The sequence below is a fragment of the Esox lucius genome, chromosome 10, assembly GCF_011004845.1.
Source record: "Esox lucius isolate fEsoLuc1 chromosome 10, fEsoLuc1.pri, whole genome shotgun sequence".
Taxonomy (NCBI): Eukaryota; Metazoa; Chordata; class Actinopteri; order Esociformes; family Esocidae; genus Esox; species Esox lucius.
Genome location: NC_047578.1, coordinates 9,925,006 through 9,996,637, shown reverse-complemented (window position 1 = coordinate 9,996,637; position 71,632 = coordinate 9,925,006). Strand labels below are relative to the sequence as shown.

The following is a 71,632-nucleotide window of genomic DNA, read 5'->3' as shown; positions in this document are numbered from 1 at the left end:
ATCACGACCAGTGTTTGTGCTCCTAATTGCTACATTTTGTAAGATTTATTGGGAAAGACGTCGGGTTTTGTATTCACCGCCATCCAAATTAAATGGGCTGTTTTCCCCTAAAAAGGGGCAGGAGCATGACGCAAAAGCAAAGTACCCGGATGGGTTGGTCTCATCTATAATTTGCACAGCTGGAAGTATTGTCATTATTTTGTCTCAGTCAAAGATGCAAAGAACGTTGTCATCCGTTGTAAACTTTGTGCGAATGACAAAACGTTTTCAACCGCGAAAAAAAAAATCTAGGCTAATTTATTGAACCAGCTGATACGGCAGCACAGCAATGTGAAACTTGTCGCAAAAAACACTGGCACCCCCAGTGATGCATGCACTCCAGCTAAACAACAGAAACTAGATTTCAGAGCAGGGCAAGGTGGTGGACAGACGCTAAGTGGACAAGATGTCGGTGGATATATTGTGGAGGAGATGTTTCCACAGTTGATTCACCCACTTTTCGATGCATTACAGAGAAAATACCCACAAAGAGCAACGCCAAGCTGCCACAGAGAGACGTTTGCAGGCTATATCGAGAGAGAATATGCGGTGATGGAATCTAATTTGAAGGCCAGACTCGGAAAGCTAGACTTTGTTTCCACCACAGCTGAACACGTCTGGACAGCTAACAACAAAATATTTCTGGGTGTAACAGTTCACTGGCATAGGTACAGGTTGTATGTCACTTTTTCATAAGGGGTGGTGTAGCTAAAGTAATATTGTCATGTAACGAGTAATGTAACTACTTACTTTTGATACCAAGTACGTCAAGTAATTGTATTATTTTTTAAAGGAGTAATAAGTAAAAAGGAACTTATTACATTTCCTGAGTTACTTACCCAACACTGTTTATGGCTGTGTGTTGTGTTATTCTGAAGGGGACAGCAAATTTACCCTGTTATACAAGCTGTACACTCACTACTTTACATTGTAGCAAAGTATCATTTCTTCAGTGTTGTCACATGAAAAGATATTATAAAATATTTACAAAAATATGTGGGGTGTATTCACTTCTATGAGATACTGTCTATACAGCTCTGGAAAAAATTAGGAGACCACGGCAACTTTTACTTTCCTTTCAAAAAAAAAATTGAGAAGGAAGGTTTTAAGTGAGGAACAGAAGAGTTAAAATTAGGAGACCGCTGCAAATTGAATTCTTCTGTTCCTCACTCAAAACGTTCCTTTTCAACTTTTTTGGAAAGGAAAGAAAAAGATGCTGTGGTCTCTTAATTAAATAGCTTTACAATCATATATAATTAAATAGTCTATAGTCATTTAAAAGTCTACTTCGTCACTTAATAATAAATGGAACAGGGAACACTGATATTATTCACACAAGTCACTTAATAATAAATGGAACAGGGAACACTGATATTATTCACACAAGTATGGGGAAATATTTGACCACTCTTATTGCAAAAAAAACAACAGATCATCAAAAAAGTAATTTTTTCAATATTCTGAGCTCTTTTGACATTGACTGAGTGTGAAAAGTTTAAACATCAGTGCGTCATCTAGAAAGACATGTTACACATATTACATCTTCTGTAAATAATTCCAAAGGAATGTTCAGCAGAGACATGGCCATATTCAGATGGTGGTGAGAACTGGGCACTGTGAATATTTCTTTTTTCATTTTTCAAATATTTATTTAAAAACCTGTAAATGCCCTAATTGAAATCATAGACGAAAAGGAGTTTTGTGCGTCCTTTTATTTTATTGATTTAGCTAAAGCCGTTCACTCCAACAACTATAACATCCTGTTCAATAGATTTAGCATTTAGAACCTCTAGGCTGGTTTAAAAAGGATTTCTTTATCCATATACAATGCGTCGGAGAAATTCATCTGAAGGCCTGCTATTTGCCACTCAAATGGGTGTTCCTCAAGGTTTAATTATTGGGCCAAACCTATTCACTTTTCCACATGATACTGAATTCGGCACAAGGTCAGCACTGAAAATATTAATTGGTTATCAACTGACATACCTGGTTTAGGGATGTTACTTCGGTACTAAGTCAATGCCAACATTTTGGAACGGTAACCGTTTTTGTACAGTACCATAGACGAGGATCCAAAACATGACTGATGGCAGCATGTGTATCTGCAGCTCCGCCTCGACTCGTCGAAAAGAAAGAAACAGTAAGATTTGCAAACTTTGCGTTCGAGGCAGATGATCAGGAAGTAATTAATTCATAAAAACAACAATGTAAATGGTGCCTTCAAACTCTCAAGACTACAGGAAATACCTGGCAAAGCACCTTAAAGACAGACATGCAGATTTATTTAAAGAATTCAAGGTGAGTTTCAATTCACGTTACAGAGTATTATGCTTATTATATCCTTATCCTGAAATTCACATGACCAATATTTTTGTTTGAGACAGCTGGCATTGCTGTGTAGCCTAGCCAACTATGTTCAATACGACATTTGCAATGGCTAAACGCTAAAGGCTACGTGTCAGTAAATTTAAACTACTGCTTGCAATCCGAGTAGAGGTGTGTGTGTCTTAGGTCTAACTATACAAATGGGCACCAAATGTCCCAATGAGTATAGTGAAACCAGAAAATATTGTCCGGTCCCCATGAGGCAAAAGTCAATTTCCAGCTCCGGGTTTAGGTTTAGGTTCCAACTTACAGTTCATTTTAGAGTTAAAATTGTGGTTTCTTTAAGGTCCAGGGGTTGTTGGTTAAGTTTAGGGTTACGATTAGGCATTACATCTAGGTAAAGTTTAGGCATAAATATTATTTTATTGAGGTTAGGGTTAGGATAAGGTTAGGGTTAAGTTTAGGGCAAGGGAGCATGCAATTTCTATTTTCTGGTCCCCATGAGGATAGCCATACAAACTTGTGTGTGTGTGTGGCCTCTGCTGTTTTCTTGACTACATGGGATTTATTGTTTTGTTTTAGTTTTTCACCATGGTATCCAATTGGGTATCGACAATTGTGGAATTTCGCTGGTATTGGTATCGACTAACTTTCTGATATTGTGACATCCCTAACCTGGTTAAATAAATAAAATGAAATAATCACGTTCAGTGACTATCATTAGAACCACAGCACTTTTGGCATGAATTGATGTGTTCACTGCTTGAACTCCACAACTTATATCCTGTAGAGAATATTCCATTCACTCTCATGTTCATAATGTTTGCACGTGAAAGAACTACTTCTTGTCAAAGCCAAATTACTCTACTACTGTAATGTGAAGTTTGTTGATAATGTAATTTTGTATCACAGCCTCGCTTTCTCCCAGAGACTTGAGGACATTGGGCCAAATTAAGGAGTGTAGTAGTGAAAGCAGAAGGACTAAATATTACAAATGACAAGAACTAAGAAAGACTAAATTAAACATTTCTCAGAAACTACCGATAATGCAGAGACTTTCCTATCTTAAACTAAGGGAAACCCTAAAGTCTTATCAGAGGTTCTGTATCATAGCTTTACAGACATCCTTTCCAAAAAAAATGGGAACACTAAAGTGCCAAAACGTGTGTAATAGAATTATATATAATACTAACAAAAAGGTAACTAACAGCGGATAAGGGCTTATGAAATCATATTTGTGATTGTTAACCCAAGTCCAAGACTGAAACTCTAAGCCAATCCAAATGTGTTTTAGATACGATACAAATTATGTTGAAACCATGCTGATTCACGCAGCTTGTGCTTTCCCGTACACTCACACAGAAACCCTTCTATGTGTTTGTGTAATGGCAAGGATATAAGTCATCACATACGTCTATTGCCCTTTCCTTATCAACACCCTTTCCTGTCCTTTTGCTCCCTTAGTTACAGTTTTTCTCCTATTTGTGGCTTTCTTTACTGGTTCTAAGAAAGATCTGACATTCTGTCAGGGCTTCTGATAACACTGAAAGCTAAACTTAGAATAGAATGCAGCGGTAGGGTCCAGCACAAAATAAAATACTCTCTGACTGTTTTGTATTATACAATTTATACATCTCAACATATTATCATAACATTTCTATCCCCCACTACACCTCTCTGAAATGCCTTCTTAAAATTCATGACTAGCAGAACTCACAGCTGCTCTTTTGTGCGCAACATTTACAGCCTATCTGTGTCTGCAGAGATCAGAAAGAAGATGCAGGCCCCATTTTGAAAAAAATCATGCAATAAAAGCCTCCGTTACACAAGCTCTACTCAAAAGGCACACTGCACTTTTGTTCAAAGTTGCAACTTGGTAGTACATGTGCAGGATTCCTTTTGTTAGGTCATTTATTGACAGGTTCTTAAAGAGCTATGTATAACAGAAATGTCAATTTGTTCAACTAGCCAATGTTAGCTACGGTCGGTAGGTTAGTTTGGCTAACCAGCTATTTAAACCTTGTATTTATAATGGCCAGATGATGTAATTCTCCCTGATTTCATTTTCTCACACATGCATCACATTACAGTTTTATTCCTCGTCCGACTTAGGACCAAATCGACTTCCAACCGGTAAGTCGGAACGTATCCCGTTGGTAAGTTGACGACTACCTGTACATGCTTTTTTCACACATGCATCACATTACATGTCGCTTTGATACAATTCACACATGGTAATAATTCACCACTCTTAGTGCAACAAACTGCAGTTCAAAAAAGCCTTTTTCAATATACTGAATTATCTTTTGACATTGACATTGACTGACAGGGTTGGGTAGGTGACTTTTTAAATGTAATCCGTTACAGTTACAAGTTACCTGTTCACATTTGTAATCAGTAACGTTACTTTTTGACTCAAACTCAGTAACCAGTAACCGTTTACTGAGTAATCTGATTACTTTGAATTACTTGTAGATTACTTTCATATTTAGAGGCATTGGAAAACAAATAGGAATAGCCTATAACTCCAAGATTTAACACCAAGTAGGCCTATTGCCTATCATTGTTCTGAGAATTAGGCATTGAGTAAATAACTAAATCTACTCGGCTAATATTATCGAAGATATAATCTGTTTTTACCAGCCAACAAAAAGAATGGCAAACAGCAGCTGGGGTGAAGTGCACGGGGAGGACGGTTCGAAACAGGTTCCTAGGGGCAGGGCTGAAGTCGTGCAAAGCTAGAAAAAAGCCCTTCATCAATGAGAAGCAAAGAAGAACCAGGCTGAAGTTTGCAAAAGACCACAAGGATTGGATCGTGGAGGAATCGAATAAGGTAATCTTCTCTGATGAGTCAAACTTTCAGCTTTGCCCAACACCTGGTCATCTAATGGTTAGACAGAGACCTGGAGAGGTCTACAAGCCACAGTGTCTCACACCCACTGTGAAATTTGGTGGAGAATCTGTGATGATCTGGGGATGCTTCAGCAAGGCTGGAATTGGGCAGATCTGTCTTTGTGAAGGACGCATGAATCAAGCCAACTACAAGGTTATCCTGGAAGAACACCTTCTTTCTGCTCTAACAATGTTCTCCAACTCTGAGAATTGATTTTTCCAGCCGGACAATGCTCCATGCCACACAGCCAGGTCAATCAAGGTGTGGATGGAGGACAACCAGATCAAGACCCTGTCATGGCCAGCCCAATCTCCAGACCTGAACCCCATTGAAAACCTCTGGAATTTGATCAAGAGGAAGATGGATGGTCACAAGCCATCAAACAAAGCCAAACTACTTGTCACCCAAAGTCACCCAACAGCAATGTGACTGACTGATGGAGAGCATGCCAAGACGCATGAAAGCTGTGATTAAACATCAGGGTTATTCCACCAAATTTTGATTTCTGAACTGTTCCTAAGTTAAAACATTAGTATTTTGTTGTTGAAAAATTACTATTAATTTGTTTTCTTTGCATTATTTGAGGTCTGAAAACAATGCCTCTTTTTTTGGTTATTTTGACCATTTATTATTTTCTACAAATAAATTCTCTAAATGACAATATATTTATTTGGAATTTGGGAGTAATGTTGTCAGTAGTTTATAGAATAAAACAAAACTGTTTATTTTACTCAAACACATAAACCTGAGAAACTAATCATTTTGCAGTGGTCTCTTCATTTTTTTCATAGCTGTTTTTTCTAGAAACAATAACATCTTGTCTTTGTACTACTTTCTATTGAATATAGGGTTTAAATGATTTGCATGGATGTTGTGCTAATTGGGTTTAGAGGTTTGAAAATGTGACTAAAGATTGGAAAAAATTATGTTAGCGATTGTAAAGAATACTGTAAATTGTTTTGCTTAGTATGTGCTGCTTGAAAAGTACAGAATCAACACCCTAAAGCCATAGATTTGTGTGTGATCTCAGTGGGATTCAAACCCACAACCTTGGTTTTGGTAGTGTGAGCCACAAGACCACTGCATTGCCTATGTGCAATACAACTGTGTCAAATACAGGACATGATTGCCATCTGTAGAAGTAACCACAACTGGTAACTTTATAAACCACCTGAACCCTGGCAATATCTTTCATCATGGAGCAGGATAGACATCAAAGCAGAGGAGTAAATCAGATCAGCCCCTGGTCACGGGCAAATCTACAAACTGAGCAGCTGTGAACCAAGTAAATCTCTGTTTTTAAAGCACAATTCTACCTGGCCAGAATTTGACACAGTGTAATATCATTGACCAATGAGCAACTGCCCATTTGCCTGGACAATGTGGGGGAAACATATCCTTGAGTGCAGACATGTAGGAAAATGAGTGCAGGAGAATCTATGACCTACGTGATAATTGAATATCTAATAATACGTCTCCATATTGTTTGTAAACATACACAGTCATAAATTACCATAATATGCTGGAGGTTCTTAGAAAAGATACAGTTGTGCTCAAAGGTTTGCATACCCTTGGAGAATTGGTAATATATGTACCAGTTGTAAGGAAAACAGGAGTGAGCAGGCAAGACATGTCTTTTATTTCTTATGGGATTCACATTCAACGGTAGGTCATAACAGAATGGCATAATCATAAAACAAAACATGGCAAAAAAGAAAAAATGAAATGACCCCTATTCAAAAGTCTGCATACCCCTTAGTTCTTCATACTGTGTATTGCCCCTTTTAGCATCAATGACAGCGTGCAGTCTTTTATAATAGTTGTCTACGAGGCCCAGAATTCTTGCAGGCAGTATGGCTGCCCATTCGTCTTGGCAAAATGCCTCCAGGTCATGCAAAGTCTTTGATATTAAGGTCAGGAGACTGTGATGGCCAGTCCAGAACCTTCACCTTTTTCTGCTGTAACCACTGGAGGGTCAACTTGGCCTTGTGCTTAGGGTCATTGTCGTGCTGGAAAGCCCAAGAGCGTCCCATGTGCAGCTTTCGTGCAGAACAATGCCAATTGTCTGCCAGTATTTTCTGATAACATGCTGCATTCATCTTGCCATCAATTTTCACAAGATTCCCTGTGCCTTTAGAGCTCACACACCCCCATAACATCAGTGAGCCACCACCATGCTTCACAGTGGGGATGGTATTCTGTTCTATATAGGCCTTGCTGACCCCTCTCCAAACACGGCACTTATGGTTGTGACCATAAAGTTCTATTTTGGTCTCGTCACTCCAAGTTACAGTGTGCCAGAAACTGTGAGGCATGTCAAGGTGTTGTTGGGCATATTGTACCCAGGCTTTTTTGTGCAGTAAAGGCTTCTTTCTGGCAACTCGACCATGCAGCAAATTTTTTGTTCAAGTGTCATCGTATTGTACTCCTTGAAACAACCACGCCAGAGCAGCCTGTATTTCTCCTGAGGTTACCAGTGGGTTTTTCTTTGTATCCCAAACAATTCTTCTGGCTGTTTTGGTGGAAATCTTTACTGGTCTACCTGACCTTGGCTTGGTATCAAGAGATCCCCGAATTTTACATTTCTTAATAAGTGATTGAATAGTACTGATTGGCATTTACAAGGCTTTGGATGTCTTTCTATATCCTTTTCCATCTTTATAAAGTTCCATTACCTTGTTACGCAGGTTAAGTTATTTTCTGCTCCCCATGGCTCAGTATCTAGTCTGCTCAGTGCAGCCACACGTGAGCTAACAAACTCATCGATATGATCTGTAGCTAAAGCCAAACACACAAGCCAAACATTTAATAGGTTGTGTGTTTCACGTTCCTACATGAATCCTCAATGCTCCTCGTCAGTCAAGTATATAAGACTGGATTGTATAACAACACAGAACTCAGGGATGACTGGTCTGGTCACTACCATTTACGTATGTGTGTGCTTATATCAGTCATCATAAGCGTCCATAAGGTGTAGGTCGTTTAACACAAACCGTACAGTAAAATGGTATGTTCCTGGAGCTACACAGAATTTACGAAACCCATGACTCTGGGATGACAAGTCAATGTCATGTGTTACTGGGAGTGACCAGATTGCTTCGAAATCCATGACTCAGGGATGCCAAGTTTGGTCGCTTAGACTTACTTATGTGTGTGTAAAGATCTATAGCCCTACGAAGTCGAGTATGAAGATGAACAAGGAATGCCGTAATGATCTATTTTCTAAAGTAATACAATTTATTCCAATCAACTAATAAAGTTACAATACAAAACATAGTTGCATCCCAACACAATTCAACGTCCTCTCAACTAGCCTAAAAGTCTACTAAGTATACCATAAGTACCATAAGTAAGACACACTATAGCACAAAGATGTGCTAAGACCTTCCGTTAACAATAGACTCCTAGAAAAACGTCAAGCTTCCCTATTTATCCCACCCAGACAGACCCATTCCAAACTCCCCCATTGCATCTACAAGAGGATCACCTTACCTTGGCTAAAACAATGAAAACGGCCTTTGTACATTTACATATATTCAATTAGCACCATCCAAAGCTAGATACTTGGTCTTGCAGGATTCTTCATCCAGTAAACATCTACCTGTAACAAGCGATACATAACATTTACAGCATTGAAACCTATTGGAGAGTTCATCCCTTTATGGGACGCACATTAAAAGACCAAAAATCTGTGCAGTTAATCCAACAAGTCATATTTCTACTTTTTTGATTTGTCCATCCTCACATCTGGTTAGTCTGATCGAATGGGGCAACCTTGGCCCCCTCGCAAGATCTTGTTGGCCAAGATCTCGCGATACATGGCCCCATCCATCCTCCCCTCAATACGGTGCAGTTGTCCTGACCCCTTTGCAGAAAATAATCCCCAAAGAATTATGTTTCCACCTCCATGCTTCATGGTTGGGATGGTGTTCTTGGGGTTCTACTCATCCTTCTTCTTCCTCCAAACACGGCAAGTGGAGTTTAGACCAAAAAGCTCTATTTTTGTCTCATCACACCACATGACCTTCTCCCATTCCTCCTCTGGATCATCCAGATGGTCATTGGCAAAATTCAGATGGGCCTGGACATGTGCTGGAGGATTTTAATCCATGATGGCGTAGTGTGTTACTAATAGTTTTCTTTGAGACTGTGGTCCCAGCTCTCTTCAGGTCATTGACCAGTTCCTGCTGTGTAGTTCTGGGCTGATCCCTCACCTTCCTCATGATCATTGATGCCCCACGAGGTGAGATCTTGCATGGAGCCTCAGACTGAGTTTGACCGTCATCTTGAACTTCTTCCATGTTCTAATAATTGCACCAACAGTTTTTGCCTTCTCACCAAGCTGCTTGCATATTGTCCTGTAGCCCATCCCAGCCTTGTGCAGGTCTACAATTTTATCCCTGATGTCCTTACACAGCTCTCTGGTCTTGGCCATTGTGGAGAGGTTGGAGTCTGTTTGATTGAGTGTGTGGACAGGTGTCTTTTATACAGGTAATGAGTTCAAACAGGTGCAGTTAATACAGGTAATGAGTGGAGAACAGGAGGGCTCCACTCAAAAACAGGTCTGTGAGAGCCAGAATTCTTACTGGTTGGTAGGTGATCAAATACTTATGTCATGCAATAACATGCAAATTAACTATTAAAAAATCATACAATGTGATTTTCTGGATTTTTTTAGATTCCGTCTCTCACAGTTGAAGTGTAGCTATGATAAAAATTACAGACTTCTACATGCTTTGTAAGTGGGAAAACCAGCAAAATCGCCAGTGTATCAAATACTTGTTCTCCCCACTGTATTTGATCATTGCAACTGCTGCATCTTTTAAAGCTGTTTGTGTGTCGCACTTTATTCTGTGTAATTTCATTGTATATTATTTATTCCCTTGAATGTGGCATGTAATTTTTTGCCGGATCGTGTTTGCTGGACCACGTAAGCGGAGCCGGCTAAGAAGAGTGAATGTCTCTTACTGACTGACTGCCCCTTGTTAAATAACATAGTGGTTAGAGAAGCAGACTAGTGAACTATAGGTCCCCGAGTTCGTATCTCCTAGCCAGTGAATCGGAGTATGCATTATGAATTATTTCATATAGACAAAAACTTTGCTGGCTAAAAGTGTTAATATCTACATTACAGAAAGCCTGAAATAAAACAGTTTATGGTTATATTCTAACTGTTTCTGGTGGATTTTCGAAATATGCATCTTGCATGCGTTTTGGGTCAGGATAGACAAACACATTTGCTGGCTTAATAACGTAGTTACATTATAGTAAGCCTTAACTGAAACTGTATACGGTTATATTGCGACTGTTTATGGCATGGAATAGTTCATCTTCAGTCTCGCCAGAAATTGTAAGGGTAAGGGTTAGTAGATACAGGAAAAGCTTATTACTGGCTAATACGCTGTTAAAACGGCCAGTGGTAAACACAATACATAGCCGCTATTTGTGGTGGAGGTGAACTTAGCAAAAAACGTCAGTTTAACTGTATCAATGTCATTCACGAATGGCCATTTAACTATTAAAACGGCCAGTGGCAAAAGAGGATTTGTTCAGGGTAGAGACAATAGGCTACACTGACACATGTTAAATGTACAGCTCCATGGAGTTGTGGTTAATGACACAGCCTTTTGCGTGGGAGACCTGGATTTGAATCTCAAGTTAGCAGCACTTTCTATTTTCGGGCCGGCTGAACTAGGCTTGCCTGGTTTCTTGTTTATTTATATTTAGGTATGTTTGGTATAATTTGATGGTTACTGTATAATCTTGTTTATATAGTCTTTATTTGTTTATTTATATTATTATATTATTGATAATGACAATCGATTCTGAACTGACTTACCTGTCAGTAAAGTAACTGTTAAATAACTAAATGTTAATTAGTTTTTTTTTTAAACACTAGTAGTACATTAGTAGTTAGTGCAAAGTAAGGAGATTGTGACTGAGTAAGAAAACCATTAATCAGCAGATAATGATTAATACAGCTCCCTTTCAGTCACTAGGAAACAAATATGATTGACACATTGATTCAGAGAAAACGTCAATAACAAACATTAAAAATGAGACACTTGCTTACCAAACGATACAACACCTTCTTAACACTAGCTGGAAACATGCAAGGCACCAGGACAGCACCTACAGACATGGATGTAGCACAAAATTCTGGGCCCTGTACATAGGCGGTCGCTGAGGGCCCTATATACTTAGTACCCCTTTTCCCCCCAGTCCAACGCCCCTGCCCACAGATGATCAGCACACATGCCAGTCACTGATTGTTCCATTACCACTTTCGAGGGTAGTCTCAAAATGTTGAATAACCCAAATATACTCCAAAATTTGGGGCAAGATATGAACAGCAAGGAGATTACAACTGATTTCCATTAATTAAATCACCTAATATTCTCTACTTTTGCCTCTCATGGAATGCACTATAATTCCTGCAATATACCACGTTTCTAAGCGCTTTTGTGCCTCACAGGTGGTGCCAAGGTCTAAGGCGCTCTTTCGTCATGTTTAGGAAGACCCCTGTGTGATGCTACGCGGCGAGTATTGCACAGAGACCCAGCAACCATTGTCAGCTGGGATTACCTGATGTTATCGCACTCAGGCGACTGTCAAATTGCTTGGGTGTCCGCAAAGCTAACTTAAGTCTAAAAGTGAGTGACAGTGCCCTCATAGGCATTAACCCAGCTGACTACTTGGTTGGAAAAAAGCTGCATGGCTTGGTCCAAATGGGATGTACGGGTGCCACAGTCACTGAGCTACCTGTTACCAGCACCTCTCTTTTGAATGTTGTCTCGTAGATTAGAATTGTCAGAATTGCATGGCCAGGATGGACCTGATCCTAGATTTGAACTTATACTCTATGCTGTCTGACTACAGATCCAGGTCTGTCTGCGAATTCACACTATTGCTTCATTAGTTGGTGAGAGATGCCTTCCCATAGCGATCGTTAGAGAATTTGACATAACTTCACCCATGCAGTCGAACAGAGACATCTACTGGTCAAAGCAACAAACTGCAGGTCTGTACCAACCGAAACTTATTCCAAAACCAGAAAGGAAAGTGTGTGTGCGGGTGTGCGTGTGTGTGTGTGATTTTTGTGTGTGTGTGTGTGTTACAGCAAGTAAAATATTAATATTAAAGGTAATGGTTCCTACTTTTAGCTCTAAAGGCTCTATCTCTAAACGACTCCTACTGTGTGGAAATTCTTTTGCACCTTTCCTCTCTCCCCCTCTCCATTTCTCTCCACACCTCTTCTCTGACCTCCTCGTTTTTTCTCCTCTCTTCTCCTTCCATCTCCCCGCCACTCGTTTTTCTCCCGTGTTCTGTTGGAAGTGAGTTTGCATCTGCTCCCCAGTAGCCGCAGGCGTTCTGAATATTTAATCGAGTTTGTTTGAAGAGCTCTGTGAATATGGAAAATGGGTTTACTTTTGTTCTCTCTCTTCCTCTCTCGGTCTGTCTCTTATCCTCTTTCGGCCTCTCTTCACCTCACTCACCCACCAGCCTTCCATACCCTGCCACCAGCCTCCCACCCCCTACCCAGTGTACAGTTGTCAACTTTTAGAGACACAGCTTGGAGAATTAAACACTCAAATACACTTACATAAACAATAAATGTTATTCGGGTACATTAGTGTCCAGTTTGCAGAAAGGGGCCAATTAGGAGATATTAGTATCAGAATAAAACGGACGACATTTCAGTTATTCAGCAACAGTCACTGTAATGTCTTGTTCAGTTAACTTCAGTCCATCCACTCAGATTACAGTTTACAGTCTATGTTAACACATTTGCTTGGGTGGGGAAATGTCTGCTACATTTACTGGTTCTGATGACTACTATTACAGTCCCCATGCTGTCTTATCAATAACAAAATGTATATCTAGAGCCCCCCCAACCCAAGATTAACAATATTTGGGCTAAAATAATCAGATCAGCAATGTAACATAATGCACTTGTTCCGTCCCACCCAAACAAGCTGAAATGATGTGAGTTTGGTTAAAGCTCTTCTTATGGTTTAGCGGTGTTATCACAGGATTTCACCCTGGGGGGACTCTTGGGTGGTTTGTATCATGTCTGAGAGATTTCTAGGTCATTGAGATTTGTCTCACACATAACTGGCCAGAAGGAGCGTGGGAAGGGGATTTGTGTGCTAAATATTATATTGAAGCATTGAAGGACGAACTAGGTCTGAGAAATGGATGTAGTCACTTTTCTCTCATTTTGCAAAGCCTCCTTGTCATACTGACCGCGCTACAAGTCAATTTGTGTATAGTCGTGGTTGTTCTTAATTGATAGAGCCATTGGACGTCTTTCAGCTATGTTCCCATCAGCAGATATCCTGATAGATGTACTGTAATCGGTGACATCGTGTTCTTTCTAAAATCTTTCTAAAAGACTACAACTCTGGAAAGACAGTACTTCCTGCTTTGTCCGAGTCCCTCCCACTCCCTTTGGCATGTTTTACTAAACATCATTGAAACATCAGGTACTGTAGACTGACTGGGTACTGCCAGCGAGCAAGCTAACTAACTTTCCATTGTAAAAGGACTTTTCGCCCTGATTTGATGGACATATTTTTGGAAATGATTGTCCACGGTGATATTAAACCACAGGCCAACATGGCTGCACTGGAGAATAAGCCTGACTATATGCTGATGATAGGAAATGGGCATGAGAAACTTAACACAACACAGATCTCAAACATGGATTAAAGAATGTGTATATTAATCGCATTTGGCCCCCAACAGATTTTTACCAGGACCAAGAGGCAAACAAGGAAGTAAATTTTATTGATTTGTGCCTACACAAACAGTGACTGTAAGAATTAACTGCTTATTTGGGGTAGGCTACTGTAGGTTAGAAGACTCAGACTTCTGTTGAAATCTGTGGCTAGCAATCAGTATGTTAAACACGCTACTCTTTTTTTCGGTTCGGCAATTGCTAAAACTACTGGTTTACTACAACATTGGAGCCTAACCGTGCTTGACCGGGATCTGTCTACCTGGATACAATCTTTGACTGGTTTGTGGTGTCGTTCATAGGACTAACTACTAGATTTAGTAGAAGGTTAAGAATTTGCTTGAAATTATCATTGGAAAAAGTAATTTCTCTGGATAAACATGTGTTAATGTTTTTTTTATTTGCAACTGTAGTGTGACAACTGCAAATGTATAGGCTACCCTACTCAGAATGTACAAAACATAATTATATTACAGTACATTTGCCTTTACGTAATATGCTAGACAAACGGTGAAAGAGCATGATTTTGCTTGTCAAAAGGATATTGCTGGCACCCGGGCAAACAAATCTGTATCTATATTCGCTATGAATGCTGGAACTTGTTGTATTTTATGAACAGATTAATCCAGAAATCTAAATTCACTTGTTCCAGATTGTGCTGACATGTTATATTTACATCACACAAATGTACTTTTGGTGACATTATTAATTAGTACGTAAAGTAGCTATGGTGAAATTACCATGTAAAACAAATTGAAAAATCAAGCTTTTGACTGCACTGGGTCTTAAAGTTAGATTGAAGATGCTGAAACTGACTCCAACGGTTGTGAGTTGAAATTCATTGAAATACACCAATTATTTGCTTCCCACCCAAACCTGATCCCTTGACCATTTGCATTGATATTCAAATGGTTTTACACACCTGGAGAAAAGGAAGAGATGTTTGAGAATGTTACGAAGACCCCTAGAATGTGATGAAGACGGTCCAGTGCATCACTAGGTCCGTGTTTCCCTACATCCGGGGCATCTTTTGGAAACAGTGCTTGACATTATCCCGGAGCGTTATCAAGGACCCTTCAGATGAGGACTGTGGGGAAGCATAGGGAAGCATACATAGTGAAGCATACTATGAGGCTCGGAAATGTTATGTATCAACCCCCAGACTGCTGAACACTTGACCTGGTCTGACTACTCACTCACATACAGAACACGCCTATACACACACACACACTGTGCAAATACTGTTTGTGTAAATACTCTTTGTTATTTGTATGGGGCATAATTTCTGGGATAATTTTCATCATTAGCTATACATTTTTATAATTTTCTACAATGTTTATTTCTCTACCATTGTTGAGAAGCAACCTGCAGGTATGAATTTTGTCTTTGACAAATAACTTGAACTAATCCTAACAGTAATACCTAAATATATTTAGCTTGAAGAGATTTTCTCTAACCGTATAGTTGTGTGTGTGTGTGTGTGTGTGTGTGTGTGTGTTTTGAGTCATCTCTGTGGCATTTTCCCACTGTCAGATGACTTCAGTCTAAAAACATGGAAATACACACTCAGATGGTTTAGCCTAATGCCATTTGTTTACCTATGGAAATTGGAGCCACACACAGGTGAGGTGGTGACAAAGCCACCAGTCTGTCCAGTCCACCATTTCGTTTTTGAATGCCACCGAAAATACAACAGTCATACAGTAGGCTCATAATCTGTGTGTGTAATTATCCAGACGTATCTGAATTTGAATGCTCAGTGAGGTGTTATAACTATCACCGACTGCTTAAGGAAGGACAGGTGGAAATGATGCAATGATGTTCGTTTGCACCTGCGAGTCCCCCTCCCCCTCATACACACACCCACTCTCTCTCTCCCGCTCAGTGTCTCTGATAATACCAGGGAGGGGGAGGAAGACATTGGGTGGAGCGGCGTCGTGTGCTGCGGAGGATCCTCGGAAGGTTGTTAACGCGCGCTGTTTGTTCCGAACTGATGCAGGTCGGAGTGTGAATGAGAGAAATAGAGAAAGAGAGCCCTAGGCGAATACCGAGAGGAGACGATGAGCCTTAGCTGGTGTGTCCGTGTGTGAGGGGAAGTGTAGGAGAGAGACAGATATGGAGGATTCGGAGCCTGGTGGAGAAGACGGTATGGTCGGCGGTTGGAGGTGGAGTAATCGGAACACCGGAGCAAGAGATCAGGCTCAGCTCAGGCAGAAGATCCGGGATTTACCGGGACTATTGAAACATGGACTGCACCTACGGAAAAAAAGCGTGAGTATCGCTATTCGTTACATTCAGGTACATTTCCTTTCGGTGTAGTGTATGTGTTTTGGTTTATCGTTACCATCGAGTTACTTCCCAGACCCACCCCCACTCTGTTACCTCGTTGTCACGATTCACCTGGTTGTGCTGTTGTTTCAGACGACCTCACTGTAGGAAAGGCAGTAGGTGTGTGTGCGTGCATATGTGTGAATGTGTGTTCAAGCACCAGCCTTTCACTGGTCGTTGTACTGTAACCTACATCTAATATGTGCCAAACTGCAAACAGTACCTACGGTCGTCATTAGGTTATCTCACTAACTGATCAAGCCCCCTACAATTTGGCTTATTCGAATTGATTTTCAAATGTAATCACATTAACATAATGCCAAAAAACAAACTTTAAATTCTGCCTTGGAACCTGACGTGGGTTTATAATATCAGTTTGTGGCTATATAAGCTTGTGACGACCAATACCTACGCACAGTGACTGTAACCAAGGCAACACGCACACACACACACACACACACACGCACACACACACACACACGCACACACACACGCACACACACACACAGCTGTGTCAGTCTCAATGTAGTTAATTTGAATTATTATATTTTCAGTTAATCAGGACTTTTTTTCAGGTAATGTCCTGAAATCCTGAAATATTTTTTGTGGGGGAGACATTTTTATTTTATTTATTTGTATATAAACCATCAATATCTTATCCATGTTGGCATATCCATAACATTTTGGCCTCAACCAGGCATCCTTTAAGACAGTTTTGCAACTTTTATGTTACAGTTTTTACAGAGAAATAATAGGTGAATGCTACCATTATTACCAGACTATCAGAATTTTTTTATATATGTTCTCATTCACTCTTGGGAATTTTTTAAATCAAAATTCTACTTGGTTCAGAGCCAGCAGTCAAACTTCATGTTAACTTTGATTGCTTTGTAGCCTTACATATTCATCATTATAAGGCCAAAAGCCATAAAAACTCTAAACTTCATTATCAATCCTGTTTTTAAATTTAAGTATCAAATATTAGTAATTGGCACAAAACTGAAAGAATTCAGAATTGCCATTCTTCTGCGAAAGTTGAACACTGAGATTAGGATTTCTACCTAACTATTTCATTATTATTACTGTGGTATTGATCATGTATTAAACAGTTTTCTCACCCACCGACTCTCATTATCAAAACAGTTTTCAGAGTGAGAGAGTTATGAAGATACAAAAGAAAATCAAAGGTAAATAATTGAAAGGTATAAGTTATCCAATTTAAAACCTGGTCATAATCACTTGGCATTATAGTAATGAGAATGACATAGGATTGCCTAGTATCAAAACTGTTTTGTATTCCAAAAACCCATCGAAATGTGGCCATTATGTTTATTGCATAATTCTACAATACCAGTCTCATTGTAATCTGATGATATTTGGCAAGTAGGGAGGCTTGGCTAGAAATCAAGGCAAGAGAGGAATGGCTTTATTTGCTTCCATATGCAAAAAGTCATAAACCTGCCTTCAAGAAAATGTGATTTTAAACATAATCCTAACCTGAACCTTACTTTTAACCTTAATATTAACTATATGGCCAATTTTGACTGTGGACTTTGACTCTGTGCCTTTGGATTCTAGTGGAATCTGAAATGGAAAAAATCTGAAATCAAACTATATTTTCTAATGTATTTGCAATATTGTTGTAGAGAAGTCGTGTTGATGCTGCGTTTAGGCGTATAACATTAATATTCTAGAGGAAAACTATTTCTGAGATACATACTGTAAGTATCTTCTCACTCCTTTGCTGCTTGCACTGTGAAGACCATACAATGTATGGGTCTGGTTCCGGTCCTGTGCGCTGGGCTACAAGGCGAAGGTAACCCAATTGAAAGTGGTTTGTGATTTGGCCATTATTTATCTCCATTCAAGTTCTATTCTGAGGCTCTGTGAAATCAGGCAGTTTGGCAGCCGTTTGTTGATGAGATTACCTGTATATCTGAATATGTAAGACTTGGGATATCAAGACATCACTATTGGTAAGGGTGAAAACAGGTACACCAGTCAAAGTGGGTGGTTTCCTGGTGCGAAGCTCCAGATGGGAACATCCTAAGAGTTAGAAGTGAGTCTGTATACCCTGTTTAAAAAAGGTTAACACCCCCTCTTCAAATTGTGTGGCTTAATCTTTGCTGAAACCCAAACTCCAGGTTGTGGCTGGCTTGAAGTTAGTCAAATAAGGATTGTAAAACTATTGTAAAAAAGTGGGACGTTAATGAGATATCCATGGCCACGGTTTTTATGTCATCAGAATTTTAGTTTAATGTAAACTTTAACCAGCCAAACACAGTTATGTTTTATGGACATGCATCAGATTCATACCGAATGTTGTTTTAAATCGAATAACTTTCCTAAAGTGCATTTTTGTGGTGTAATGTGATCAGGCTGTTCCGGAAATATAAGTAATATGAATATTGGTTTGTTATCTGATCATTCTACTTGCTAGTGATTATCCCTGCATGCATAATGGTAAAGAATCGACCAGACAATGACAGAAAAACAACGCACAAGACTGTTTCGGCTTAATGATGTGTGTGTTAGTGTGCTGAGGCGTGAAGGTATGGCAGCTTTGCTAAGACTCATCCAGGGGTAGGGAAGGACACGGATACACACACATCCCACTGTAATGAAGAGCTGTGTCTCCTTCCACGCTGTGAATGCATGGAAAGACAAGAGATTGGGTCTGTCCTGACACGCTCAGGGATGTAATGAATACTTTGGTTCTGTAACGCAGATGAAAGCAGTGACGGTGTTGTCACGCATGTGTTATCATGGAGGTCTGGTCAGACAGCTGCTGAAGGAGGGATGTTTCTGTGCTGTGTCCTGTGCGCTGAAGGGACAATTTAATGCAGGGTGTGTTTATGATTTACACACATTCATGCCCACACTGCTGGGTGGGGGGGGGCCGCTTGACCTCTATGATGAATATTTTTTTTGTGTGTTTTTATTTCCTGTGTTTCTATGTGGTTATCACAGTAAGACGTCAACTGTGAGGCTAATCTACGGCAGGATCGGCGCCCGGCGTCGCCACGCCACACTGCGCCAGTGGCAGCCTGGTTTAATGTGGCAGCCCGGTTTAATGTTGACAGAAATTAGATTTTTTGGGGGGGGATGCTAAATAAACCAGACATTGTTGCGGGAGAAATGGGCTTGACTGGGCTGTCCATCCGACTTACATGAAGCTGACCCAGGAGATACCCGCCCTTCGTATCACACCCAGGCAGCATGGGAGACTGATGTAGGTTGGTGGCCGCAATATCTGTCAGTCTCAGCCAGCTTCATAGGCTAACAGCACATGCCTGCCTAAGACCAAGATAGATGGCACTGATATAACGTTATTTACCTGGGTGGAGCTATTTACACGTACGTACGTGCGTGCGTGCGTGTGTGTATGGCAAGTGTGCAGAGCTACAGCTCTCAGCCATGTTAAGTACTCCAATCTGAGAGTAATCCATTTCTACCAGATAATGACTCTCACTCATGCGCGCACACAAACATACAAACACCCACACAAACATACAAACACCCACGCAAACATACAAACACGCACGCATACACACACATCATTGTCGCTTTGAAGTTGTCACTTAGATAAACGCGTGTGAAGACTCTCTCTCTCTCTCTCTCTCTTTTTTACTCTCTCTCTCTTACTTTTCTCTCCCCCTTTCCTCTCTCTCCCTCTACTTCTTTTCCCTCTCTGCTCCGCTCCTCTCCAATAATTGGGATGAGAACAGAGGGATGAGTAGGGGATCCAAGGTGGCTGTGTTTGGGGAGATCAACGCAGGCTGAGGCTGTAGGGATGAAGGCAGATGGGCTTGTTTTTCTCCTTCTCTTACTGTCTGTGTTCTGTGTCTTTTTTTGTGTGTGCGTGTTGACAGCTTTTCTTGCGGCGTTGTCGGATCGCCTTTGATTGCATCTTTTACTATTTATATTATCCTGAAGCAAAGGCTGCATTTTCGTCTCTGTATGTGAATTCGGCATTGCTTCAGTGAAACACATTCGAAAAGTAGTAGCCTCATAGGCTCTGTGACAGCTCAGCTCGGGTGTGTGTGTGTGTGTGTGTCAGAGAAGCAGGTACCTGTCTGGTTATTAATAAGGTGGGGGTGGAGGACATGTCTGTTGAGTGAGAAACAGAGAAAATCTATAGATCTGTAGATTCCATGTGTGCTGATGTGTTGCATTTTGTGCTTCCTCTTCTATCCTAACCCAAACACTGTCTGGAAGTGTTTGTGTGTGTGTTGTTGTTTAACACTGTATGTTCTAACTGTGTGTTTTGATTTGATCTTGGCAGCAGTCACCTGATACCATCCCTGGACCCAGCACCAGCCCTACGGTTCACAAGGTACACACACTCTCACAGACACGCTCGCGCTCACACACACACACACACATGCTCATACACACACACACTCGCACACAGTCAGACACACATGCCCACATACATGGATAGAGGACGCCATTTGTTTCTCACCAAAAACTAAAGTAGCTGGATGTTACTGTGAAATGCTTCTTAAACATACATCATGCTGAATGCTCTACCTTTTGGTTTCCAGAATTCGGTTTCATTGGTCCTAAAAGAAAACGTATGATGTTTTGGCATTATAAATTGTGTGTGTGTGTGTGTGTGTGTGTGTGTGTATGTGTGTGTCAGTCCTGTTCCCAGAGTTTCCCATGTGCAGGCCGTGCCGTAAGGAATGCTTTCCTGTCTCATGGTCCGTACCCTGCCAAAGACAAGATTCACCTCGCCAGAATCATAAGGTGACCTTGTGTGGCAGTGAGCCGGTATGAGTCAATGGTGTTGTGGTGATAAATGCTGTTGAGTTCTAAATCTGACGATTTCTGTCCTATCGTTGCTGGCAGTTGCAAGTTCTGGGCGTCACCATGGCAACCCTACAGTCAGGTCCTTGAGTTCAGTCCATAGTTACAGGAACCGTACTGAAAATATCTGAGCCAGCACCGTACACACTTATTTACTTCTGAACAGTAACAAATCGGTGCCTGCTGGCTTGTTACCGCTGTGGCACCATTGTCCTATATACTGTAGAATGTCTTTCAGGTTGTATAAACATGTTTGTGTCATGTTTCTGTGGTAAATAAAATGGAACCGACTGTGTAAGGTGCTATGAAGTTGTATCTAAAGTTGCGTAACCATTTAACTATGTTTCTGAATGGCAACGAGAAAAGCGTTGTCCATGGTTACAACCCTCGTTGGGGTTATATCAGTCTGAAGTGGGGATTTTCTGTAGACCCGTGTGTGTTCTTGTGAGCAACCATTTTTACATTGTTCAGTACGATTGCTTATGTCTTGACCTGATGAAACAAACAAGCTACCTATGGGAACAGGCGAGGACACAATTGAGAACCACAGACTGATTTAGCGAGACGTTCTCAATTGACCCCAGTTCACACATGATTCCTATGTAGGACATGGCCTACGGTTTATAATTTGAAATGACATGGCCTAAACTGCTGTGACGCATCACTGAACAAAAAGAGCCATGAGCAAACCACAACTCTATATATAATAATCCCTCCACTAGATGTCAACTATCACTAAAAGAGCCAAAGTCCCTTTTATAAACTGCAAACTACCTGTGAACATTATTGTTGAGAAACCTTTAGCTGGCACTGTGGGGAAACCATAGTTTTGATTCTAGTAATAACTTTTTTTGGTTCCAGGTATAACCTTTTAAGGTTCTAAATGGAACCCGAAAGGGTTCTACCTAAAACCAAAAGGTTCAACCACAAACACAAAAGTTCGCCATGGAATAAAAAGCAAAAGGCCGCCCAGGGGAAACAAAGAACCTTTTATGGAAACGTTTTTTTTAGGGTGTTCTGTTCAGATCGGCATGGTATGTGAGAAGAAGTTGCCATGGTGACACTCAGCATCCAGTAGAGTTAGTAATCCGTTCCTGCTAAAGACTGCCATATGATGACATGTTTGTGTGTGTGTGTGTGTGTGTGCGTGCGCGCGCCCAGGCGAAGCTACGTGGGCGTTGAGCTGGTCCAGTGGTTGTGTGAGCAGTGTGTGTACGTACGCTGTCGGAGCATGGCTGCACGGGTGTGGCAGGTCCTACTGGAGCTGGGCATCCTGCTGTCTGGTGAGTACACACCCACACACAACTCTACCCAACACATGCAAAAACACACACACACAACAACTCTACCCAACACATGCAAACACACACACACACAACAACTCTACCCAACACATGCAAAAACACACACACACAACAACTCTACCCAACACATGCAAAAACACACACACACAACAACTCTACCCAACACATGCAAAAACACACACATACACACACAACAACTTTACCCAACACATGCAAAAACACACACGCGCACGCACAAACACACGAAAACTCCACCCAACGCCCCAAAACACGCACAAACCCAAACATACACATGCAAAAACTCTCACACACACACACACACACACACATATTCCTCTTCCTGGGTTGAGCTACCTCATTGTTTTACCCTGTGTGTGTGTGTTGCAGTGGACCAGCGGGTAGTGTTTGGGGACTCTAACTCTTACTACCAGTTCAGTTTTGAGGAGTGTGAGTCTGCAGCCTGTGAGTTCTGCAGCCTGGAGAAGGAGGCGTGGCCAGAGGCTGTTAGGCTCCTACTACAGCTGGTCCCATACGTCCAGTTCAGAACTGGGTAATTTTCTGTGTGTGTCTGTATATGTGTGTGTTTGTGTGTATGTATGCATCTGTGTGTTTATCTGTGCGTGTCTTATTGTGCAGACCATGAGGGTCATATTAAACTCCGGCAACACTGAGTAACCTTCACGCAGTCATGCACCAACACACACACACACACACCCACACCAGAACACGAGCTGAATCAGTGTTCCAACTCTGGCAAGATTCATCTCTATTCTCTACATACTGGTAATCCTTAGTCAAGCTGTGACACACACTTTGTCCTTATGATACTGGGCCTCTCTCTGCAGCATGCCCCACAACGGGAAGTTCCAGTTCTCAGGTGAAATTGAAAGAGAGACTGTGACACTCCATCTTAACTCCAAATTTACTGTATTAGTTCAGAAGCGCAGAATATAACCTTCATATGTTCCTTTATTCCCCCTCCTCATGACCACCATAAACATAGGACCCCTGTCTCGTAACTCTGGTCTATAGCATTAGCTAGGCAGGACGGCTCAGCTCTGAATGCCAGGCAGACTCGCCTTCCCATTGAACTTGCCATCTTTCTTCTCAACAACATAGAGGTACAATAGACATCGATATTCAGACGGAACAGTTATATTTCTCATGTTTTAGCACACGCTTCGTTATAATTTGAAAGGACTTTTTTCGAAGATAAGTCAGAAAAACACCAGGATCTCCTGTGAAATGTCAGTGGAGCACTGAGCGTACGCAGAACGGAATTTTCGGAACCTTTAACACATCCACGCAGTACATTTTCACCCGCTACCGATAACCTTCAGAACACGGATGCAGGCGAGCTCCTGGCGGGCGCTTCTGGAGGGAGCTGGCTGGCATTCCGAGTGTCACGCAGAGTTCTTGTTACCTCCGGTAGAATTCTGACTCCGCTATGTGGCATTTCGACTGAGCGTGCCACTGAACTCAGTCTGGCCGTCGGAGACGGGGATGGAGGAAGAACAAAAGAGAGAGCGGACAAAGCAAAAGAGTGGGAGACGATGACATTTGAGGGGAGATGGATCACTCCACGAGCGTCCCATCCTCTCCTGGTCTTGTCTGTGTAATAGGGAGAGGGATTGTGATCCAATCTCTGTCTTTCCTGCTACTGCATCCGTCGTGGTTTATCAGATCACATACACACCTGCTCTCGGACAAACACACCCCCTGTCTTTGTCTTCCGCATCCATTGCACTGAAGTCACAGATACAATTCATATGACATGCAAATTAGTCTAGGAAACGTGTGTGTGTGTGTGTGGGAGGGAGGGAGGGAATTCAATTTTTTTTAAATAACAAATTACATCAGAGGCCCTGGGGCACTTTGTTCTGCTGTTACAGAGCTTAGTTTACCCTAAAACACTATGTGGTTTACATACACACACAGCAAGGAAAGTAGATAGAGCTTAGGAAAAGAGAGAAGTGAGTTCTTTTTATTTTCGGAAGACTTAAAGACACGTGTAGGGAGAACCAGCAGCAGAAAGACAGAGATGGTGCCCTTTTCCCGTCTCTAAATAAGACCTCTTTCCAAGTCCCCAGAACATCAGGGTTGGCCAGTAGGGGGAACAGTGAACCATAATTATCATCCAATGGGCTTGCGTTGTTGTGAGACCAGCAGATGGTGGTTGGGCGAGCGATGCAGGCTCTGGGGCTTGTGTGTTCCATCCCAGTTTTTTTTGGCATTCGCCATACTTTCTACCTTCAAGAAAAACTGAACTCAAAGAACAGATTTTTCTGCTTCATAACGGCGTGTGTCTGTCAGTGTCAATATTGACTACAAACTGAAACCTTTCTTTAAATCCCTTGTCTGTAGGTTAGATCACAGTTTACCCTCAGTCCCTGTCTTTTCTTTAAATCCCTTGTCTGTAGGTTAGATCACAGTTTACCCTCAGTCCCTGTCTTTTCTTTAAATCCCTTGTCTGTAGGTTAGATCACAGTTTACCCTCAGTCCCTGTCTTTTCTTTAAATCCCTTGTCTGTAGGTTAGATCACAGTTTACCCTCAGTCCCTGTCTTTTCTTTAAATCCCTTGTCTGTAGGTTAGATCACAGTTTACCCTCAGTCCCTGTCTTTTCTTTAAATCCCTTGTCTGTAGGTTAGATCACAGTTTACCCTCAGTCCCTGTCTTTTCTTTAAATCCCTTGTCTGTAGGTTAGATCACAGTTTACCCTCAGTCCCTGTCTTTTCTTTAAATCCCTTGTCTGTAGGTTAGATCACAGTTTACCCTCAGTTGATTAAAGGAGGTCAAGGTAATTTATTTTAATTGATCCCCAATGTTGTAGACACCACCTCTCCCCAGGTGTCAACATGATTATCTGGAGGCTTCCTTAATACCGGGAGCAATGAAGACTCAGCTTACTAAGTTACTACAGTCCCTTTTTGAAAGTATGTGTTATGGGATTATGACCATGAAATGCTCCCCACATACACACACACAACCCTCAACTGGAAAAATCTAGATCCCCTGCCCACATAAACACACACACACACACACACACAACCCTCAAATGGAAAAATCTAGAACCCCTGCCCACATACACACACACAACCCTCAACTGGAAAAATCCAGCCCCTTACGAATTTATTTGTATATTCTTTAGTAATTTATTAATGCTCAATCCACTGATAGACTCGACCTTGAAGTCCACATTTGGTCATCTGAAATAATTTTGAGGTGCAGGTACTGTACTTGTAAGGTAAGGGAACATGGCAGAACCTTTTTTACATATCATTCATGTTGGAGAATCCTTCTGGTCCGAGGGGGTCTAGGCACTTTTTAGGGTTTTAACTGTATCTCTGATTGCCGTGAGTGTGATACTGAGAAGTCACAATCCTTTCGATTCATGGAGGGGAGAATACAATCCTCCAGAACATTCTCCAGGTTTAGAGGATTCACATCTGCATACGGGGATTTATACAACTGACAGAATCTGCCATATTTCAGCTAAGAGAATGCGATTGTATTTCATTATTTAAGGCAGGTTTTTTCTTTTGATTTCTTTATAGTTGAATGAGCATTTACCCTATCCAGTTAGTGAATTTGTCCTTCCAGTTCTACTAGTTCTGCCCTGTTTTGTTTCTTTTTGAGTGCCTGTAAGGATATGATACAGCCCCTGAAATAAGCCCTAAGGATTTACAGTGAAGACAGGGAGTTCACTTTGTTAGTTTAAAAGAAAACTATAATTCTGACTTATGTTCACAGATCACCATTTCCGTGCAGCACTAAGTATTAAACCTCCATAGCCTCTTCAAAAGCACAATGTCACCCAGTCTCAGTGAGAACAAGAGGCCTGTGATCAGAGGTTTCAGTGTTCTGGTACTTCCTGTTTTTGGTATAACAGAGTAAGTTGGCATCAACCAGGAAGTAGTTCAATCAAGTCTAAACATTGTGAAAAGGAGCGTGAAAGGAATCCACCTAAGAATTTAACATACAATACATTTGTCGTTTTACGTATTCAAGAACTTGCTTGAATTAGAGAAATAGGCAAACCTGATAGAGGATTTATACAATTACTAGACATTACGGTTGCAGAAATCTTTAATTACAAGTCAAATACATTTTGGTTCTGGTTGAAATGGGCTCTATAGATACAGGGTTGTCAGTTGTTGTCACCTGAGATTTTTGCTGTGAAGTTGCTTTAAGGAAATGTATATATGAGTACATTAAATGAGAGAAAAAAAGACATTTTACAATAAATGGAATAGGGGATCCAAAAACACCCTTAATTATTTGTCTGCGGTTTACCTCAATGCCATATACGTTATATACCTTCGTAGGTTTGAAAACTACCAGGAAAAATTTGCACAAGATAAACGTGAAAATGTATCGCGTTGGCAACGCTTATGAGGAGGACTCTAAGTGGTGCCCTCTGACCCTCCGGACATATTGGCCAAACTCTCAAAAGGTATGACTCTGCAGCAGTGGAACAACGTGATGCCACAGGTATCCCGTTCTTTGCGCTAAAGACTTGGAGAGACCAGCACATGGAGACCAACATAGAGAGATCAAAATAGCGATTGCTGCAAAGAAACCAGAAAAGAAACCAGTAGAACAATACCAGTAGTGACCAAGCCGGAGAGACCATTTCAGAGAATAACACAGAGAGACCAGTAAAGAGTAACCAGCAGAGTGACTAATCCAGAGACCAGTAGAGAGACCAGCACAGAGAGATCAAGCATGTACATTACCCCCCCCTTCTTGCCTTCATTGCACATTTTGAATTGATATTTGTACTGTATATGCCTTCATTGTACATCTACACATTCCACTTGTAACATACACTATACACAATACTCGTACATTTCCTGCCCTCTTCTATTTGCACTTCTGGTTAGATGCTACCTGCATTTCATTGTACTGTACACACACAGTTCATTGACAATAAAGTTAAATCTGATCTAAAATAGTGGTCTTCACAATGAAGCCCAAAAAGATATTGACACAGAGAGTAGTATAGCAATAAAAGTAATGACCAACACAGAGGGAGCAGTAGATAGACTAACATGGAGATACCAGTAAAGAGAAACCAACAGAGTGACAATCACAGAGAGACCAGTAAAGGGACCTACACAGAGGGACCAGTAGATCGAGACCATTAGGGAGAACAACAGAGACCAGTAGATTGAGAACAGCAGAGTGACCAGTTGATAGAGACCCACACAGAGAGACCAACATAGAGAGATTGATATAGAGATCGTCACATAGCAACACGTAGAGAGAATGACAAAGATCCCAGTGGAACAATAACTGTAGAGAGATCAACACAGAGTTACCAGTAGAGAAACCAACATAGACCAGTAGAGTGACAAGATGAGGGACCAGTGAAAAGACAACACAGAAACCAATAAACAGATACTAATAAAGGAGAAAAACCAGTAAAGATGGTCATGCAGAGAGACTTAGAGACAGAACATGTGAGAAGAAGACCAACAATTTTGTGTGTGTGTGTGTGTGTTACAGGTCTGAAGAAGACTTGGAGGGGAACAGAGATGTATGTGGGGACAGCTTTCTCCAGATGAAAGCACTAGAAAGACTCACCTCCACGGTATGTGCGTGTGTGTGCGTGCACGTGTGAGCGCATGTTTGCATTTAATGAGCTACCACACTGACTGTCCTCTCCCCTCAGGTGCAGAATGAGTTGGCTGCTGCTCTCGCCAACAAGGCTCGCAAAGCCAGTGAGTTAGCTTAGTGTGTGTGTGTGTGTGTGTGTGTGTGTGTGTGTGTGTGTGCGTGCCAATGTGCATTACTACAATGTGTGCCTCTACAAGATGTCCTGCCACTCCTCTGCAGTTTTGACTTATTAAATAGTAATGCTATTTCATTAACCCCTTACAGGAAACTAACATACTGTGTTGTCAATGGTTACAGTGGCAGAACAGGGTGGTTCTGAGTCAACAGACTCCTCCCCTCGAGACACACCCACACCCAGTGAAGACAACGCCAGGGTAAGTCAGACAGACGGACTGACTGACAGACAGACACACACTGTTCACCCACAAGTGAAGAGGGGATGGTGTTCATCTTTGTACAGAATATACCTTTTACATTGCTTCAATCATACACTCACCTAAAGGATTATTAGGAACACCATACTAATACTGTGTTTGACCCCCTTTTGCCTTCAGAACTGCCTTAATTCTACGTGGCATTGATTCAACAAGGTGCTGAAAGCATTCTTTAGAAATGTTGGCCCATATTGATCGGATAGCATCTTGCAGTTGATGGAGATTTGTGGGATGCACATCCAGGGCACGAAGCTCCCGTTCCACCACATCCCAAAGATGCTCTATTGGGTTGAGATCTGGTGACTGTGGGGGCCATTTCAGTACAGTGAACTCATTGTCATGTTCAAGAAACCAATTTGAAATGATTCGAGCTTTGTGACATGGTGCATTATCCTGCTGGAAGTAGCCATCAGAGGATGGGTACATGGTGGTCATAAAGGGATGGACATGGTCAGAAACAATGCTCAGGTAGGCTGTGGCATTTAAACGATGCCCAATTGGCACTAAGGGGCCTAAAGTGTGCCAAGAAAACATCCCCCACACCATTACACCACCACCACCAGCCTGCACAGTGGTAACAAGGCATGATGGATCCATGTTCTCATTCTGTTTACGCCAATTTCTAACTCTACCATCTGAATGTCTCAACAGAAATCGAGACTCATCAGACCAGGCAACATTGTTCCAGTCTTCAACTGTCCAATTTTGGTGAGCTCGTGCAAATTGTAGCCTCTTTTTCCTATTTGTAGAGGAGATGAGTGGTACCCGGTGGGGTCTTCTGCTGTTGTAGCCCATCCGCCTCAAGGTTGTGCGTGTTGTGGCTTCACAAATGCTTTGCTGCATACCTCGGTTGTTACGAGTGGTTATTTCAGTCAAAGTTGCTCTTATATCAGCTTGAATCAGTCGGCCCATTCTCCTCTGACCTCTAGCATCAACAAGGCATTTTCGCCCACAGGACTGCCGCATACTGGATGTTTTTCCCTTTTCACACCATTCTTTGTAAACCCTAGAAATGGTTGTGCGTGAAAATCCCAGTAACTGAGCAGATTGTGAAATACTCAGACCAGCTCGCCTGGCACCAACAACGATGCCACGCTCAAAATTGCTTAAATCACCTTTCTTTCCCATTCTGACATTCAGTTTGGAGTTCAGGTGATTGCCTTGACCAGGACCACACCCCTAAATGCATTGAAGCAACTGCCATGTGATTGGTTGATTAGATAATTGCATTAATGAGAAATTGAACAGGTGTTCCTAATAATCCTTTAGGTGAGTGTATATTCCCTGTGTGTCTGTGTTTTTCTGTGTCTGTATACTTCAACATATTACTTCAAAATTGCAAATACTATGAGGTTGAAATACAAATTGTCAGATTTTAGGGTCTTAAATATTGAGTGGAAAAGGAATGAGTTATGGACTGTCACTCTCCATACTTATTCTTTGTACGGCTTGGATTGACCGTAGGAATCATAGGCAGACTGGTGAAGTGGACACAGAGGAGAAGGGTGGAGACACTGAGGAGAAGGGTGGAGACGGGTATTGAACCCAGGTCTCCATTGGGGAGCCATATATGGGCATCATGCAGGTGTAAGTGCTGTCAATGCCTAGTATTGATTCTAGGCTTTCCACTTGGAGTCTGTAGTGGCACCTGTTAACCTGAGGTTCAGCGGTCTCATGGACAACCCAGGAAGCCATTATCACGCTGGGAAATGTGAAACCGACAAAAAGCTTCGCTGGGCCGATACTTCCGGAGGACCCTGTGTTGACCTCCCTGCTCTTTATGTCCTGAGGAAGTGGAAGAGGGGACACATAGGACGGAGTTCTGTGTCTGATAGGGTGTGTTGTTATCAGGGTTGTTTTCCTAGTAAACGGTGGTGGGCACCGTGGGATAGTTCCACTCACATGACCCCCCCCCCCAACACACACACACACACACACACACACACACTGTAAACTGCAACATAAATAAACAGTCTCACTGCTACTGATGATACTATCACTCTACCACCAGGACCCCAGGGACCACACCAGCCCCCTCTCACTGTCCCCGCCCCCTCTCACTAACCCGCCCCCTCTCACTGTCCCCTCTCACTGTCCCCTCTCAGTGCCCCCGTTGTTACCCTCTCACTGCCCATGTAACCTCTCACTGCCCCCTCCCATCACCTGGTCTACCACTACTGCAAACATCTGACTCCTCCCCCTCAAGTGCTCGCACATAGATCTTTACATGTGAGGTGTGTTGACCCTTCCAGAAGACTGCTATAACCTGGACCCGCAAAATCACAACACTCTGTAAAAAGACGGAGAATCTGAAAGGAATGAGGAGAATATTGAGAAGAGAATGTCCTCCCCTCGATTGTGCTGTTTAATATCTACTCTCCTACCTTGGCCTTTCACTTCTGTTCCCCCTCTCCTTCTCTCTCAATCTCTCTCTCTCTTTCTCACTCTCACTTTCTCTCTATTGCTTACTTTCAGTTATTATTCCTTTATCGCTCTCGGTCTCTCTCCTTAACACACCCTCTCCCTTCCCCTCTGGCCAATCAAAACACACCGCCAGACCCAGTGTTCCTCTCGGCAGCCCTCCGCTTGGGAAGAGGCTGCATTACTGCCTGAAGAACAGACCGATTAAGTTCAGATAGATTGAGGCTGCCAAGAGAACATGAAAAGAGACTTGGTGAAGTAGTACTTTTCTCTTTGGTTAACAGAAAACAACAGACAGACTGACTGACAGTGAGAGTGGGGTAGATTGAACCCAACAGAGATTTTTATTTTGGGGGGTGTCACTTACCTTTAACCTCTGAACTCAACCTTGTGACCTGGGGATGTCGCTGGGCTGTGGGTTAAGTTACTTGTTCTCGTTGCCGCCCGCTCTGCAGTTGGGGGGGGTGTGTTCGCTCCGCGGCGACGTGGGCAATGTGTGTGTTCGGCCGGACGGTGTGTGCGGACGAGAGGAGCTGACACGACTGGAGCTGGTTCAGAGACTGGCCAAGGACGGCTGCAGACTTCTCCAGAACCAGAACTATCGGGTCCCAGGCCACCGTAACCCCACTGTGAGTAGAGACACACATACCCACACACACACCCACCCACACACACACACTCACACTCACAGACAATCTGACCAACAAGCATTTGTTGCCTCTATTTGGACCCACAATGCAATATTGTGGTGTGATTTGTTATGAGGAATCACAGGTTTTGTGAGGGAGACCGCCCCACATAACATCAGTTGGCCAACTGTTACACGTTTAGTACAAGTCTAAACAGCGTGTGTGTGTGTGTGTGTGTGTGTGTGTGTGTGTGTGTGTGTGTGTGTGTGTGTGTGTGTGTGTGTGTGTGTGTGTGTGTGTGTGTGTGTGTGTGTGTGTGTGTGTGTGTGTGTGTGTGTGTGTGTGCGCGCGCGCGCAACATGCGCACGTAATTTTCTTAATGTTTTCCTCAACCATCATTCAGCCTTCAATCTCCTTTTATATATTGATGCTGCATTGTGATAGGTGTGCCTTGTTCTTGGAAAAGACGTGAAAGCGCACACACACACACACACACAGCTGTTGGTTAAGGAACAGGAAGGGAACAGAGAGTGCTTCCTGTAGCCTTTCCATGAGGCCCTCCTTTCCTTTCAGCTCTAGCTTTGCGTCACTGTTTTACAATGTGTGTATTTGACAGATGGCGTCCTCACCTTTCCTTTTCTCTCGTCTGTGTCCCAGTCCTTTTCCCAGAGCTTTTCTGTTCCAGTACCACCAAATCACTGTCCTAATGTCTTGGGGACCTCCTTTCATGGGCTATGGAATTATAATAAAATATCATGCAGAATCATTTTTCTTAGTGAAAGTAATCAATACAGGCCCATCAGCATTTACCAACAAAGTTGGTACTAACTGTTATTACTAAAAACCATCTAGAAAAAATCTAGACCTGCAGTACTTACACAGTCCACTAGGGGAACACTAGTTGAAGCATATCCCTCAGCTACATAACCTTCAGACCATTTATTTTCTTTTAAGGTCATAAAATCTCTAAACTCTGTTTTCTCTTTCATACTTTCTCAGACTACATGGATGTTGTTGAGTGTTTGTGTGCCGCTGCAGTGATTCCCCTGAGTGTCTGGTTTTGGGAGTGCCTATAAAGGGGTAACATGTTTTCATTTTGGAGAGAATGTGTTTTTTGCAGTAAGATAAACGTTGTTTTATCAGGAACATCACAGAATGTTTCCCAGTATCCTCTAGGGTGCTGTTGTTGAAATGAGGTGTTGTCATAAAGTTATATAACATCACATCTGATCTGGACGTCAACACGCACGCGCGCACACACACACACACACACACACACAGGTCTGGCCCATAAACAGCGGTTCTGGATTGGGTGAAGCTCTATGAACTGTAGAGTTTGTGTAACTAGTCTGATTCCTACTGCGGTCATCTTGCTCGGGAATACCGTCTCGCTATGTCTTTCACATTAATTTGGACTTGATATTAGATGGCATCTCATCCTGAAAGCAGTCTATTGAACAAAGAGCAACTATATACAATGGTTAGTTTTCTTTAAACAGTAATTTCAAAATTCAGCTAACTTTAGCCACTGCTAGCAAAAAATCTAATGAAACTAATGGGATTATATCTTCATGGCCAAATCACCTTGGAATTCACTTTTTCTACCCGAAAGACCCCAGAGCTTACCCGTACATTGATTTTAGAGGTCATAATTTTAGATTCTCCTTTAAAATGCTGTCTTTTCCTATGATATAATATCCACATGATTTTCCACTTGTACGCTGGCTGTTCTGCTGTGTTTAATGTGTATATGCAAGGGCTGAAGGGCTATTATTACCGGAGCATTTATTTTATACTCTATTTCTGTAGTATTTCTGTGCATCTGTGATTAAATATGATGCAGTACAGAGGGCTAGCTAGTTAGCTGCAGTCATAACAGAAACAATTAAGGACAACCTATTTGATAATATATTTTTGCATGTCTAAATAACAAGGACGTCTGGAACTCAACACAGTTTAAATAGAATTTTCAGTCAGACAAATATCAACCCTGAACTACTGAGTCCCCTCTACTATTAAGGATATGTGGGTTGTTGTTGTCATGGACACCAACATGTTCCCACCCATATTTTATGAATATGTATTAGCCACTCGCATCTTTGGAGGTGGAACCTAAACAAGAATTGGGCGAATAGGGGCAGGACAGCCCAAAGGTGGGCTCACTAAATTAACATAATGGCAAATATGTACTGTCATTCAGACTTGACCACCAGTGACAAAAGTTATCTGACGTTTATTATGACTTTTTAAAGAAAACTGGACCGTGAATTAAAGTCTGTCTGGCCTCATAGACAGTTTTCAGGGTGAGGAACCACCTAACTTAATGTTGAACTTTTTTTAAGAGCGGATGTGGGAATGACACCTGGTGAGAGGATCAGATATCATCAGCCGAGCACCTGGTCAGGTAGCCATTAACACATGAGTCATCAGACAGATCGCACAGCCTGGGTGTATTGTATAGTTTTGGCCATACAGGGACAGATGCTAACTGTGCGCGTGTGTGTGCATGTGTGTGTGTTTGTTGTGCGCTTTCCACTTGAATAGGAAGGGGTAGCCCTGTATCAAATATCAAAGAGTTGTTTTCATCTGCAGCTCACAGAAACTTGATTGAAGGGGAGTGTGTGCGTGTGAACGTGCGCACGTGTGTTTTGATTTAACAGATAAAACTAAGAACAGAATTCCTAACAAGGATGGTAAAACGTGCACTTATTAGGACCTTTTGCTGATCCCCAGGAGGACCAAGTCAATTTCCGGCATAGCGTTTAGGGTTGGGCTGATGGCCCAGTCAAGTTTAGATATAAATGTAAGGTTATTGAGGTTATGGTTAGGGAACCTAGAGTTTTCGGTTGTTGTGGTCCCCACAAGGATAGAAGTACACGTTTGTGGGTGGGTGTGTCTATGTGCCTGCCCCAGGCGCTACAGTAGTAGTAGATGTATTATCTGATCAACTTATTGTACAACACACATTGTCCTCTTGTTTAATGAGTCTATACCAACAGCACATTTGACATGTAGAAGACATGCCGTTCAATGGAATCCAACCCACAACCATGGTTTTGTGAGCACAATGCTGGAGCAACTGAGCTCAAAGACCTGATACCAATATACTGTTATTATCTCTCTCTCCATTCCCTCCTGTCTCTTTCTCTCTATATTCCTCAGGGAGAGGCACTAGGGAGGGTGTGTCTTAAGGAAAGAGGGCGGGATGTCCTTGTGTTACAGAGGGTGCCATCATCAGTGACATCTTCACCAAACCCTGCCACCTCACCACCTGGGGACGGAGCCAGAGAAGAGGATGGAGAGAAGAGGTCAGTATCCTGCTTCTCTCTTTTTCTGTCTTTCTCCATCTCAGGCTTTGTATGTAACTATAAAAAGAGTGTTTTTGAAATGATTGCGTTCTTTGTAACATTTGCTTTTGACCCAGCCCCCTTTAAGTTGTATGCATGGGGAGCAATTTGGGTTAACTGTCTCGCTCAAGGGCAGAACAAGAGACTTTCAACTTTGCTCTAACAGCGCGGAGGTTACTTGTCAGATCTTGTAAGGCCATGCCTCCAAATGTCGTCATGTGTATGACCTGGTCTAAGAGACTACTGGTCCGATGGTCTTAACCCAATGGTCTAACCCTAACCCCGATGGTCTAACCCTAACCCCGATGGTCTAACCCTAACCCCGATGGTCTAACCCTAACCCCGATGGTCTAACCCTAACCCCGATGGTCTAACCCTAACCCCCGATGGTCTAACCCTAACCCCGATGGTCTAATCCTAACCCCCGATGGTCTAATCCTAACCCCGATGGTCTAACCCTAACCCCTGATGGTCTAACCCCTGATGGTCTAACCCCTGATGGTCTAACCCTGATGGTCTAACCCTGATGGTCTAACCCTGATGGTCTAACCCCCATGGTCTAACCCTAACCCTGATGGTCTAACCCTAACCCCGTGGTCTAACCCTGTTAGGTATGTCCCGGTCATCTCCCACGCCCACTGCCTCAGGTCAAACCTTCCACACTCCAGCTGCTGGCTTACCAAGACATACTGTGTGTGTGTCCTAGTGTAGGTTTGTGTGTGTGCACTATCTTTTAATAAGTGTTTAAGCGACAGGCAGAGACAAAGACTGAGATAGGGAGAGAGAGAGGAAGAGAGAACAAGGGAGAGAGAATGGTTTTCTTGTCTTGAAGCAAAAGAAAGCAAGACTGTTTGCTGCCTATAGTGTGTATTTGCGCTTTCTAAAGAGTGTGTGTGTGTGTGTGTGTGCGCATTGGGTTGTGATTGTGGGAGTGTCTCTGGTGTTAGGCAGGGAGAAGGGAGGCCTTTTGGGGTTGCGCTACTGTAGAGACTATCTGTGGAGCTACAGGGGTAGCAAGCTGACTCATCAGCCCAGGGCAGGGCACCCTGGATGGGCACGTTGCACTGTGGAGAGTGGATCCTCTGGAGAAATTGGAATGGACCAGAGAGCTGCCACACTAGTAGATGCTGAGAAAGATGAAGAGGGTGGAGATGATGAGGAAGAGGATGGTATTAGTAGTCACAGTAGTTGTAGTAGCAGTTCTGTCCTGACCTTCGATGTACCCTACCTGCGTTACATTGATGATGATGATGAGGAGGAGGACTGGAGTAGTCTACCTTATATTGATGAGGATGAGGAAGGAGACGAGAGTGAACAAGAAAAGAGGAGAGATAGCAGCTCTGAAGAATACTACTCCTGCTCCTCCTCCTGTGCTTCAGGGAGGTGTGCAGGAGTTCATGTTTTTTTGTGTGTTTGTTTGTATAGGTATGTTTAACATGCATGTCTGTTTGTCTGCCTGTGTTGGCATGTGTAACCTGTCTGTCTACCTGTCTGCCTGTGTAGGTATGCATAACCTGTCTGTCTGTGTAGGTATGCATAACCTGTCTGTCTGTGTAGGTATGCATAACCTGTCTGTCTGTCTGTGTAGGTATGTGGTGGTGTCTGGCACGCCACTGAAGATTCTTGAACATCTGCTGAGTGACCTACGACTGGACGATCAGAGAGAAGCACCGGAGAGCAGAGAGTCTGGTGAGTACTACACACACACACACACACGCACACTTTCCCAGAGTCTGATGAATACACACACACACACACACCCACACACCAGAGTCTGATGACTACACACACACCCACACACCCACACACCAGAGTCTGTTGACTAAACACCTTCACAGAAGAGAATCCTGGTTATTGTAGGATCCACCAACGATCTACATTTGCTTCATTAAACTGTTTTAAATCTCCACTGAAGAAGCTAATGAGTGTGTTTGTGTGCACCACTCCCTCTCCCCCATCTCTAGGAATGCAACAACATGTCACAGCACATCTACTCATTTTACTTTCAGACTTTCTTCTTTGCTTTTCTTCCATTTCTCTCTCAGTCATTATCTCTGGGGATGAGTGTTGTTTTTGATCATGTTGACGTCTGTGTAGTGGGAACACGGAATGGTTCGGTGCCGAGTACACCCTCCACGTCTGGGCATGTGTTGTAGACTGAGGGCCGAGTTATGTGAGTTCTCTAAATGTGTCAGCCTGTGGTCAGTCAGGCACATTATGGTGGCTTCACTTGCTGAATGAAGTCCATCTTGGGTAGCAGAGTCTTTGGCCCTGAGGTCACCTGTGACGTTGGTAGCTGATGCCAGAATCTGGGCAAAACATTTTAAAGAACAATTGTGAAAGTTTAAAGTGTATCAGGGCAGTGTATACAGGGAATTCAAATGTACGGTGAAGCTCTGTTGTCCTGAGCATCCTGAAATACTGTATGCCTGATGGATACCTGTGAATCTAAGCCTATGGGGAAAACCAATGTGATGAAGGGATAAAACCCAAATGCACTAATTGCTGTGCTGCAATGAGAAATGCTCCAATTATAGGTCCACAGACCTTCTAAATATAATCAGTGATGTTTTGGAAGTTGTAAATTGACTGCCATATTTAACACTTACCAATCTAAATTGGAACGGTGAGGGAGGCTGCCATTGAGCACTTCCACACTATGATAGTTTTATTTAGATGAACGAGACTTGTTTCCAGATAATGCACCAGAGAAATACTCCTTCCAGGTCAGAGGTCTCGCCAACGTGCTACGCGCGCCTGTGTTGCGCCTCATGGCGTACCTCTGATACAGCGAGAGTTTCATGTTTCTAGTGTGAATGGGAAATTGTATTTCCATATTATGTAAATGTAATTTGGTTTTCACTTAATTCCCAATCCCAATTTCCATCTGTAGATGTTTTACATATAGTATTACTATCTACAAACTTTGTTGTCTGTAATCATATGCAATTGATTGCTTAGGTTAGGGTTAGAAGGTTTAAGGTAAGGGTTAAGGTTAGGGTTACAGTAAATGTAAGAGTACGAGGGTTAGTAGATTTTGTAAGGGAAAATTTTTACGAAATGTTTGCAGTAAACTTGTGGCTGATTTGCAGCAAACAGTTTAGTTTTCCAAAAAGTGTTTGCCAATGTTGGCCATTAGTGGCAAACTTCAAGCAACATTTGAGCAATAATGAGAAGTACCGGCAAAGTTGTTCACTGCTGGTTCGCCACAAGTTGCAAGTAGTGCCGTCATCTAGCAGCAAGAAAATAGATTACGAATCAGTTCGGTGTCAGTGGTTAGGAAGTCAGGCTTGTAATGGGAAGGTTCCTGGTTTGAATCCCGACTGGGCCAGTGGTCATTGTGTCCCTGGATGAGGTACTTCACCCGACATTGCTCTGGGGAAAAACGTCCCTGTACTTAACTAAGTCACTTTTGCTAAATGATTAAAATGAAATTGTTTGCCATCCGTTTTCCACAAAATTAGCCAGAAATCCACCACAAGTTTAAGCAAATTGCTCAGGGACAGAACAACAGATTTCTACCTTGTCAGGTTGGGATTTAACCTAGCAACCTTTGTTTCCTGGTCAGATGCTCCACCAGTGCTGCTCTTTGTTTACTGACAGTTTTCTCTTTCCACTTTTTTCTCTTTCTCTCTGAGAATAAAAACATCCAAGGTCGGAGCTGAATGTTATTCAGTTATCAGCGCGCGTGTGTGTGAGCGCGCGTGTGTGTGAGCGCGCGTGTGTGTGAGCGCGCGTGTGTGTGAGCGCGCGTGTGTGTGAGCGCGCGTGTGTGTGAGCGCGCGTGTGTGTGAGCGCGCGTGTGTGTGAGCGCGCGTGTGTGTGTGTGTGTGTCCGCTTGCTGCTCACTCATGTGCATTAGTATAGAGGGTGCATTGAAGATGACATTGGAGGAGTAGAGGAGATTTGGTAATGCTGTGAGAACGAAAGAAGGGTTGAAAGGAGTGGGGAAGATGGGACCGAAAGAGGAAGAGCGGTGGGGGGGAGGGAGGGTAGGGGGAGGGAGGAAGAGCAGAAAGAAGTGAAAGAGGGGAAGGGTAAGAAAACAGCTAAACAGACTTGTCATTTAAAGTGGTGTTTTATAAAAAATAAATCTGTCCTTTATCTAAATGTCAGATAGCTGGTTAGTTCATTATCTCTAGGATCCTTTCTAGTCCTCCATAATTTCCATCCATCCAGAACCAGAACTTCTTGGGCTGTGTGGTCTGCATATGTATTGCCCTTGATAATGTAGAAGTGGCAATGATTTGTAGATCAGTGATTCTGTGCAAAACCTTGCTTAGGGCAGTCACTTTGAACATAGGGTGGCATTGTCCTCCCTGATAAAACTGCACTAACAGAGCTGGAATTTGGACAGGACTGTAATTAAATCTCACTAAACCCATCCCCCCCCCCGACAGTACCAGAGGAACTGGGGCGTCATAAACTAGCTCTGTAAGTGAGCTCTGGGACTGGGCCACTTTTCGGTGTTCTGAGGTCAGCTGGTTGTTAGGGGCTAGTCACTTGACAGTCCTTCTACCTGTTCTGGTCACAGCCTCCTTAATTCATTCAGAGGTGCGCCATTGAACTGGAAAGAGTGTTAATTTATGTACTAAATTTACTACGAATAGTGACAGAAGGTAAAAAGAAATAATCCACAAAGTGTTAATAGATAAATATAATAGCATATTATTATCCTTTTTATCGTGTTGTACACATTTGCAAATAGTTTACGTATGAATGGCAGGGCAGATGTATAGACAGACAATTATTGGTTGTGTTGTTTGTGCTGTACTGGTTCCTTTCTCACAGCAAATCCTGCTGTTGTGATTCTGCATTGTTGTATATTTTGCCTAACAGATATGTTCTGCAAACTTTGGTCAATTTGTACCTCTTATGTCAGTTACATAAAAAAGAGAATCTATGTCCTGCCACCCGGTACAATGGAGACACTGTCTAAACGAAATGCGCATCATCGTGTGTTTGGCGCATCTCATTCACACCATGGTGGACATGGTTTGAGTTGAGGGGTGCCTGGGCCCCCAGAGCTTGCGGACCTCTCTGCCTTGTGGGGGTCGGCGGGGATCTCCGTCTGGGGATGGTGCTGGAGGAGGCACAGGTCCGGTCCAAATGGAGAGCTGCTCCTGCTCTACAGTAGTTTAACCTCGTTCTCCCTCTCACTGTCTGGTCAGTTACATCTGTGCCCTGTGATGCTTTTCTTGTTTCAGAGCTGCTGCTGGATGACTTCCTGTTGACATACCTGGTGTTCATGACGACCACTGACCTCTGTCAGGCTCTGCTTGGACAATATCCTTTACACACCGCTGTGTGTGGGTCTGTTAGCGTGTCTCATTGTCCTAGTGTATGTAATGTGTTTTGTGTTTGTATGTCTGTAGTGTTTTCGGTACATGTATATACAGTAAGTTATCCTCAACATGTTCCACCTACAGCAGTAAGCGTGTATGTAGCCAGGGCCAGGCTCCGGAGGAGGGAAAGGAGGCCCTCTATAGGAAGAGGAAGGTATTACATCTGGTCTCGCACTGGACACGTCTATATAAGGACTTCCTCCGAGAGGACGAGCACATCAAGACGTTCATGAAGGTAGGACAGGCTCTTTATTGTTGTGCAGGTGCGGGTACGATAGCTCATATACAGAACCTGTGAATGAATGTGCTACTGTCATGTACAGGGAAAATAACATCACTGCAAATATACACAGACACATACAGACACACACACACACACACGCTCACGGTGTGGCTTCTGATTAGCTGGGTAGTAGGGTCGGTTCCAAATCGCGACAACCTATTCATATCAACAGCCCTTTTGCTTCCTTCTTCATGGGACTTCAATCAGTTATTGCTCAAATAAGTACAATTATGAATTAGGCTATAGGCTGTCACAAGTGATCAGACGAGGGTCAGGCTGGTACTCGCATCATGACTGCAGTACAATAAAGACACTTAACTCATGAAAATGTTTTCCCGAGCAGTCTAGCTGTGTGCTTAGTTAGCATTGGCTAACAGCTTTACTAATAGTTAGCTTAGCTTCAAGTATATTCCCAAAGTATGCAGCTACACAGCCATGCTTTTTTTCATTCCATTAACAAGTAGATGTTTCTAAGTTATTAGTATATTGCTTACCTCTGAGCTCAGTAATTTGATTCTGCAGCTTCTTTGATGCAGGTGTACTGTTTATATTGTCCGATCACTTTTTTCTAGCCCTGTGTTATTGCCATGGTGACGGTGACTGAATGACAATATTGTTCGCATTATGGCGCAATCTAGATAATACCTCACTTAGACAACTATCTTCTAATTTTAATGACCCAAAGTTGTCCATTAACACTGTGCTGTAAAAAGCATGTGTTGAAATCCCTAGCCTCTCATTGGTGCAGCCCTCCCCATAGGCAAGCAGTTGATATAACACCCAGAGTTTCTGTTAGAGTAGTAGTAGGTAAGTGAAAAGCTTTTAACAATACTTTTTAAACAACACAGTTGAAAAAATGTACCACACTTTTATTATAATTTGTTTTTAGAAAAAATTTGAAAAACAAAAGAAATCAAGTAGTTATATGTGGAACTCCTCCCCTAATGGGCCGTTACCCACTGCTCACTGATCAGTTGTCCTGCTGTAACCTGCCCCCTCTGTTGCTCTGTGCTGTATAACTATGGTAACCAGGCTGTGAGGGTTGTCATGGGCATCTTGTGTAACTCAAATGATAGTTACTTAGTAACAGGCAGGAAAGGACAGTGAACATTCTGTGTGTGTGTGTGTGTGTGGGTGGGTGTGTCTCAGACTCTCTCTAGGTGTGTGTTAGAGGATCTTTATGAATTTCCATCTCTGGAGAAAGACATGAAGGAGTTCCAGAAGCTTCTACGACGCAGACAGTGAGTGTGTGTGCATGTGGGTTGCATGCATTGTGTGTGCATGTGTTGTCTGTGTACAGCACAATGATCCCATTGTTTGTATAAGACGTTTGTGTGTCTTTGTCTGGAGGATAGAGGAAGTGGAAGCTTTCATAGCAAAGGTGCATAAAAAGGCCCCAGCCTACTTGATATAAAAACCTTGTTTTGCTAAGTTTTATTTGAATTAATGTCCACTGTTGTTAAGGCCATCTTTCTTTATGAACAATATTGAGTTTTAATGTAGATTATTTAAGTATTCACCCCCTAAGGATTTTTTCAAATGTTTTTGCGTTAAATTATGGAAGTATAATGGATTGCAGTCTGTTTGGATTATTTTCTTTTAACACTGCATGTACAACACTTGACTTCACCACAACTAATATGTGCCATAGCAAAGTGGTAGATAACTATGCAAGTTTTAATTTTTATTTGTATTTAATTAAGAAAGATAACATACTTTTTTACCGAAATCGATACTGTTATACTTTAGGTAGATCGATGACAGAAAAATCCTAATTAAACCAGTAATACTTCCAGATAACACTACAAAGTGTGCACACGTCCTGGGGTAACTACCCATTCCCTCCACCTTGTTTTTATTTCTTCTTCTGTTTGTGTTTCAGCACGGTTGATGAATGTCCTCCACAGCAAAAGGTAAGAAGGATGGAACTGGGGGAGGAGAAGGTGGGGGAGGTTGGTGGAGCAAAATGATCGCTCACAGCCAAGTGAAAAAAAACATCCTAATGGTTTATATCCAACTGCCTCGATCTCTTCGTCCATACATCTTTTTTTCTCTCCATACATTACTTTCTCTCCTCCTTTCCTGTCTCTCCATCCTTGTCCCTTGCTCTCTCCTATCTCTCTCTCTCTCCAGAGTAAACCTATGTTCCAGCAGCTCAGTTTAAAGGAGAACAGTCTGCTTCTCCGTTGCCCACAGGCTGACGCCAAGAAGGGTGAGAACACACCCATGCGCGCACGCACGCACGCACGCACGCACAATGCCGTGATTATTATTATTAATTGTGTGTGTTAATCCTGTGTGTTTGTGCGTTCCAGTTCTGTGTCGTGTGTATGTGAGCGCCGACTCATACTTGTGTGTTTACACACACTCTTTGCTGAGCGTCGCAGAGCTGCTGAGGATTGTGGGTCAAAAGATGGACCGACCAGACGAGGAAATGGTGCTGGTGACACAGACATCTACTGGAGGTGAACACACACACTCCACACACACACACACTCTCCGATACATGGATACGTATTCACACAGACACTAGTTAACCAACAGCCTTCCTCTCGCTTGGTTTCTCTCTCTTTGCCACCCCCTCCCATCCTTCTGTGCAGAGAGGACAGTGTTACAGACGGGTCAGTGTGTGTATTCTGAGACGGTGGCGACGCAGAACAAACTGATGGTCTGTCGCAGAGACCTCACACACATTATGGTAATTCGCCCATAGAAACCGGCACCTACGAATACTGGGATTGTGTAAACTGGGGTAATAACGGGAGTTATTGTGATACTGTTTGTGTGTTCAGGCCCCTCTGACTGACAGCGAGCTGAGTAGGAGGACAGTGCGGTTGCTAGGTATCAACACCTGGGACATGGCTGCTGCCCTCACACAGCTGGACTGGACACTCTTCAATTCCATACATGAGGTAAAACACGGGGAATGGAGGGGAAAGGGTCACACACCCTGTTCAACTCCATAAATGAGATAAAACACACACATAGGCACTCTTCATAAAACACACACACACTTTTTCACTCCCATTCAACCTTCAACCTTTCCTCCCTGCAGCAAGAGCTGGTGTATTCCACAGTGAGCTGTAGTACTGGAGGCAGCCACCGGGAGGGGCTGTCCGTATTGTTGCAACGCTGTAACGAGGTCCAGCAGTGGGTCATGTCTGAGGTCCTGATGTGTGCGTCACTTAACAAACGAGTTCAGCTGCTCAAGAAATTTATCAAGATCGCGGCACAGTAAGATAACACTCACACACACTCACTGTGACACACACACACACACACAGTGGCACGTGACTACAATCTGTTTTGTGTTTTGTAGCTGTAAGGCCCAGAGAAACCTAAACTCAGCCTTTGCCATCATCATGGGACTCAACACTGCAGCAGTCAGCAGACTTAACATTACCTGGGAGGTAAAGGAGAGTGTGTGTGTGTGTGTGTGTGATCCAGGTCTGTGTACATGTGAGGACCAAGATTGTCAAAAAATCTGTCCCAACAAATCAGTCCCAGCAAGGTCCCAACAAATCATCCCCAACAAATCAGCCCCAGCAAGGTCCCAACAAATCAGTCCCAGCAAGGTCCCAACAAATCAGTCCCAGCAAGGTCCCAACAAATCAGTCCCAGCAAGGTCCCAACAAATCAGTCCCAGCAAGGTCCCAACAAATCAGTCCCAGCAAGGTCCCAACAAATCAGTCCCAGCAAGGTCCCAACAAATCAGTCCCAGCAAGGTCCCAACAAATCAGTCCCAGCAAGGTCCCAACAAATCAGCCCCAACAAATCAGTCCCAGCAAGGTCCCAACAAATCAGTCCCAGCAAGGTCCCAACAAATCAGTCCCAGCAAGGTCCCAACAAATCATTCCCAACAAATCTGTCCCTGCAAGGTCCCAACAAATCATTCCCAAAAAATCTGTCCCTGCAAGGTCCCAACAAATCAGTCCCAGCAAGGTCCCAAAAAATCAGCCCGAACAAATCAGTCCCAGCAAGGTCCCAAACAAATCAGTCCCAACAAATCAGTCCCAAACACTAGGGGAAACTATTTACAGGGTTAGTTGTAGAGAAAAATGTGTGAGTGGTGTGCATGTGTGGTGTGTGTTTGTGTGTCTGTTAAAAGCCCTCCAGTGTGTGTCAGCTTTGGTGTTATTTCCCAATTGAGTTGCAAATTGCTCTTATAATGTTTTTGGGGACTGAGTCGGTCTATAACCTCTGTTCACTTTCAGAAAGTTCCTGGGAAATTCAAGAAAATCTTCTCTGAACTGGAGCTGATCACAGTAAGACTCATAGGTTTTAAGGAATATTGATTGAAAAATAGTTAAGAGAAGTTCAGGGATGTTGGTGTATCAGTCTGTAGATTCCACATTAACCTAAGGCTTAATCAATCAAATGTATTTATAAAACCCTTTTCACATCACCCCCCCCCAAAAAAAACTAAAAATAACATGCATTCAGGTGAGAAGTTGTATGTGTTCATACCTGGTACAGGTATAAGCTCTACTTCTACATGGCTCTGTCCTCTTAGTGTTAAAGCCTCGACTTTCATTCCTAACCTTATCCTGACTTGGTACTAACCTCTTCTGCTTTGACAGGACCCATCTTTGAACCATAAGGCATACAGAGATGCCTTCAGGAAGATGAAGCCTCCTAAGATACCCTTCATGCCACTGCTGCTAAAAGATATCACCTTTATTCACGAGGGAAACAAAACCTTTCATGACAACCTGGTCAACTTTCAGAAATTGGTGAGTTAAACAGTGGGGTTTTTCTAGTTGTCTTGTGTTTATTAATTGTGACCACGGTGATTGACTCTTTAATGCCCGCCCTCTCAGCACATGATCGCCGACACAGTGCGTCTGATTCGTCACTGCCAAAGCGACCAACTAGGTATGTGTGTGTATCTCTGTGGTATTGTGTGTTTTTTTTAGCATTTATACACACATCTATACCTGATCTATATGTCTGTCTGTCTCCTAGGTAACGAGGCGGTGGGCAGCGACAGTGCAGAAGTCAGAGCGAGTGTTCACTACCTCCACATCATCGACAATCAACAGACTTTGTTCCAATTGTCACATAAACTAGAGCCACGCGCCTGAACACAGACACACACACACACACACACACACTCCCTAAGGAACCATTGACCACCACAGAACAACAGAAAAGACGCTTCCTTTTGTCAAAGGTGCCATCTGTCCACCGTCTCTCACAGATTTTGAATGCTGCTACAGCCAGCCAACCAACATTTAGGGCACAGTTTTTCGAAGGTGGTCTCAGGATTTCAGCTATCTGATAAGATTAGATACATAGAAATAAAATTAATAGAACAGGGGTCCCCATTCAGGTAAATTTGTCTATTTGATTTGTAAGCATTTTCAAGCATTTGTTTCCGATTTCAAAAGTGAAATCCAGATTTACAACTTCTGAAAAACTTTGTCCAGACAACTGATTCAACCAGCCAACCACAGAGCTGCACACTGAGGCAGCTTTCAGATGGAAAATTGTCAACTGTCGAAAGCTGATTTTCTTTTCTATCAGGGACAAACTTTGACCGGTTAAAAACCTAAGGAGAAGACAGACAGACATTTGTTATTGTTCTGTCATGAGGACAGCTGATAAGCTACTCTTCGGTGGAGTTTGTATGGTTTCTGAGACGGTTGTTCTGTTCGCAGTCAGTCTCGGGGTCCATGCTCCTCAGCAAGGGACCTGTGAAAAGACAGCAGATGGTAACAAATAGTATAAATATACATGTTTATACGGAGAGATTCGATATACAGTAGATATATACTGTATATGTTCCATTTCTCTGGTTGATGAGTGCCAAATGCCCAGAGAGAGATGCCACACACACACACGTATACACTGATTTTCACATATCCATAGTAACCACAAAACCCTCATTTCTGGGTCAAACCAGATCACAAAAATCTGAATATTATACATTGTTATTAGACGTTAATAACATTGTATTACATTATTCTAGTGTTATTAGACATTTTGACTGACTGAAGAGATTTTTCCGCCTGTTACACAGATTTCACTCAGCCACAAGTTCTGGGTTTAAATCCAGTCACATGATCTAGCATGTCACAGTTTAGGCTGGGTGTGTTGAAACTGACTGGCCAAGTACCCGCAACTGTATCTACACTGTCCTTGTGTGCCGGGGCTGAGCTGGAGTGATTTATGGCTATTTATTGTAATATTTGCATTATTTATGTTTTCCTAAAAGGGAGTAGAATGTAATGGTCTTGAATGCCAAGTAAGACTGCCACAGCGAAAAGAAACTCTGTTGATATTTGTAGGACAATTTTAAACTATTAAGACGGGACATGGGTTAAAATGTGTGAACATACTGAACTGTGTGTCAAAAGGTTTCTTGTCGAAGCCAAAAGGCTGGAATGTTTAAAACAGGAGATGGGGCGACGTGGCGTCTGTCCTGTGATGTCATAAAATGGGGACAGAGAAAAAAGACACACGGACGAAGAGGCGCTGGGTGTTGCTGTTGTTTTCTTGCCATTGTCATAACAACGTAAGGTTCTGTTCTAAAGAATATTGTTGAATGTGTTTGCATGATGTGCCGACCCAACGACAACACGACGCAACACCAGACTACCGGTGGTGCTCCAGATTGCATCCTATGTGGCGCACTGCTTTTGACCAGAACCTACAATAGGGAAGAGGGAGCTCCGGTTAAAAGTAGTGTACTACACCAACCAGGAAATGATGTGCCATGTCGTAGTGGCTCAATGGCTTTATACTACTGTAATATTGTTGACTTGTAAATAGGCATAATGTTATTACTACAATGTTATTATGATGTTACTATGATGTTTGAGATGTTATTTATCATGTTCTGAAGATACATTCCACACTATGACACCATTATGTACTGTGAGGCAACTGCTTATGGCAAAGTCATCAACAGAATTGAAATATGCCACTACTGGCTCTTTTGAAACTGTGCCCCCTGTTGAGAGGTGCACAATGGGACAGCTAACAGTGGCAGTCGTGTTTGATTTCATATCTGTTGTTGATGCTGTTATTATTATTTTTTTCTCATTGTTTCTGTTGCACTACTGTAAATGATGTCATATTGCGGACTGTACCTTTAAAGAAACGAGTAACAGAGCAATATGTCCCCCGACTGCTGAAGCCACACGTCTTTTCTAAAGAGCGTTTTACTATACGTCAAAGTTTTACTTGAAATAATTAATAAAATATAGGTTTTATGTCATATTAAACATTGTCAGAGGTCACTGTCTCTGCAAATATAGGAGAGGAAAGGGGCCTGGGGAAGGGAGGAGGAAAGAAATGGTGGAGAGAATAAAGGAGTGGAGGTATTAGAGGACGAAGAGAAAGGAGAATGGGAAAATGGGAAAGGGGAGTGAGGAAAAATAAGGGATGATTAGGAAAGATAAGAACAAAACAGTTGTTTCATATTTTTACCTCTACCTAGCATACGACCATCTACGGATGCATTGCTTTGTAATTCATCTTTCATTGTTCTCGACAACTTCTTAGCTCAGCGAGCTAATAGGAAAGAAGGCGTTGACCGGAGTGGGAGAGCGATTGAGCACAGGGCCGCAACTGTACGGTTAAATACAGTGGTGGGTCTTTGATGCCATGGGGCTATTTTGCTTTCGCTGGAGAATGTGAACAAGGTGTTTAAAAAAGCACTACCCTCCGCTGTCACAAAAAGAAGACCGCCATCTTTAAAGCCCCGAATTACAATTGTTCGCCCACCAAATGTCGAATTTACCCAGTAGCACCCTGTTTTTTCCTTGGGTCGCACGCATCTGTTTTGTTGTCACAACCAACTCTTCTATAAATTGTGGGTCTACATATATATTTAAATCAAAACACACCCATAGATTAATTACATGTTCTTTGAGTTTTGGTCAATATTCCTTAAAGTGTATTTTTGAGCCTAAACAGGTCCAGGAAAATTGTTGTCACCAATGTGCCTGATCGATCTCATCAAAACTTTCAAACTTGGAATTTCATAGTTAATTTCGCAGATTCGGCAGAAAATGTTATGTTTATAAAAATACTTTGTTATTAGCTAAAGTCCCAGACTGCATCTTTTACTGCAGCAGATAGAAAAGGCAGCAACACAACCGTAGTAACACCAAAACAATTTCCCTAGACAGTGTAGTTCAGTCACGCCCTCTTTGTCTTTTTGCCGCGAACCTGGAGAGGGCAGGACTGTTATCATTTTACTTTCACTTCTAAAAGTACGATTGGTTCAACATAATTTTAAGTATTGATTGAACACAGAAATACGTTACATGTATGCAGCTTTTTAATGCAGGAGAAACACCTATCATTCAAAGTGAATTCTGCATATATCGGAAATCTAAAGTTAACCCTTGTGCCCTGCTCAAATGTACTACCCTCTGGACACCTTCGTGGACAAAAATCCCCGAGGGGGTCATAAGGGTTAACTGAATAGTAAGGACGCGCCAAATGTTTACGGATGCAACTTTCTACAATTCCACGCATGGCCTGTTGCAGACTGTCTCAAACAACAAAGGCCACAGCACAAGTGCGGTTTTGTCACGCCCACAGTATTTTGCCGCGAAACTGGGAAGAGCGCAGGATGATTCCATTCTTTACGCAGGGGACAAAGGATATAAACTCGAGCGGAAACAAAATTTAATTTGAAAACAACTAAATTCCCTCTCGTATACGACGTCAGCATACATCATTCAAAAGTAGTATGCGCTTGGAGAGTCTTGTTATCAATTCTGGAAAAATAGCTGAACGACAGTTAAAATGGAATTGCTCCCCCTGTTTCTTGACAGAAATGTGTGAACTCGTGTTTTTTTTCAAAACCATTCATTCATTCGATTCATTGTGGTGAGTCGCTACTTCAGAGTGAAAACTCCATATCTCAAAATACTTAAAATGCTCTTATCAGCCAAGGTAAGTCAGTTTTAAAACGGAATAATTTAGATCGTCCCGTTAAGGTAAAAAGCCGAAACATGTCTATGGGCTACATGAAGTTCTGGTTCAACCCTGTCCAGGGTCTTACGGCCACTCGGGACAAAAACAAATATAGTATCGGTGGCTTGCTAGGCTCTTACCTATAATTATGTATTATAGGTAATTATATATAACAACATTATTGTGTTAAGAGAAAATCATAATTTAATGCTTTTGCTCCTTTTCTTAGTGACCTACGGCTTTTAGATTCAGATATGTTGAAGAATATGTTGTTGTACACTGGCCTTGGTTGTAGGGTAACCCTACTCAATTTCAACATTTACCCCTCCATTTGAAACAAAATAAATAATTAATAACGGAAGATATGTTACAAATACTGTCTAAAATAAAATGTTACAGCTAGCTATTTTGCATTTTACACTGCAGTATTCTGCATTCACTTTAAAAAGTGTGACGCCGTTGGTCAGTTGTGGGTGGAGGAAATGTTCAGAAATATTCATTTTGGGAGTGCATAAAATATGTAGTGCAACGCGGTCACCTATTTTTGTGGGCCCTTGTAGCTCAGTTGGTAGAGCGTAGCCCCGAGTACCACCCAAACAAAATATCACCTTTTAACAACAAACTGGCCAGAAACCGTAAGATGGTACTAAGGGAGTTCAGCGTAAGAAGACTGACGCTCTATCTTTTAACATAACGCTTTTATTGTTCTTTTATCAAATTTATGTATCTTTTTTGTTTCAATTACTTTTCCGTTTGCATTAAATGAATGTTTACTTTCTTAATTGGCGCACAAAAATAGTTTTACTGACTTGGAATTACATTTTAATCTTAAGGGCCTCGGGAAACCTCTGGGACCTAAGAAATGAACCTCAGGTATTTCCCGTTGATTCTGACGGGGCATGTCAAGAAATACCAGCCAAGAAAACAAAATACAGACCTCTGACCTGAAAAAATAGGTTAAACTGTCCTATAAACATTTAATCTCTTCCTACTGGCCAAATGTAAAATGGGACCAAGCAGTATAAAGTATCTTTAAAAAAAACGTTTTATATTGCTTACTGTTAAAATGCTTCAACTGCAGTTGAAGCACCCTAATAAAACCATGTTTGTGGCTGTTTAAGTTTATGTAATCCTGGTTCTACAAACTTGATTCCAAAAAAGTTGGGACACTACAAATTGTGAGTAAAAAAGGAATGGAATAATTTACAAATCTCAAACTTATATTTAATTCACAATAATGTCATGCCACATATTGCCTCATTTTGGATTTCATGAGAGCTACACATTCCAAAAAAGTTGGGACAGGTAGCAATAAGAGGCCGGAAAAGTTAAATGTACATATAAGGAACAGCTGGAGGACCAATTTGCAACTCATTATATCAATTGGCAACATGATTGGGTATACAAAGAGCCTCTCAGAGTGGCAGTGTCTCTCAGAAGTCAAGATGGGCAGAGGATCACCAATTCCCCCAATGCTGCGGTGAAAAATAGTGGAGCAATATCAGAAAGGAGTTTCTCAGAGAAAAATTGCAAAGAGTTTGAAGTTATCATCATCTACAGTGCATAATATCATCCAGAGAATCTGGAACAATCTCTGTGCGTAAGGGTCAAGGCCGGAAAACCATACTGGATGCCTGTGATCTTCAGGCCCTCAGACGGCACTGCATCACATACAGGAATGATACTGTAATGGAAATCACAACATGGGCTCAGGAATACTTCCAGAAAACATTGTCAGTGAACACAATCCACCGTGCCATTCGCCGTTGCCAGCTAAAACTCTATAGGTCAAAAAAGAAGCCGTATCTAAACAGGATCCAGAAGCGCAGGCGTTTTCTCTGGGCCAAGGATAATTTAAAATGGACTGTGGAAAAGTGTTCTGTGGTCAGATAAATAAGCATTTGAAGTTCATTTTGGAAAACTGGGACGCCATGTCATCCGGACTAAAGAGGACAAGGACAACCCAAGTTGTTATCAGCGCTCAGTTCAGAAGCCTGCATCTCTGATGGTATGGGGTTGCATGAGTGCGTGTGGCGTGGGCAGCCTACACATCTGGAAAGGCACCATCAATGCTGACAGTTATATCCAAGTTCTAGAACAACATATGCTCCCATCCAGACGTCGTCTCTTTCAGGGAAGACCTTGCATTTTCCAACATGACAATGCCAGACCACATACTGCATCAATTAAAATGTCTTGGCTGCATAGAAGAAGGATCCGGGTACTGAAATGGCCAGCCTGCAGTCCAGATCTTTCACCCATAGAAAACATTTGGTGCATCATAAAGAGGAAGGTGCGACAAAGAAGACCTAAGACAGTTGAGCAACTACAAGCCTGTATTGGAAAAGAAAGGGACAACATTCCTATTCATAAATTTGAGCAACTTGTCTCCTCATTCCCCAGACATTTGCAGTTTGTTATAAAAAGAAGAGGGGATGCCACACAGTGGTAAACATGACCTTGTCCCAACTTTTTTGAGATGTGTTGATGCCATGAAATTTAAAATCAACTTATTTTTCCCTTACAGTGATAAATTTTCTCAGTTTTAACATTTGATATGTCATCTATGTTGTATTCTGAATAAAATATTGAAATTTGAAACAATCATTGCATTCTGTTTTTATTCACAATTGTACAGTGTCCCAACTTTTTTGGAATCGGGTTTGTACATACCAGCACAATATCTCTCAGGACCCCCTCTTCCAACAGGCAACCCTAAATGGGGTCTCAGCCCGTAGTTTGGGAAACACTCACTCACCAAAATAACGTACTTGCATTTGTGCATTCATCGTTTGTTCACTCTTCCTTAGACCCCAAGAGCCCTGGCGGCCATATTTGAGAGTCCCAGTGATGATGAGGACTTCCTGGGTTTTGCCACGTCAGCATCTAGTGATAGCGAATCAGATGACTGCAGGGATAGCCTTGCCTTGGTGCATTCTGGGAAGCCGGTAGGTATCTGCCCCCTAGTTACCACAGACACTACAATCCTGGTCAATTTAATTCTGCCACGGCAAGCTATTGAAGTAATTTATACCCCCACCCACCCCCCAGGCTGTGGTTTTCAACTCAAAGTTTGTGACCTCTGAGTTGGTTAGTCTGTTCAGCCATTCAGACAGTGAGCGAGAGGAGTTTGAGGGCTTCAGTGAGGAAGAAGAGCAGGAGAAGAGAGCTTCCAGAAGCAAGACGAAGACTATGGTAAGAGACCTGTTTCCCTGGGTCCCCCGTACTACTTCTTTCCAGTAATACTATGTGTGTGTGTGTGTGTGTGTGTGTGTGTGTGTGTGTGTGTGTGTATAGGAATGCTTTGTCTCATCCTCTCTCCTCGCTGTGCTGTTCCAGTGCCTGACATCAGCAGAGGGCAGTGATGGGGACACTGGGTTTTACTCTGAGGGGGAGGAGCCAGCCACATACAAGAGGAGGAGTCTCTGTGTCGCTTTCAGGTGCGTGTGCGTGTGCGTGTGTGTGCGCGTGCGCGTGTGCGTGCGCGCGTGCACGTAGGAGCCGCATCCTGTCTTCTGTTTCTGTGGCGTGAGGTATCTTGATGTACCGGATCGAATGTTAGTCTGTCACAGGGCCTTATACCAATCCCTCTCGTGAATGCGGAGATGCGTCTGGTTTTATTTTTAAGACAGAGGGTCAAACTCACAACGGGCAGACCCTCAGGCTAATCACACGGCCACTGGCTGGGCATTTCTTCCCTTTGCCCCGGGGCCTCATGGGGATGTAGGGAAAGTTTGTCCAGCATTACTGCCTCTGAACATTCCACTCATCATTCATTCCATTCGGTATGTTCTTTCTTCAGGTTTCCCACCAAAAGACTATCCGCCCAGAAAGGGCAGACGCCAAACAAACCTCAGCCAACTGCCGCCCCTCCCCCAGAGAGGAGAACCAATGACAGGCTGCATCTGAAAAGGGGTGTGTCTCAGGTGTCCAGGGGGAGAGTCACACAAGGCCAGAAAGAGCCTCTGAAAAAAGAGGAGGAAGAAGGGAAAATGGAAGTCGAGTCTCCGGTTCTAAATAAACGGGCAAAGAACATTCAGGAGAACAAAGCCATGGTACACAACCTCTAAACGTTGACAAAAGTTGCGTTTCATATGCAATTACTTAATACAGTGGTCCAGTCTCCTTCCACTGTACCTCCCTACACACCTTGGATTGGTCTCTTGTCATTATTTGCGTTCTTTTGAAGTGTTTTCTAATCCCTTGTTGTCGTTGTCCTCCAGTTGGCCAAGCTATTCGCTGACCTCACCAACATGGCTGAACTCACGCCTTCTCCCACAGTGAGTACAGTACACAGTGGCCTGGGATCCAGCTCCAAACCACACCCACAAACATGCTGACTTTCTTGGGTTACCGTGAGGCTCAGGTGCAATTTTGGGTCTTGTCGTTTTCCAGAAGAAGAGGCGTGTGAGTGAGAAGCCGACGCCTCGGCGAAGGGGTGTGTGCGGGGCAGCAGAGGGAGGTGGGAGGAGGAACCCATCCCGTGCGGCCAGACCACCCGAGAAGTTTGGGGTGGAGGAGAAAAGTCCCTCCACCTCGCGACAAAATAGATCTTTGAGGACTGTCGACATCAAGAAACTACTGGAGGTACACACTCACTGCAGTCTGACACAGAGACTCATTACACACACACACACACACACACACACACACACACCCAAGTTTCTTGGATATAACTGATTGAGCATCTGGCCAGGTGGATGGTGAGCTGACTAGAGGTGCGAAGAAGAGGGCAAGCAGCGGCAAGAGGAGGAAGATTACACATGTAAGATCAGTTGATGACATTACAGAGGAAGAACTGGACAACGTGGCAGAACGCGCCAAAGACAAGATTCTGGACAAGGACTATGTAAGGGACACACACACACACTCAGTTTGTCTCAGGAAAGGTGTTTGTGTGTTTGTTCGTTCCAGTTGTTAAAGCTTTGTGTGTGTGTGTTCCAGGGCAGCACGTGTCACCAGTGTCGACAGAAGACTCTGGACACCAAGACGGTGTGTCGTAGTGGAGTGTGTTCAGGGGGCAAAGGTCAATTCTGTGGGCCCTGTCTGAGGAACCGCTATGGGGAGGACGTACGCACAGCACTGCTTGACCCGGTCAGTGCCCCTATCGAACACAGTTTAATATGCGCCTTGGTACATGGACTCCGACACAATCATTATGCAATGTCCCCATCGTCTGCTAGTTAGCTTGGTGTTTTTGCAGATTAGGTGTTTGAGCTAGTAATTTACAGTACAGTGTCATTACTCAGGGCTTGACGTTAAACCTTTTGGCCACTTCAGACTTTTACTTGTCCAATAGCACTAAATAATTGTCCGAAAACAAAAGCTTAAAGTATTTTGATTCACTTGCATGTCTGCAATAACAAGCAGTATTTCACATCGAACCCAGGTAAGCTTTTTTAACCATTTTGGAACAAATTTTACATACCAATTTAAACACATGAAGCTTGTAAACAGACAATGCCAGAAACTGAGAAAATAATTTATTATGCCAAATTATGGCTGTACAGGGCTTCTATATTTCACCTCTCCTCTGTCCGGTAGCCTACAGCAGTCTGGCTGTCACTGCCTGCTGTTGAATAAAATAAAACCCAACTATTAAACAAAAAGAAATACTTTGAAAACCGCTATGGCAGATTTTGTGTGTGTGCTATAAATTGCAACCTGGATACTCATTCTTCAGACTAGCTTTTGATGAAGGAATAACATTTGCTATCTTGAGCTCTCCGAATATGAAGTTTCAGAATGCAAACTGGTAAGATTGCGGGCAGACCCACACCATGCACAGAGGTCATTTGACAGAAAATAGACTTGAAGAGCTACCAACTTGCAGCTCTATTTGTTTAGCCCATACAATCTGTGTAATTGGTGCTAAATAAAGATGTATACAGTCTACATTCTGGCTGACCCTTTTCTATGGCTTAATGTCAAGCCTTGATATTTCTCTTTTTAATCTAGCAAGAATGTATTAATACTCCCATGTTGTTATGGTCAGTACCAGAGGTGTCTGTGTGGGAAAAGAATCGCTTCCTTAGACTCAAACTGGTCATTCCACTGGCACCAGTGGTGACTGTAACCAAATGTTTCCTATAGTCATTGATCGGTCTCTCACAGCGATTTGTGTTTGTCCCACTCCTCCATTCAGAGCTGTGACATTTGTGGGGGTTTTTGAGCTGGAACTGCTAGTTCCAGGTTCTGCTACAACATTAATGGGGTTTAGGTCCGGAATATGACCAACTGTCATGTTCTGAATTGAAGGAAACGGGGCATAGTTTGTCACAGAAGATGATGGCTATTTTCATACATAATTTCAGCAAAAAGGTTTTCCAACATTTGAGTACATTTTCTGACTTGCCTATACTAGCTTTTTTTGTTGTGGACCTGTGTTTCAAAGTGCTAGTATTTTAAGCATTTGAGTTGGGGACCGATGCATCAGTGAATTGTTATATCCCTAAAACACACACATCATATTCCTTACTGTCTTTCCTATAGTACCTTGTACTATATTGTTTTTCAACTAAGTCCATATCTTTTTCCTGTTTCTGTCGGACTTTAGGACTGGGGGTGTCCCATTTGTAGAGGTGTCTGTAACTGCAGTCTGTGTCGACGGAGAGAAGGACGCTGTGCAACAGGAATACTTGTCCATTTGGCTCAACACAAGGGCCACAGCAACGTCCAGGATTATCTGGAGAGGTGTGTGTGAGGCATTTTTATGTATACTTAAGATGGAATACCTGAATGTTTAGGAATTAGGGAATAGGGAACATGGATTTCTGGGTCACGCCTCGGGTCCTTACAAGGATAGAAAAACTGTGTTTCAAGTTTATGTAAATGGGGGGCCCCGATGTCCCCAAAAAGATAGATCTTTTTTTTTTTACATTCTGTCCTTGTTGTGGGGTTAGGTTTAGGGAAAATGTACAATTGGGAATATTGTTATAATTAATGTTACTTTCAGATTTAGACATTAAGGGTTAGCGTTGTGGCTTTAAGTTTAGGCATGAAGGTTATTGAGCTTATGGTTAGGGCTGGGGAACATAGGTTTCTGAGTCAGTGTTAGGTCTCGTTTTCCACCAGGTATATTTATTTTCTGTACAAAGAAATATACCTGAACATTTTTAATTTTCTCCACAGCATCCAGAAAGATCTTTGATCCTAGAAATAGACCAGACAAGCAGACGTCTCCCCCTACTGGTCAAGAAAGAGAATTACACCCTTTAGACATGGGGCGGAGGGACCCAACTGTGTGCCCACGTTCCAATAATCTCCACTTTCTCTCTGAAGGGCACACTTCACTATGTGCACAGGTCCACTTGGTGGAGCCAGGGACTGAAAAGAGTTTCCACCATATTTCCACGACCTGTTATTTCTCTTTTCTAATCAATGAATGAAAGTGATTTATGTGCATTTGGGAAGGGATGAGGGGTGTAGCTTGGGTGTAGTCACTTTGACACATGGCACCATCCTGCTACACTACAACCAGAGATCTGATTAGAACCCAAGGTTTTAGTAGGATCACTGAATGGTGCAGAACGGTTTTCCCAAAACTTTGACCACAGGTTCCCCTGCCACATTCAATTATGTTCAACAGTTATAAAAAAAAGAAAGAAGTTTAAAACAGGAGTACCAGAATCCAATGACAGCATTTAATTAAATTTTTTCATATTTCTGAACACAACCTGGGGCGGGGGGACAATGTGTGGCTTCCTGTTGCTAAAGGTTTAGAAACATTGGTCTAGATAAAGCACTGCTGTTCTTTACTACTTGGTTTTTTTTTTTACCACTGAACTTGACTGAGTACACATTCTGGGAGCAATTAAGTTTCACTGTCTTATTCAGGGATAAGTGACAGATTCTATACATTGCAAGCTCAGGGTTTTGATCTAGCAATTTATTGTGTTCTGGACATGCTCTAACTGCTAGACAATCTGCCTCCCCAAAATGGCAATTAGAAAAACGGACATCGGATTTAACTAGCACTTAATGCATATCACATGCATAATTAGCATTTTATTTTCTATTCTTTTTAAATGATGATAGTTGAGGCAAATAGACACATTTTAAATAGTTCTTAAAGGTTTGTGTTTTATGCAAGTCAGTCAGTCAGACCAGTGATTAAGCTGTGGGAAAAAAACAAATGCTTTTAAACTGCATATATTCTTTATTTGGGGAATAATGTTTATACACCTTGATATGCTAAATTAGCAATGTTAGCATTTCCTTTACGCTAGAAGTCTTCACCTAATGTAACAACTACGTTTCTACTAGCATGCATTGAATGAGTAGGATGCAGCCTCTGTCTTGTCACCAAACAGACCACAGCTAATACCAAGTGTTTGGTTCAGAACATTTTATTTTTTTGTTCTATGTTATGTTAAAGTGGGTTCTGTACACAAGTCCAATCTGAATAAAGAGCTGAAGTGATGGCGAGTACAATGTGTGTGGCTGTAGTAGCAGTTTAGGGTGTCTGTTAATGGGTAAATGGGCAATAATCTGAATTGGGCTTTAGATGCCACTGGTGGAGTCAAGGGTCATGTGGTAAGTCTTGCATAGACAGACCGTGCATTTAAAGATTTTGTCTGGTTAACTTCAGTTTATACCCGTTTTTTTTTCTCCTGGCTGTCAGACTCAGAAGGTGAAAATTGTTAAGAAGTGTGAGCAACGTTTGGTAGATGAGTGTGTACACCATGAGTCAACAGTTCAGGTATGTCCCTCCCTGTAGTTTCTCCCAAAACAGAATAACATAGGGAGGGGCTGCAGTTGTCCAATAGAAACTGTTTTACAAAACGTTTCGCAATTAAACATTTTTTTTTCAGAGGGGGCAGCGGAATGAATACATCCCATGTTACACAATAGTTGTAAAAGGTCGGACTGAGCAAGTAAGGGAGACAGAATGAGTTAGTATTTTACCTTTATCGTGGTGAATTTGTGGTAAAGACCAAGTGAGTATACTGAACCTGTATATTGAAGAGAAACTTGGAAAGTATGAGACTCTTGCTTATGATAAAGAGAACGGAACATTCACGCCTCCCTTCCCCTATCGCCCAACCCCCACATCACACAGTCACCGCCCTTCGCTCTGCCGCTCTCTCTACCTTGACTACCCCGCACCAGCCCAACCCGGCTAACCGGAGTGCACGCTGGGAAATTGAGTCTCTACCGCCACAACACATTTTGAAGGCGAGGCTTCGCCAAATACAACTCCCATCTCAACCCTCGCAGACCGAGTCCTACCGTCCAATCTAAATATGTGGGAGGAGCGCACCGCCCACAAAAAGCCACAGCTATCTATCTGTCTCCAGCTGCAATTCTACAATGCAAGTACACAGAATAGTCATAAAATTGTATTTTTGATAAGGGTCGTTTTTGCAGAAATATCGTTGGAAAGGCTTGTTGTACCCAGCGGCTGAAACAGCAGCGACAGAAAGAGAGGAGAGAGAGTGTGAGGGGTGTTGGTCTGATGGGTAAATGGAAGTGGGTGGGCCTACCGCGAACACACACTACCAACTTCGACCAAGATACATTTCTGCAAACAGTCGGCTTTTCCGTTAATGGAATTTACGCGCTTCGGCCTTTAAAGGGTGTTTTCGGTTTGTTTTGAGAGACATTGGGCGCGGACACTGGACTGTTTCCCGTTATAACGAGAGGTTTGATTGTTGCTCGAGCTTGGTACCGCCCTTCCTGGCGGGTGGGTGGTTTCGGTGCTAACGGGAGCGACGCCACAGCACAGCACGAGCCATTCGCGGAGAAAATAGGCCGTCCTTCCCCGGTGCTTTAGCCGGCCTTTCTCCCCTAGCCTCTCCTCTCCGGTTTATGAATGCGTTATGAGTGGTAGGTACCCTCCCCCTCTTCTTTCCGTCTCCACCCCTCTATCACTCTTTCGGTGAGCTTACAGACTGACGGATATAAATTCTAACACTATAATTTGGTTGTATTATAGTGTTTTTCTAAAAAAAGAGGCAAGATATGTTTCTATAACTGATAGATTGTTAAAATTAAGTCTGCAATTCCCACTGTCTTTGCCATTATGGTTGGGAGTTGAACCATATGTTGACACTATAGTTTACCGCTGTCACCATGTGCAGGGGAATAAAGGCAACTGTATTGCCTAATAGTTTATTTTAGTATGTATCACGATGTATGTCCGTTCACTCGTAGTGTTATAATAAAGGTGATAAATAATCATTCAGTCCTAGAGTGTTAGTCTATTCATGATTTGTTTTACCTATTGATCGGTTGTCCTCAGATCAGAAGAAGGAAGCGTCCGGATCAGAAGGAGGCAAAACAGACAAGAAAGACAAAAGTTCTGCATCACAGGTAGATTGGTCACACACACAACACAAAAAGGTGCCCAGAGAGACACACAAACACTACTTCCTAATTCTGTATAAAGGCAAATTCCAAGTACTGCAAAATCTATTTGAACTCCAGCCAAGTCTTAGTAGTGTACATTTAAAAAACTGTCAGTAGCATGTGCTCAGACTGGGTTTTTAAAGTTCTTTTTAAACAAAACTACCTGTCAGTATAGACAGTTTTAGAGGTGTGTATTAATGTGTGTGTGTGTGTAAGTGTGTGTGTGTGACATTACATATTTGCCCCCGACCTAGTTCCTTTTCTCTGAGAGAGTGTTATAGAGGGAGGAGAGAGAGGCTCTCTTCCGCTGCTCTGAGAGAACAGAGAATTGTGGCTCTCACACCCACCCACTCACTTCCCGTAATACAGCCCACTTCTACAGACTACTGGTCTCTATCTGTCTGATTGTCTCTCTGTCTGTTTGTCCGTCTATCCTTCTGTCTTTGTTTTCTGTCTGTGCAAATGTGCATTCTGTCTTCGAATCTGCACTATCTGCCTGCACGTTCTGCGCGGGTGTGTTTGTGTGCGTGTGAATGCTCAGCAGGATTCCCAGCCATCTCCATTAGCCCTGCTGGCTGCAACCTGCAGTAAGATAGGAGGTCAGGGAGGTGTGGAGGGACAGGGACAGATTCAGATGCAGGCTGGTCAAATACAGGTGAGATAAATAATTGCTCTCATATATATATATATATATATATATACATACAGTGGGGAGAACAAGTATTTGATACACTGCCGATTTTGCAGGTTTTCCCCATGTACAAAGCATGTAGAAATTTGTAATTTTTATCATAGGTACTCTTCAACTTTGAGTGACAGAATCTAAAACAAAATTCCTGAAAATCACATTGTATGATTAAGTAATGAATTTGCATTTTATTGCATGACATAATTATTTGATACATCAGAAAAGAAGAACTTAATATTTGGTACAGAAACCTTTGTTTGCAATTACAGATACCATACGTTTCCTGTAGTTCTTGACCAGGTTTGCACACACTGCAGCAGGGATTTTGGCCCACCCATACAGACCTTCTCCAGATCCTTCAGGTTTCAGGGCTGTCGCTGGGCAATACAGACTTTCAGCTTCCTCCAAAGATTTTCTATTGGGTTCAGGTCTGGAGACTGGCTAGCCCACTCCAGGGCCTTGAGATGCTTCTTACGGAGCCACTCCTTAGTTGCCCTGGCAGTGTGTTTCGGGTCATTGTCATGCTGGAAGACCCAGCCACGACCCATCTTCAATGCTCTTACTGAGGGAAGGAGGTTGTTGGCCAAGATCTCGCGATACATGGCCCCATCCATCTTCCCTTCAATATGGTGCAGTCGTTCTGTCCCCTTTGCAGAAAAGTATCCCCAAAGAATGATGTTTCCACCTCCTTGCTTCACGGTTGGGATGGTGTTCTTAGGGTTGTACTCATCCTCCTCCTTCCTCCAAACATGGCGAGTGGAGTTTAGACCAAAACGCTCTATTTTTGTCTCATCAGACCACATGACCTTCTCCCATTCCTCCTCTGGATCATCCAGATGGTCATTGGCAAACTTCAGACGGGCCTGGACATGCGCTGGCTTGAGCAGGGGGACCTTGCATGCGCTGCAGGATTTTAATCCATGACGGCATAGTGTGTTACTAATGGTTTTCTTTGAGACTGTGGTCCCAGCTCTCTTCAGGTCATTGACCAGGTCCTGCTGTGTAGTTCTGGGCTGATCCCTCACCTTCCTCATGATCATTGATGCCCCACGAGGTGAGATCTTGCATGGAGCCCCAGACTGAGGGAGATTGACCGTCATCTTGAACTTCTTCCATTTTCTAATAATTGCGCCAACAGTTGTTGCCTTCTCACCAAGCTGCTTGCCTATTGTCCTGTAGCCCATCCCAGCCTTGTGCAGGTCTACAATTTTATCCTTGGTGTCCTTACACAGCTCTCTGGTCATGGCCATTGTGGAGAGGTTGGAGTCTGTTTGAGTGTGTGGACAGGTGTCTTTTATACAGGTAATGAGTTCAAACAGGTGCAGTTAATACAGGTAATGAGTGGAAAATAGGAAGGCTTCTTAAAGAAAAACTAACAGGTCTGTGAGAGCCGGAATTCTTACTGGTTGGTAGGTGATCAAATACCTATGTCATGGATTTTTGTTTTAGATTCCGTCTCTCACAGTTGAAGTGTACCTACGATAAAAATTACAGACCTCAACATGCTTTGTAAGTGGGAAAACCTGCAAAATCGGCAGTGTATCAAGTACTTTTTCTCCTCACTGTATATGTACATGGGTGTATGTATGTATGTGTGTATATATATATGTGTATGTATGGTGTGCTTTTTATACTTTTTCATGCTGATTATAATGTGTATAATGCTATTATGTTAGTAATGTAAGTTCTGGCAAATAAAGGCACGTAGATGCTAATGTGACAAGGCATAATACCGACAGGCTTTCAGCTGCAATGTGAGGTATGTGCTTCTTGATTGAGGATGGCCAGATAGTTGTAGACTTAGTCAGGAATAAGTCTTTGATTCCTACGTCCCTACTCTAGTAAATGTTAGTGGGAATATATTTATTTGTTCATTTAATCTGTACTAGTGTGTGTTTATTTTCAGTTGCAGGGTGGCCAGATCCAGGGCCAAATTGTGGTCGACGCAGCAGGGAATCAGACGTTGGTTCAGCAGCAGTTGGAGCTTGTTCCTGCCCAGTTTACTGGCAACGGCTGGCAAATCATTACCACTGCTCCTCAGATAGCCAAGGACACTGCCAATCAACCTGTAGCCGTGACACTGGCCACTACTTCAGCCAACGACAGTACTCCGGCCGGCCGGAAGGTGAAGGCGGAGGGCGGGACTAACACTGTAGCAGCCAATCAGCAGCCTCAGCAGCAGCAGTTTCAGATCATCCAGGTATGTGTGCATGTTAGAGCTGGGCAGTATATCATATTTAAGCAATAGGGCTGGAGGGGGTATGATATATGGCAATTATATCATGGCTAAGAGCTGTTCTTAGGCACAGTGCCTTCCAGAGTTTGGGTTTTTACTTTACTTCCTGTATTTAAATGTTGTTTTACTAAATGTTATGCTATTCTGGCAATGACTACTTCTATGGTTTACTTTCTCCGGTGTTGGATTCATCATGTTCTTTGTCACTCACCAGACCCTGCCCCCTGTCACTCACCAGACCCTGCCCCCTGTCACTCACCAGACCCTGCCCACTGTCACTCACCAGACCCTGCCCACTGTCACTCACCAGACCCTGCCCACTGTCACTCACCAGACTTTGCCAACCCTTCACTCACCAAAACCTGCAAGAGCAAATAATAAGAAGTTGAAGCACAGTGACTAGGAAATTCTCCCTAGAAAGCCACAAAGCTAGGAAGAAATCTAGATAGGAGCTTGGCTCCAGCGGATGTTTAACTAGTTTTTGTGATGTAGCGTCTCTTGATTGACCTGGAGTTGGTCATGGTTGTTGGCTGGTGAATGCGTGCTCCTCCAAGCCCATAGCTGCTGGCGAGTAAATCCTGGTTGTGCAATCAGTGTCACAAGAAGTAGACATGCTTGGCAAGGCCATAAGCTCAAATTGGACCTCTCAAAACTGGGAGGGATTTAAAACACGGGGGTGAAAACAACAACATTTGATGTATCATCTAATAAGGTATCCTGGGAAACACTGACTAATGTTTTGATTCCCACCCGTCACAATAATTCAAGTTAAAATTGTTGGTCTATTTTACTGAACTTTATTTAAATAGTTAACGCCATTGGCTAGCTAGCCAGATCAACTGTCTCCTGAAAATCTCTGGAGGGTGAATGTCAGCTACACAGTGGAGGCAGTGCTGATACCAGATGGGGTGTAACAGTACAAGATTTCTCCAGTTTAGTTATTCATACAGCCATGTCACTGACCATAACTATAAGGGCTAGAAAGGTAAAACATATTAAGATGGAAGAATAAAATGTTTAATGTTTGTGTTACTCGTACATGTTTTAAACTAATGACATATCGATATCCAAACAGGTGCAGAACATGCCTTCGTCGGGGGGCGGGGTCCAGTACCAGGTAATCCCCCACTTGCAGACAGCAGACGGCCAACAGATCCACATCAGCCCCCAGACTGCAACCCTGGGGGGCCAACAGATCCACATCAGGTGTGTGGCAAGTGCAGGTTAGACAGGTAGTCTGAAGGTTAGACAGGTAGTCTGAAGGTTAGACAGGTAGTCTGAAGGTTAGACAGGTAGTCTGAAGGTTAGACAGGTAGTCTGAAGGTTAGGCTGGTTGTCTGAAATTTAGACTGGTTGTCTGAAGGAAAGACAGTAGTTTGACGGCTGGAGGTTACACAGATAATTTAGGCAATTAAAAAGTGGGAAATTAACATTTACATTTTTGTCATTTCGATTAAGATCTTATCCAGAACTGCTCACAGGAAGTGATTGCATATTGTTTGTGTACTGTTTTTTATAGCTACAATTCAAGCACCATTTTGTCAAGCACCATGCTCTACTAACTCAGCCCCATGGGAATGTTTTACATGTGTAACAAGATAGAATTATTCTCTTTTATTCAGTCCGGCCCAGGGGGGTCTACCAGAGCAGGTCCAGCTGATCCAGAACCAATCCCAGACCCAGGCCATCCTACAGCCGGCCAATCAGCAGGCCATCCTCACTGGCTCAGCCAATCAAACGTTGCAGCTTCGTCCTGCCCAGTCCTTCCCGCTGCAGATGCAGACCTTACAGGGCTCCCAGACCCAGGTCATGACGACAGTACCCATAAACATCGGCGGTATGACCCTCGCCCTGCCCGTCATGAATAATTTAACGGGGGGTGGAGCTATGCAGCTTATTCAATCAGCCGATGGCAGCTTTACTGTAGCTAACAGCAACCAGCTGGTAACGACAACGTCAGCGGCGGTATCCGGGGCAGTTACTGTCACTGGGTCATCTAGCGGTACCACGACGAGTATCGCTGGGGGCAATGGAGCGCCGTTGGACGGAACACAGCTGAGTTCTGTAGCTGGGTCAGATGGAGCAGCTGAGAGAGACATACAGAACCAACCCAGTGACCAGGACTCACAGAACACACAGATAGTATGTGTGTGTGTGTCTGTGTGTGTGTGTCTGTGTGTGTCTGTGTGTGTCTGTGTGTCTGTGTGTGTGTGTGCACGCGCTCCTGTGTATATGTATTCATTCATTGGTTGATTGAATGATTGATAAACTGATTGGTTGCATGATTGATTGACAGGTCCAAAGCCAGGCCAATGGCCAATCAGATCCGCCAGGAACCATCCAGCAGGTTATCGTAGGCCAGGTGGGTTCTACCGTGGTGTGTTTGCACTGTGGTGTGTCTCCATTTTATTGTGTTATGAAATTTTATTATTCTGTCATAATCTAACAGTTATGTCATGGTTCAGATGGGCAACCAGGTATTGCAGCAGATCCAGATTCAGCCCCAGCAGATCACACAGGCCCAGATCCACCAACAAAACCAGGTAACACACATACAGCTCCAGAAAAAATGAAGAGACCACTGCACCTTTTTCTTTCCTTTCCAAAAAAGTTGAAAAGGAAAGTTTTGAGTGAGGAACAGAATCGTTCAATTTGCAGTGGTCTCTTATTTTTAACCCTTCTGTTCCTTACTCAAAACCTTCCTTTTCAACTTTTTTGGAAAGGAAAGAATCAATTGCTGTGGTCTCTTAATTTTTTCTGGAGCTGTATTTTAAAAACTTCTTTTGAATCCCCTCCAAACATTACATGTCGAAAGGATAAACATAGTTTTTTTTATTGCAGAATTATTTTATACTTTAAAAATGTAATGAAAGCAAATGTAAATTTATGTGTGTATATTTAAGGTAATGGATATATCCACACTTCAGGGTACTGAAAGCACCATGTTCTTCATACCACCAGTCAGTCCATGACCTCTGACTCAGAGCAGTGACTCACTAGTTGATTTTCCTTGGTTTTAGACAGGCCTCAAATCTGAAGGCCACACACTGTGAGCCTGTGAGCCTGTGAGCATGGCAGAGATTCCCAAGTATCAGAACTACAAGTCTGCAACGATACCCAAAACAGTTCAGGCAAGACACTGGTATTTTCACCAGAGGTCTGCTACATGTTGAGTTCAGCCCACTTCCAAGATGAGCACCCCCCCATGGACTCCCCTGACAATAACATTTGTTTTTTTGTTGCTAGGACCTGTAGCTTCGACTTAAATAATAGAACGTTTATTAGCATTCTGATACATGGACTGAGAGACCAAGCAGTCAGTCCAGAGTAGTGAGTTCACACACACACACACACACACACACTGCAACTCTGCAGAGAGTTTTAAAATCCCTTCCTCCCCTCCAGATCCAGGGCCAGCCGCAGCAGATCCAAACCTTTCAGTTAGGACCCGGCCAGACCCTCCAGCCCATACAGGCCTTCCAGAACCAACAGGTGCCCTCTCCTCCACCACCATCTTCACAGTGTCTGTTCGGAGAAGTAACGTTAAACGCCCGGCTGGACATTTTGCAAAACAAAGGGCATCCTGTCCTCCAGTCCTAAGTCACTGTTGTGCGTGTCGCATTTGGCTACGATTGAACGTATGAATGACGAAGGAACTTTCCGTGTGGGTTCTCCAGGTTCTGATCCGGACCCCAACCCTGTCCCCGTCGGGCCAGATCACGTGGCAGACGCTGCAGATCCCAGGCGGTGTGTCTGTGCCCCAGCAACTGACTCTGGCCCCCGTGGGCGGGGGGGCCATGGGGGGGACGGGCTTCATGCACTTGGGGGGGGCTCCCCTGACGCTGAGCGCGGCCCAGATCAACCCGGGCGCTGGGGTGCAGACCGTCAGCATCGCCGGGTTGGGCACAGCCGGGGTACAGATGCAGGGGGTTCCGCTCACCATTACCGGACTACAGGGTGAGAACACGTGGCGGTCTGTGGGGGGTGGTGAGAAGAAACAAGCCATGACTCTCCTCCCTTTTGCCATCAGGTCAGCCCCAAGGCCAGGAGGGCGGGGTGAAGGTCCAGTCGTCGCCGGTGGCGGTTACCGTGGGTAGCGTGGCGGGGTCGTCGCTTAGTCCGGACCAGATGGGTTCAGTTCAGAGTTCATCGGACCAGGAAGGACCGCCAAGCAAGAGGCTACGCAGGGTGGCCTGTTCTTGTCCCAACTGTAGGGATGGAGAGGGCAGGTATGCAAACATGTATGGCCCTACTGCTCTGCACCTATCAGGTGTTACCATCAGCCATCATCATTACTCTGTGTGTGTGTGTGTGTTGCAGGAACAGTGGAGACCCGTCGAAGAAGAAACAGCATGTGTGTCACATGGAGGGTTGTGGAAAGGTCTATGGTGAGTTCAGTCTATACTGTATAAAATAGACTGTATAAAGGGAGTCATCAGACAGCACTCCTGAGACCATCAGAACAGAATCAGTTACAGGTGATGTATAATATCATCAGAACAGAATCAGTTAGAGGTGATGTATAATATCATCAGAACAGAATCAGTTAGAGGTGATGTATAATATCATCAGAACAGAATTAGTTAGAGGTGATGTATAATATCATCAGAACAGAATCAGTTAGAGGTGATGTATAATATCATCAGAACAGAATCAGTTAGAGGTGATGTATAATATTCTGTATAATATCATCAGAACAGAATCAGTTAGAGGTGATGTATAATATTCTGTATAATATCATCAGAACAGAATCAGTTAGAGGTGATGTATAATATTCTGTATAATATCATCAGAACAGAATCAGTTAGAGGTGATGTATAATATTCTGTATAATATCATCAGAACAGAATCAGTTAGAGGTGATGTATAATATTCTGTATAATATCATCAGAACAGAATCAGTTAGAGGTGATGTATAATATTCTGTATAATATCATCAGAACAGAATCAGTTAGAGGTGATGTATAATATTCTGTATAATATCATCAGAACAGAATCAGTTAGAGGTGATGTATAATATTCTGTATAATATCATCAGAACAGAATCAGTTAGAGGTGATGTATAATATTCTGTATAATGTCATCAGAACAGAATCAGTTAGAGGTGATGTATAATATTCTGTATAATGTCATCAGAACAGAATCAGTTTGAGGTGATGTATAATATTCTGTATAATGTCATCAGAACAGAATCAGTTTGAGGTGATGTATAATATTCTGTATAATGTCATCAGAACAGAATCAGTTAGAGGTGATGTATAATATTCTGTATAATGTCATCAGAACAGAATCAGTTAGAGGTGATGTATAATATTCTGTATAATGTCATCAGAACAGAATCAGTTTGAGGTGATGTATAATATTCTTTTGGCCAGGTAAGACCAGTCACCTCCGAGCTCACCTCCGCTGGCACACAGGTGAGAGACCCTTCGTCTGCAACTGGATCTTCTGTGGCAAGAGATTCACGCGGTCTGATGAACTGCAGAGGCACAGGCGAACACACACAGGTAAAGGTCCACACACATGCTTGAACACGCACAGACAGACATGTTTTACATCTGTTGTTCTAAATGTACCTGTGTGTTCCCATCCTCCAGGTGAGAAGAGGTTTGAGTGCCCTGAGTGCAGTAAACGTTTCATGCGTAGCGACCATCTCTCCAAACACATCAAAACGCACCAGAACAAGAAGGGCGGCGCTTCTCTGGCCATCATTACAACCGACGACATGGAAGATTCCAACCAGGGCTTAGGCTCCTCCCCTCGCATCGTAACTGTGGCAACTCTCTCCCAGGACTCCGCCCCAGACACGCCCACAGCTTCGTCACCCAATCAGATCGAGGGAGAAGAGGAGGACGAGGAGGAAGAGGAGGAGTTTGAGTAGTGACCACTTCCTGTCGGGGGGGGGGGGGTGGGGAGTGGGAGGTGCTTGACTCCATGGTTACACTGAGGGTTTGGAGGTCAGGTGGTCAATTGATTTTTGTTATTCTTATTTAAACAAAGGTTTTACGGACTCAAAAGAGAAGATAAATATGATGGACTGAAAAATGACATAAACAGAGGATTCTGAATCTAAACTAATGAATGAATTTAACAAACTTAAGGTATAATTAATATGTAGAATGGTGGGATTTTTTTCAGAACCAAGGCCAGAGGAGGATGTATACTATAGATATTGGGAAAATCTGAAGTCGCACTCAACCCCATATAGTGCACTTCTTTTGGCCATCGCAATCTGAGTAGTTTGATATTTAGGGAAGACAGTGCCATTTTGGATATGCTAATAAGACTAGCACAAGACCGAAGCCCAGACTTCTAATACATCGAGGAGAGACATTGGATATGTCCGACGTGGCTGGTGACATTTGAAACGCAACAATTGTATCTTTATGCACAAAGATGTTCCCCTCTAATACAGTGACGATGGTGATGAAGATGAGAGGACCAGGGACAGGTGTGTGTGTGTGTGTGTGTGTGTGTGTGTGTGCGTGTGTGTGTGTCTCTGTGTGTGTACAACTGTACCCCAGTAGTTCAGGTAAAGAAGACCAGTCTGATAAACTCTTACTGAACAAAAGAAAAGAGTTCTAGTGTAGAAAAAAGCACATATAAAAAAAGTAAAGATTTATTAATGATGCATTCCTAGAGAAACGCTCTGCATTTGAAATATTTGTTTCCTTTAAACTAACAATCTAGCTTTCTCCAACAGGCTGTTTAGTGAAAGCAATACTATAAGACAATCCTAGAAACCATGTTTACATTATGGCGAGGAGAGGGAAAGGTTTCTCTGGTATAAAAACTACCAGTTAACTCTTGTTCAAGCTAGACTTGTTAATACGACATCATATTACACAGCTGGAGAACTTCTGCCATGATGATGTCATATTTCCAAGTGAACCTTTAAAGAGTAGCTCCTCCCCCAGGGCTGGTGGGCGGGTAGGACAGGGTTAGTAAGCAGCACTAATGTCAAAACACACTGTGTCTCCTCAGATTCTCAGCACCTATTGCCTATGTCATTACCAGTTTAGAATACAGCTGCGATGTGACTCATTGTTCCTTAATAACCTTCTAAACTTTCAGTATCAATGTCTGCGATAAGAGAACATTCCAGTAATGAAATGTATTCCGGATTTACTCTGTGTATAAAAGGGTATCTCAAGTCCCATTTCACGTGATTCTTAATATTCCATTAGCGATAATAGATTTACAGTGGGATTTGACGTTGGTGCCGCTTCAGCTGCATTGGGAAGTTGGCGCCCCCTGTGTGAGAGATCTGGTACTGAAACGCCTTAGCACAAGCAGTAGTGCACACAAACACACATTGAGCTGCCCCCCTCTGCCCCCATCTTCCCCTCTGCTTTTTGTGTGATGGGCGGACGCAGGTAGAGAAAGGGGGAGCAAAGAGGGAGATAAGGGTTTGGGGGAGGGGGGATTCTATTAGTTATGTGGTTGTAATGACAAGTTTCTGGTGACGTTGCTCTTTGTTAGTGTCAGTGTTTTTTTGTTTTTTTTTACTTTTATTTCTTGGCTCTTTTTTAATTTTCTTAACCCACCAGTACGTTCTGACACAGGTGATTACTGTGTACGGCTAATTTATTTGTCCTGTTTTAATATCTGCCTTTTGCTGGAGTGTATCGTACGTACGCGTTGGTCAGAGGTGTGTGTACAGCATGTTGCGTTTTAGTGCTGTTCTGTTTTCTTATTTTATTAATCGTAAACTTCTTTTTCTATGTCCAACTGTCGTCATGACTGCGGCCCGTCATTTCTACTTCTCTCTCGCGCCATGATATGTTGAGAAAAAAAAAAAAGATTAAAGCAAAAAAAAGTGAAGAATAAAAACATTTGAAAATGAAATGGTTGATATACCAAATTTGGATGTTTTTTGGTAATATTTTATGTGACAACCAGTTTTCTTTAATATTTTCTAGTGACATCTCATTTGTAAAATGTTTTTCTAAGCTGTTTGTGGATCTCCATGACATTTGATAAGGCTTGCCTCCAAGGCTACAGGTTCTTGACTATTGATATTTTTAAATCAACTTTGTACAAACGTGTTATGTGACCGGGATTAAACAACTGAAAAGAGAACAAAAAAGACTGCCTGCATAACACTTAAAATAAAGTGATGAAATCATTGAAGCCCTGTGTGGCGTGTGTGCTGTGTTGTTTGGCCATGTTGCAGTGACACGTTTGGAACACACAGTGGACTTTGCCCCGCCTCTCAGTTTCTAGCAGTGTTGTGAGAGTGTGAGACTTGCCAAGTCTAGTCTGGTCCTGTTCTGATGGTCACTGAGACTGTTATTTAAAATTCACAGTTTTGCAATTTCTCTCCTTATACATTTACACACACACACACACACGCGCGCGCTTGCGCTGCCCTAAAAACGCGTCCTCTGGCGTTCACTCTGTAATTACCTCGGAAGCCAAACCTCCTCCGTTCCACCCCTCATGGAGGTTGCTAGGCAACGACCACAGTCTGCAGGCCGGAGGAGGGTGTGTGTGTGTGTGAGTGAGTGAGAGAGAGAGAGAGGGAGACGTGTCCTGTTGTTTGGCGGATTGGAGGGAAGAATGTACCAAACCCCATAATCATATGTAGGAATGGAAAAGGCTTTCTGACATGTGTGCAACAAATCGTACAATGTGAGATCTATGTGGTGTGAAACACTGATGTGGTGTGTGTGCATTTCAATGTATAACACTTTCAGTCGACTGAGTCAGTTTAGCCGGTAATGATGACCTTACCATGAGTCCACTTCCACGTAGACCTCCCACAAATTGCCATTTCTAACCAATATCTTCTGATCTTTTTATGTGAGAACTCATTCAGATTGGTCAAAAGGACTGAAATGTGCTGTCTGTATAAATGGATCCTCGCACAACGTGTTGTAAACAATCACAACAGGATACACA

At 42.8% G+C, this 71,632-nt stretch overlaps 3 protein-coding genes and 1 long non-coding RNA gene across 6 annotated transcripts; all 4 read left to right on the top strand.

The window, feature by feature from the left end:
* The first annotated feature begins 15,886 nt into the window (after positions 1-15,886).
* On the top strand, positions 15,887-47,637 carry rapgef5a (Rap guanine nucleotide exchange factor (GEF) 5a). Of its 2 annotated transcripts, XM_013135608.4 has the most exons (26): positions 15,887-16,268; positions 20,611-20,661; positions 20,971-21,077; positions 22,299-22,420; positions 22,829-22,991; positions 27,951-28,035; positions 28,117-28,165; positions 28,359-28,435; positions 29,147-29,203; positions 31,372-31,545; positions 34,708-34,853; positions 36,481-36,581; positions 40,100-40,178; positions 40,316-40,472; positions 41,670-41,761; positions 42,403-42,433; positions 42,654-42,732; positions 42,836-42,985; positions 43,121-43,218; positions 43,313-43,432; positions 43,576-43,754; positions 43,840-43,930; positions 44,735-44,785; positions 45,101-45,253; positions 45,341-45,395; positions 45,486-47,637. In XM_013135608.4, the coding sequence occupies exons 1-26, from the start codon at positions 16,113-16,115 to the stop codon at positions 45,602-45,604; spliced, it is 2,742 nt and encodes a 913-aa protein (XP_012991062.1). In that variant the 5' UTR covers positions 15,887-16,112; the 3' UTR covers positions 45,605-47,637. The 2 variants fall into 2 exon arrangements, with proteins under 2 accessions (XP_012991062.1, XP_010871634.1); XM_010873332.4 differs by lacking the exon at positions 29,147-29,203.
* On the top strand, positions 43,941-44,457 carry LOC117594981. The gene is made up of 2 exons (XR_004576274.1): positions 43,941-44,270; positions 44,310-44,457. It is a non-coding gene; the product is annotated as an uncharacterized LOC117594981 (long non-coding RNA).
* A 1,469-nt stretch (positions 47,638-49,106) lies between the features above and the next one.
* cdca7b (cell division cycle associated 7b) lies at positions 49,107-57,881 on the top strand. The gene is made up of 11 exons (XM_010873331.5): positions 49,107-49,433; positions 52,265-52,402; positions 52,506-52,649; positions 52,794-52,894; positions 53,257-53,509; positions 53,678-53,734; positions 53,850-54,041; positions 54,151-54,303; positions 54,399-54,548; positions 56,011-56,147; positions 56,586-57,881. Exons 1-11 carry the CDS (start codon positions 49,416-49,418, stop codon positions 56,602-56,604), a joined length of 1,362 nt encoding a protein of 453 aa, XP_010871633.1. The 5' UTR covers positions 49,107-49,415; the 3' UTR covers positions 56,605-57,881.
* Positions 57,882-58,691: 810 nt separating this feature from the next.
* Positions 58,692-70,858, top strand: sp4 (sp4 transcription factor). 2 transcript variants are annotated; one of them, XM_010873329.4, is made up of 14 exons: positions 58,692-59,282; positions 59,698-59,768; positions 60,349-60,459; positions 62,399-62,692; positions 63,804-63,934; positions 64,351-64,870; positions 65,025-65,090; positions 65,194-65,271; positions 66,134-66,220; positions 66,406-66,685; positions 66,759-66,957; positions 67,049-67,116; positions 68,104-68,235; positions 68,326-70,858. In XM_010873329.4, the coding sequence occupies exons 1-14, from the start codon at positions 59,276-59,278 to the stop codon at positions 68,607-68,609; spliced, it is 2,328 nt and encodes a 775-aa protein (XP_010871631.2). In that variant the 5' UTR covers positions 58,692-59,275; the 3' UTR covers positions 68,610-70,858. The 2 variants fall into 2 exon arrangements, with proteins under 2 accessions (XP_010871631.2, XP_010871630.2); XM_010873328.4 differs by having other exon boundaries at positions 60,346-60,459.
* Positions 70,859-71,632: the final 774 nt, after the last annotated feature.

Bases quoted from the DNA above. Each gene is read 5' to 3' on its own strand.
- rapgef5a (XM_013135608.4), top strand. From the start codon at position 16,113: ATGGAGGATTCGGAGCCTGGTGGAGAAGACGGTATGGTCGGCGGTTGG. The intron at 22,421-22,828 runs GTGAGTACACAC...TGTGTGTTGCAG, and splicing joins GCTGGGCATCCTGCTGTCTG to TGGACCAGCGGGTAGTGTTT. The intron at 28,436-29,146 runs GTAAGTCAGACA...ATGTCTCAACAG, and splicing joins CCAGTGAAGACAACGCCAGG to AAATCGAGACTCATCAGACC.
- cdca7b (XM_010873331.5), top strand. The intron at 54,304-54,398 runs GTAAGGGACACA...TGTGTGTTCCAG, and splicing joins AGATTCTGGACAAGGACTAT to GGCAGCACGTGTCACCAGTG. The intron at 54,549-56,010 runs GTCAGTGCCCCT...GTCGGACTTTAG, and splicing joins GCACAGCACTGCTTGACCCG to GACTGGGGGTGTCCCATTTG.
- sp4 (XM_010873328.4), top strand. The intron at 66,686-66,758 runs GTGAGAACACGT...TTTTGCCATCAG, and splicing joins CACCATTACCGGACTACAGG to GTCAGCCCCAAGGCCAGGAG. The intron at 68,236-68,325 runs GTAAAGGTCCAC...CCCATCCTCCAG, and splicing joins GCACAGGCGAACACACACAG to GTGAGAAGAGGTTTGAGTGC.